A 63864-nucleotide genomic window follows, 5' to 3' on the forward strand; every position below is an offset into this window, starting at 1 on the left:
TCTGTCAGCCTAGGTTGGAGGAACCTGGATGGCTGAAGAATTTAAAATAAGTGTTAAGGACCAGCTGCTACGGGAAGATTGCTGAAGTACAACAATGCCAGCAAATTAGGTTTGCATGTGGTTGATCAAAGTTTCTGGTAGCTAATCTGAAGGAAAGGAATCAAAGGCAGGTGAAGTGAAAGCAATACCTGTATTCACCCAAGAAAGAAAGAAAGGAAAGGAAGAAAGGAAAGAAAAGAAAAGAAAGAAAGGAAGGAAGGAAGGAAAGAATGGGTTGAAGATTAGGCTACAGGGCTAAAGGGAAGGGAGCATGGAGGATATTTCCTTTGTCACCAAGACTATGACAATATGGAACCCAGTGCACCCTTGAGAAGAAAGTACTACCTGAATCCCAGAGTTTCTTATTTTGGGTCCACACAGCGCATTGCACAACAAGAGTAACAACATTTCTTCTTTTTTTTCACAACCATAATCTGTCCAGCACTCATTAGGCAGAGGACCAGAACAATGTCAGATATCGAATGGACACACTCCTGGCTTCTTTTTAACTGGACCTTCTGGTAATGGCAGAGGGGAAACAGGAGAGAAATATTGTTGAATTATTACATTATATTAGATCATATCATATAATCATATAATTATATTAATTATATTATATTAATTCCTTTTAATATATATATAAACATACACACACACACATACACATGCAGTATGCTCCCTCCCACATGCTGGGGTAGACCAGGTGTCTTGATAGAAAAACACTTAATCTCTCCCCTGGCTCAAGCTGATGAAGGGAGGAGAACTTGAGGCTCAGAGGTTAATACAACTGCCTAACAGGCAGGCAGCCCATATTCAAATCCAAGTAAGGGTATGGCTAGCTGATGAGAGCTAAATAGCTTGAAATAGATCTATACTATTCTCCCTTTATTTCTTTATCTGCAAAATATAAATTTGATAAATTTTGATATACACATGTAATCAAATATGTATATATGTAAACGTAAAGGTTCCCCTCACACAGATGTGCTAGTCGTTCCCGACCCTTGGTGGCGGTGCTCATCTCCGTTTCAAAGCCAAAGAGCCAGTGCTGTCCAAAGACGTCTCCATGGTCATGTGGCCGGCATGACTAAATGCCAAAGACGCACAGAACACTGTTACCTTCCCACCAAAGGTGGTCCTTATTTTTCTACTTGCATTTTTTACGTGCTTTCGAACTGCTAGGTTGGCAGAAGCTGGGACAAGTAACGGGAGCTCACCCCGTTACGCGGCACTATGGATTCAAACTGCTGTACTGCCAACTTTTCGATCCACAAGCTCAGCATCTTAGCCAGTATTTTGGGCTAACTCTGCTCACTTCCAGCAGTTTGATCAAGGTTGACTCAGCCTTCCGTCCTTTCAAGATCAGTAAAATGAGGGCCCATATTGTTGGGGGCAACGGGAAAGATGTTGTTGAATTATTATATCATATCATATCATATCATATCATATTTATTACATGTATTATTATATTAATTACTTTTAGTATATCAAACACACAAACAGAGACACAGAGACAGACATAGACACACATCTATAATATTATTAATTCACCATGAGTCAATTTTGAAAGGTAGTTTTATTTGGAATAGCTTACATCCGGCAACAATTCTTCTAACACCATTGCATCAAGTTAAATCGACCACTGTAGCCAGGGCCGGATTTTCCTATAGGCTAACTAGGCTTCAGCCTAGGGCCTCAAGATCAAGAGGGGCCTACACAGTGGTGGGATTCTGGGGGTTCTAGGGGGTTCGGCCGAGCCCTTTGTTAAATTGCTGGCTCGCCCACCCCTCGCCTCCCACCCGCGCAGCGCCAGCCTACCGTAGCCAGGGGTAGGCAATTGTGGCTCTTTTACAACCTGTGGACTTCAACTTCCAGAATTCCTGAGACAGCTTGGCTGTCTCAGGAATTCTGGGAGTTGAAGGCCACAGGTTGTAAAACAGCCACAATTGCCCACCCCTTCCCTAGCCTGAGTTCCGCTGCCTGGGATCCACGTGGGCTGCCACGTGGTTCCCCACCGGCTCCGGATGCAAGAGAGCAGGATGGAGAAAGCAGCTTCCACGCCTTCACTCACCCTCACTCTCTGCTCTGTTGGATCGCCGGTCGTTCGCTTACCCCGCCCACTCCCAATCTATTGCTGCCTCCGATATCTAGAGGAAAAAAAAACTTCAAATTCTTGCCGCGGGGCTTCAAAGGGCCGCCCTAGAGCCAGTGGTGCAGCCGAACCCTTTGTTAAATTGCTGGCTTGCCCCGCCCCTCCGCACCACTATTTATTGCCAATAAATAGTGGTGGGCGAGGGGCGGGGGAGCCAGCAATTTAACAAAGGGTTCGGTGTTTTTTTTGTAGTTTTATTGGCCCACGGAGCTTCAGCAGAGGCTAATTGGCCTCCCGGCTCTCAGCTGATTTGTCTCAGCTGTTTTGCTCAGGGCTCTTCTGCTTTGGTGCAAAGAGTGCTGATTTTTTTTCCCCCTACCTATGCTGAGAAACGAAACTGAAACTGCTTTGCTGTTGCTGCAAGGTTGGAAAATTAGGCAGGCAGAATTCTTTTCTTTTTCCTCACCAAAAAGGGTAGGTGCAAAGAATGGGAAATTTAGGGAAAAAGAGGAGAGTTCAGGATTTTAAAACACAAAAGAAAAAAAGCTCTATTTAACTAGGGAATGGTAATAATTGAGATACTATTAATTGTATATTTCTGAAAGCAGAAATGGTTAAGTTGTGGTTTGGAGGAATATATGGGGGAAATTATTTGGTTTATTATTATTGGTAAATATAATTAATGGATTTGTAAGAAATTGGATTGCATGGAAATAATTGGAATATTCATGTTCATATTGATTAATATACAAAAAAGGTAGTTATATAACTAATTGATTTATATTAAAATGTTGAATTTATATTAAACAACTAATATTACATAATTAACCAATGTGAGGATGGATATAAAAATAGATGACAATGGGAAGGGGTATAATATTGAATTTGATTAAGATTAGAGATGAGGATGAAGGGTAATATTGGTTTTTTACAAAAATAGATGAGGAATAAATATGGCAAAAAGGAAATATAGAAATTGTAAATTTAATTGAAATGACTAAACACTGTTTAAATTTGTGAACCGGCCAAATACTCTGTTCAAAGAAAATACATTGTATGTTTGTATGTGTGTTTCTAATTATTGTTATTTATTCATATTTGTTCTCTTTTATTCTTTAAAGTTTAACAATTCATTCTTTATCTTAATATCTTTATATTTGTTTGCGGTTGGCTTTCTTCCCTTTCATCTTTTTTATTGTACAGCAATCTTTCTCCTCAAACCTACCACCTCTCTCTTTTCTTTCCTTCTTACTTTCTCTTCCTCCCCCTCTTCTTCTCCTCCCTACTTCCTCTTCCTTTCTCCTTCTCCTCCTCTCTTCCTCCCTCTCTTACCCTCCCTCCTACTCTAATTTCCCTTCCCTTCCTTCATCCCTCTCTATTGCTGTATCCTTTTATGCATATGGACTACTCAGAGGGCTGAAAAAGTTATTTTTGACTGGTCCTCGCACTTTTGACCAGTTCTCGAACTTACGACTGTCCTCACATTTTACGTTTTTGCCCTATTTTGTCACCATGGTGAAGAGAAGCAGTTGTGAAATGAGTGACATGGTTGTTAAGAATGCTACAATGGGCATAAATGATGACCAGTCATAAGTGCGAAGACCGGTCAAAAGTGTGAGGACCTCTCAGAAATCACTTTTTTCAGCCCTCTGGGTAGTCCTTTTGTGCATATGGACTACTCAGAGGGCTGAAAAAGTTATTTTTGACTGGTCCTCGCACTTTTGACCAGTCCTCGAACTTACGACTGTCCTCACATTTTACGTTTTTGCCCTATCTTGTCACCATGCTGAAGAGAAGCAGTTGTGAAATGAGTGACATGGTTGTTAAGAAAGCTGCACGGGCATAAATGTGAGGATGGTCATAAGTGTGAGGACCAGTCAAAAGTGCGAGGCCCAGTCAGAAATGACTTTTTTCAGCCCTCTGAGTAGTCCCTATGCACATAGCCACGCCCACCCGGTCACATGACAAGCTACCCATGCCTACACAGTCACATGATTGCCAAGCCACACCCCCAACTAAGCCACGCCCACAGAACCTGTTGTTAAAAAAATTGAATCCCACCACTGGTGAAAGGGCCTCATAAGTGGAATAGCCTAGGGCCTCTTTTCATCTAAATCCGGCCCTGACTGTAGCCTTTATTTTCCACATCCTCTCCCCTCTTTCAGGCCCTGGTACTTTTCCAGCTTTTCATACTCTTTCCTGATATTTACTCTGTCAACCACTTAGAAAAAGCTGTAAAGCACTTTGAAGTGTATATAAGTTTAAGTGCTATTGCTATGTATGTGTGTCTTTATGTATGAATTAACAGAAAAAAAATCCTCATAGTTTTCAACCTCAAAATTATTACCAAAAATTGTTGAAACTCATTTTCCAGGAGACGAATAGCAATAGCGCTCCTGTTGCAAACCAGTAGTAAAGGTAAGTAGAACCCACCCCTGGTTATAGGTTTAAAAAAAGTGTCTAAACAACCAATGTGAAGTTGGTTAAGTAATCAATTTCAACTTTAGAGTTCTTTATCATTCTTATTTCTTTTCAAGAAATAAGCACCTTCAACTTATTGAGAGAAAATGGAGATGATAGTTGAAAAAGTTACCATCTAGAGATGCAGCTAATATCTCTAGCATGGAGTACACTGAGTTTTAAATTTCTGATGTATGTATGTATGTATGTATGTATGTATGTATGTATGTATGTATGTATGTATGTATATTCTGATTGATTATATATATATAGATAAAGATGGCAACCTTTCTTTTCAGATATAATCTCCATTTTATCTCAACAAAATACACACACACCCATATATACATACACTTACATACATACATATATACATGAAATAAAACACAGATTGGTTGACTAATATCAACATTACAGTAAATTGTATGAAGAGCATCTCCAACAAAATTTAAATAATTGTGTTTCTGAAACCGCATTACAGTTTAACATATGTTAGCATATTTTTCATGATAATAATGGTAGTAAAAGCTATATAAATTAATATTCAATCAGCATTGATTTATCAAATATTTATCAAATAGACAATTTAAAGGTAAAGATGAAGGCATAAAACTCTGTCAGGCTTCCTTCTCTTTCCTCCATCATCTCTCTTCACCAAACAGCTACTTTTATGTCTCACCTGTTGGGAGGTAGCTCCCAGATGTGGAGGGGAATCCCATCCAAAGAGCTAGAAGGCCCACAAGGAGAAAGGTGGGGAGCAGCTTCATGTTGTCCTTCAGATTCAGCAAATGACTTAGAATGATAAAAAAAACTACTGTTGGGGAGAGCAGTGTATGAACAGAAATGTGGTTAGGGCTACAGTTGCACAGAACTGCTATCAAAGTTTTGCCAAACTGGTTTGTATGCTTCAATTCTTTCTCCACCCCCCAAACATAGGCAATTCTTCTCATTTTTGTTGAAACAGAAGCTAGGGTTACAACAGGTAGCAGCATTAGTAACTGCAATATTATTGTTTATTTCCAAAGGTTATAAACAAGTTTATAGTTGCCCGAGAGATAAATCAATATAGTAAGAATCTGCCCACGCTCCTTGTAGTTAATAGTTCCCATATTTATTCTGGCAATAATACTCAGAATTCCATTATAACATTTTATGATGGTAACATGTTATGATAACATAAACAAATTTTCATGGAACCGAGGAGGAAAACAGGAGGTGATATGGATTTGGAAAATGTACTTAGAAAGAGAAACAGAATCAACCGGATAAAAGCTGACTGAAAGGAGGATTGAAATGAATAAGCTAGAGCCCTTTCAATCAGGGCCGAAACTGAAAACATGGAATGTGAGCATATGTGGTTTCTCTTGTGAATGACCTAAGTTGTAGTTTAGATGCCTGGAGTGCATCTTTCCTTAAAGGAGGGGTGTTACACTTGTGGTGTCAGGTTTTTATCAAGTGACCTATCGAGACTTTTTTCCCTTCACTAAATGGGAGTGGGTGTGGTCAGCACGTGAAACCCCTGCCTTAAAGGAAATCTTGTAATTAAATTACCAATTACCATGATGGCATTCTGTAGGTAAATAAAAGAAGAAATGAAAAGCAAAATCTGGGAAGCTAATTTTATTTATGATAAAGAAACAACAATTTCCATTACAATGAATAATTTTTCCTCATTTTTCGTAATATTTCATTATTATAAGCTTTGCCCACCGAAAAAAAGGAAGGAAGGAAGGAAGGAAAGTTCTCTGAAATAACCAGGAGTACAACAGGTGGCAAATATCTTGCTGATCCAATCTCATGGTGAAGACAGCTGATGAAGGTATCAGAAATATGCTGTGAAATAGTTGAATACATGGAGTTGCCAAAACTCTTTCATCAGATGGGAAACCTGTTAATAGATTACAAGTTAGATGTTAAACGTAAGCAACAATTGAGAAGTAGCTACACAAGCACCTATGTATGTAATTTCCAAACTAGTTCAAGAGGAAACATTTTGCTGGGGATAGAGTCAGGGAAGCAGCCAAATGATATAATAAAGAAAAACGGCTATCAACCTGGGTTGGAGGAATCCTAGTTATGAATGGATGGCTGAAGAATTTAAAATAAAAGACAAGGACCAAGGATTCATAAAAGGCCAGTAAATTAAGTTTGCCTGTGGTTGCTCGAAGTTTATGGCAGCTAATCTGCAGCAAAGGAAATCAAAAGCAGGTCATGTGAAAGCAATATCTGTATTCCACAGAGAAGGAAAGGAAAGAATGGGAGAAAGATTAGGCTACAGGGCTAAAGTGAAGGGAGCGTTGATGAAATTTCCTTTTTCACCACGAATATGATAAGATTGAATCCAGTGGATCCTGGAAGAAGAAAGAAAGTATATGTAAAGTACTACCTGAATGCCAGAGCTCCTTATGCTGGGTCCACACAGTTCCTTGAACAACAATAGTAACAACACTTCTTATTTTTTTCACAATTGCGATCGCTCCGGCACTTATCAGGTTCAGGTTGTACGCAGCTACAATCATTGATTGGACACCTCCCCGGTTTCTGTTGGATTGGATGTTCTGGTAATGACAGAGGACAGTAGAGGGGGTAAAAAGTGGAATCAATATGTATCTCTCTTGTCTGTCTGTCTGTCTGTCTCCATCCCTATCTATCTATCTATCTATCTATCTATCTATCTATCTATCTATCTATCTATCTATCTATCTATCTACCTACCTACCTACCTACCTACCTACCTACCTACCTACCTACCTACCTACCTATGGCTTTTATCATTATGGGTAAGAGGCCTGGAAGTTTGAGGGTTCTTTCCTTCCATTGATTACTTTGGCCTCTATTATCCACATCCTCTTTCAGGCCCTGATACTTCTTCAGCTTTTTATACCCTTTCCTGATGTTGCTGTCATTTGGTGGCAAGAGCGCTTGGGGCTGTGACTCTTAAGCTGGGAGAGAGAGTCCCCAAAATCGGAATTTGCTGTCCGATGGGTGCAGAGCTAAGAACAGCTAAGAGAACCCTCAAACTCCTAGGCTCCTCTAGTAGAGGAGCAGAGATTGAGGAAGACACAACCACCAAGAAGGGGATTTTTCTATGTATGCATGTATGTATGTATGTATATAACTTTACTCATTATATACCTTGCACCTTAAAATATAATGTATTGGTAGCACTAGATTATCAACTGCCTTGTTTAGTGACCATGCGCAGTTAGTACCATAAGAAAAAACTAACTTTATGACTAATCCATGTATTTACTACCCTCACAATTTTGTAAAGCAAAAAAAAGCTGACAAAAGTTTAAAAGCATATTTCACTTAGCGCTTGCTTTGCTTATCAACCAAACTGATGGTCCCAATTATAGTTGCTCAACAAAAACTACTTGTATGCAAAGAGAAAGATTCAATGCTACCCACTTTGGAAGAATGATTGGTTGACAATGAGCAGCAGGAAATTTCCTGACAGAAATTGATCAAAACCTTCTCGGTAGAATTTCTAATTTTATCTTTCTTTCAAAGACCAATACAATCTGCTGACTTTTTCAGGCTTCCCACTGCAAATTTTACTTAAAGCTTTAGATTTCATTATTTTATTCTATTCTAATTCAAAGTACACATCATAGCAAGGTATCTGGCCCCTTAACCGTGTTGCCTCGGTTGATTCGACTGGAAGCGTTGCAGCGAGACAGTCAGGGAATTAGCGGGCTCTGATGAGCTCCGCAAAAACCCGGACTGACGAACTGCCGCCGAGAGGTCTTCAGACCAGAACCATCCTGTAGGGTCAGGGATAAAGGAGAGGCACCTTGGAAGACCAAGAGGAATAGGCAAGTTCCTCAAAAGTCAGAAGAAACTCTCTACGACTCGGTGGCGGGGGGTGGCAGCCATTGCGGTTGTCATGAAGCTGGGGCAACCGGACTAAGCATTGAGCAGGAGTGGTGAATGGAACGGAGCTTTTTGAAGCCAGGTGAGTGACAGCCAGCCCACGGGTGAAACACCAATTAGGAAAAAAATTTTAAACTTGAAGACCCCTAGTGACAAAACGGTGGCTAATGAGCATGGGGGAAAGAGCTGTTTGAATTTGGACTGGACTATAAAACTGATTTGATAGCTTTAAAGCTAAAAAGAAAAAGAGAAGCTAGTTAAGATTGTTAATGTAGATGGAAACAAAATGGATACTTGTTAGACAATCAGAAATTGTGGATTGCAGAGAGACACCTTCAGGAGTAAAAAGGAATATTGTAATTTGGTCTTTGCTTTGGAAAATTGTGAACTTTATAGATAACAGCCACGAGAATTTTGGGGAAGGATTTCTTTTTCTGCAAGTGGCTTGACTTGGGGAAAATAAAAGGGAATACAACAGAACTTTTAAAATTGGAATAATGCTAACTCAAAAAGAATAAAATGGCACAGGAAATTAGAGAAATGATTAAATTGATGTACTTGTCATGGAAAATGGAAATAAGAGAAATAACTACAATGCTACATGGAGAATTAAAATCTGAGGACACAAAAATTGAGATGGAGCATACGCAAGCTGACAAGAAAATAAAGATGGAGAAGCAAGACACACAGGCTGAAAATAAAGAAGATAAAGACAATGTGATTAAATATGAAAAAGTAACTGAACATGTGGATAGCAATAATAAAAAGGAGGTTTTTAGAGATTACATTGAGATTAACAATGAAAAAAATAAAGAGGATGGAAAGAGGCAAATAAGGAAAGAAGGGTGGAACAGAAAGAATATAAAGAACTTAAATGATTACATTGGGATTTACAATGAAAAGATAAAAAAAGAGAAAAAGGGTGGAAAACAACAGGAAATATAGGGCAAAGAAGAAGACTCTAGGATTTTGAAATACAAAATTATAATACTGGGATAAACAGTGGGCTAAATAGTGGTGAAATTAAAAAAAAGAGAAAAGAGACTGGGAATAATGGGAAATATAGGGCAAAACAGGAGAGATCAAGATTTTAAAGCACAAAAGGAAAAAAGGGGAAAGAAAAAGGTCAAAATAAAAATGAAAAGGGAGAAAAGGAAAGAAATGAAGGAGGAATATGATGTATATAACTAGAATTGAAATATATTGTAGTAAGAAATAGTATTATATGATGGTGAAAATGAATTGAAAAATAATTGGAATAATAATTGAAATATTTTTAATGGTTTATGGTGGTGTGTATAGAAATGATTAAGTGATGATTTGGAACAACACATGGGGAAAGCTATATGATTAGAGGATAAGAGCTAGAATATTTTTAAATTTAACTAAGGAAACTAATAAATGAAATATCTTTAATTGCATATCGTGGTGAAAGTAGAAATGATTAAGATGTGGTTTGGAGGAACATATAGAGAAAAGTATTTTAATTGAAAGGACTAAAAACTGTTTAAATTTGTTAACTGGCCAAATACTCTGTTTAGCAAAAATACATTGTATGTTTGTGTGTGTGTTTGTGTAAAAAAAAAAAAAACTTTTTATAAAAAAAACCCCATGTTGCCAGGAGCCAAGGCCCTTGGTGCATGTTATGCCGTAGCCTTGGGAGCATAGCCAGATGTTTAGAGGTTTACAAAAGCTTGTACGGTTTAGCAGCTTCTATGTACAAAGCCACTTTGTTGTCACTCTTCAGCAATATAGTTTGTTTTTTGTTTCCTCCTTGCCTGAAGAAACCCTGTCTGATGAAACACCTAAAAGCCTTAACAAAATAAATTGTGCAATATGTAAAAAAAGTGCTCAGAGCAACCGATGTGGAGTTGGGTTAAGTGCTTTCTTCATCATTTTTACTTCTATCCAAGTGTTATGAAATTAATATAGATTGGTTTTACACTGGAAATGTGCATCTTCAATTTATTGAGAGAAAATGAATGAAATTGAATGAAATTATATTTTAAAAGGTTGCCATCAACAGATGCAGCTAATATCTCTAGCATGGATGTGCTGAGGTTGAAGTCTGCGACAGAATCATGAATTGGCCTGACAAGGCTTAAAACAAATTCTACTGGATAAATTGATATATGGAAAAACTAACGAGGTTTACAGATTGGTTGAATAATATAAAGACTACAGTAAATTGTACTGTAGTACAGTTTAGAATAATTTAGCATATTTTCCATAATAATAATGGTAGTCAAAGCTATATAGATTAATATTCAATCAGCTATATTAAAGAGACAATTTAAAAAGTAAAGATGAAGGCATACAACTAAGTGAGGCTTCCTTCTCTTCCTCCATCAGCTCAGTTCACCAAACAGCTACTTTTATGTCTCACCTGCTGGGGTGTCGCTCCCGGTTGTAGAGGGGAATCCCACCCAAAGAACTAGGAGGCCCACAAGGAGAAAGGTGGTGAGCAGCTTCATGTTGTCCTCCAGATTCAGCAAATGGCTTAGAATGATCAAAAACTACTGCTGGGCAAAACAGTGTATGAACAGAAATGTGGTGAGGGCTACAGTTGCACAGAACTGCTATCAGAGTTTTGCCAAACTGGTTTGTATGCTTCAATTCTTTCTCCTCCCTCCAAACGTAAGCAATTCTTCTCTTTTTTGTTGAAACAGAAGCTAGGGTTACAACAGGTGGGAACATTAGTAACTGCAATATTAAGACATAGTCCAGATCATGATCACCCTTCCATGTCTGTAAGCTCTGATGTCCAACAAAAGGAGATGTCCTCTTTTTTGTCCTCTATCTCTGTCTGGCAAGCAGAGTCTTAAAATCAAATATATATTATATATATTTTAAATTTTTGAACCTTTTCGATAAAGGTAGTCATTCAAACTTTCATATATAGTGGCCTTTTAAAATGTCTGCTTCTTTCATTTCCTCATCTGTGAATAGATTTAAGAGCCAAGATTTATGTAATTTATTTCCTGATTCCAGTAATTGGCTTTAATTTGCCCCCTTCAATTCTATGATCATGGTAATCTGTAGATTATTATAGATGAATTAATTGATGAATTGATTAGTTAGACATTGATTAATTAATTAATGTAACAGTGAAATCCAGCAAACAAGAGGTGCTCAGTTACACAGTTAAAAAATCTTTTTCAATTGCACCAGTGCCTCCACAGAAAACCTACCATGCCAGGCAAACACTTCACTGCCAAAGCCCAACCCAAAAAGAAGGATGACCACACGACTCCTACACATGATTCATCTATACAGAATCTTTCAAGGAGGATGAGAGTAGCATGAAGTGCTCCCTATGCAACATGTATGCTCACCACAAGTGCTTAACCAAAAACAGCCCAGTTCCTACAAGCAGCCTCACTTAAAACCTCCCAGTTTGCATTTCCACTTTTCTGCCCATCATGCAGACCCAGACTGGACAAATTTATTGTCCTACTTGAAAGGTCAACACCATTGAAGCACAATTAGCATCCCTCAAAAAAAAAAAAAGATAAAACACAGAAAAGCGAAGATCCAACACAACAACCACAACAACCACAACTACATGAAACCACCAACCCTACGAGTAACATCTCCATCCTCATCAAAGATGCAATAGAATGCGAACAGAAGTGTCCCAGCGCTTTCTTATTTGGACTTGAGGACACCAATGAACCCGAAGACATCACAAAGGTTTGCAACATCATCAGCAACTTTCAAGCAGCAACCATCTCTCCCAATGAAATCATCGACATTTCCTGTGATGGCCCTGAGTTCAAGAACAGCGACAGCTCAGTGGCCCCACACTTCTGCAGAGTCATTTGCAAGAGTGAGTTCAGCAATTGCAAATTCATCTACACAATAAACTCACTCACCAAAAGCAGCATTAACCGTAAGAAATTTTGTTCATGTCCCGACCTATCCATATTGTAACATGCCCGCGAGCTCCACTTGGAGCTCAAAAGACGCCAGGACCAAGGAGAGATTGATCTATACATCGACTACCACACTGACTGTTTCAAACGCAAGACCAATGGCCCACGTTCCCACAAACACCCCTCCAACAACCAAAACTAGGCATGAACGCCCCCAACTTCCTCCCGGTCCACTCTACTTTCCTCTTTTTCCAGCCCTTGTTGGGAGACGCATGACTTTTCACTGTGCCTTGAGACTGGCTTGGCTCCCCGGCTGCAGCCAATTCTCTACATTGTAATGAGCTCCAGGAGGAGACTATCGTGCTGACTGTATCAAACACAAGACCAACGGCCTGCGTCCCAACAACCCCCCCCAACAACCAAAACTAGGCATGCACACTCCCAACTTCCTCCAGGTCCACAACTACAGACCTTAAATGCAAGCTACTTAACGCAAGAAACCTCACAAACAAAATTCCTGAATTCCTCTTCCTATTTGACCTTATACTTGTCTGCGAGACGTGGTTGAACATATCCTTTCCAGACTCCATTACCACAATAAGTGACTATCATGTTTACAGATCTGACCATGAAATCTGTAGAGGGGGTGGTGTTGCTATCTTCTATAAGAAGTCCCTTGATCTGAAAAAGATTCAAGTTACACAGGAGCTTGCTCTTCCTGAGACCATTGTCTGTGAACTGTCACTAAATACCATATTTCGCTTCTTACTATACATGCAACCCTGTACAAGGCCGTTACTACTCTGGGTCTGGATCAATTGGTAAGTAACAACACTACGGTCAACAACTGTCTTGATCTCATCTTCTGCAAGTTTAAACTTAATGTATGGCCTCCAAGTTAAAGAACCCTTTTCCAACAGTGACCACAGCATAATTGACTTTGGTCGCAATTTACATCCTTGCAAAGAAGGTCATAATGATGGGACACCAAATTATAACTTTAAAAATCAAACTATGATCTCATAGCTGCTGACCTCTCATCTCTTGATTGGCACCTTCTGTTCACTGGCTGTGTTCATACTTATACCTGTTATCTCGTACATGTTTGACAAACTAAATAAATAAAATAAATAAATATGTTCCTAGGGTAAAATTTGAAAAGCACACCATAATAGATTCTGTATGATCGCTAACAATTTTTCTTTCTTTTCATAATAAGTTTGGAATTGTAAATGAGCACAGAAGGTTTTCCTACCCATTGTTCCATTGAAAATCTCTAAATTCCCTAAATTTAGAATGTCATAACATTTCCAAAGGATATAAACAAGCGTTCCTCTGAGGGGGAAAACAGGAGACGATATGGATTTGGAAAATAAATATGCTTAAAGAGAGAAACAGGATCAACGGACAAGGACTGATTGAAAGGACGATTGAAATGAATGAGTTAAAGCCCTTTCAGTCAGAGTTCAAACTGGAAACATGGGATGCAAGCATATGTGGTTGCTCTTGTGAATGACCTAAGTTGTAACTTAGATGCTTGGAGTGCAGCTTTCCTTAAAGCAGGGGTGCCAAACTCACGGTGTCACATTTTTTTGTCATATGCCAAGCCACGCCCACCAAGCCACATTCACAGAACCGGTAGTAAATATTTTTGAAACCCACCACTGCAGAGAAGGGTCTTCTCCTGGATCCAACCAGCTGAAATTCCTTGACCGACAGGATCCACGGCCTCCTCTGCTGGCATGAGTGCATCAGGCCTGTCCCTTTCAGCTCAGATGATTCCTCAAGTAACCTGGACCCCTGCCATTCAGTGCTTTGTAGTAATAACCGACACATGGAATTGCATTAGGTTGGTATAAAAAGAGTTCCTTTAATATTTGGGAAAGGCGTTAAAAGCTTTTGTGAATTTCCCATTTTTTAGTCCATGTGTTTGGACACAAGGGGGGAAATTTTGTTTCACATACTGTTACCTTGCCTTCTGTAACTGAAGGAAATCTGTAGTTATTTGCTGCTACAGAAAATTAAAATATTTCCAAAAAAGCAGAATGACCACATCTTTGAAGATTTCTTGCATGTACAGGGCATGGTGCTCTTACTTTAAAAGCTCAAAAAAATGCAAATTCTTTCTCTGGGTTGCAAAAAATCTTTGGATTCTTCTTCTGTTTCTTGGACCCAATGCTAATTTGGAGAGCTATTGTCTTTTTTTTTTTATTGCAAAAGTTTTACAATTACATTTTCACCCCATTTTCCCCCCCATCCCAGCCCCCACACCCCACCCTAACCCCCCCAAACCCCCCCTAACCCTCCCCCCTGACTTCCACAAAATATAATCCCATCAAAATCCCCTTTTTATAAAACTTGAACCCCTCAGACCCCCTTAAAAAAATTTTTATCTTCACAGTTTTCATACATTTCTATTTTTATATAATACTTTCAATGAAAAACTATTTGGTACTTTCTGACTTGATATTTGTTCTGCACATAATCTATCCATTTTTTCCATTCCCATTCATAAGTCTCTTGTGAGCGATCTTTTAAATATGCTGAAATCTTCGCCATCTCGGCAAAACTGGCCATCTTCAAAGTCCATTCTTCGATAGAGGGTAAAGCTTCATTTTTCCAATATTTACCTATCAATAATCTCGCTGCAGTTATCATGTACAATATCAACTTAATTTCATCCTGTGTAAAACCCTTTACTATACCCAATAAAAACAATTGTGGAGAAAATGGAATTTTTTTCTTCAAAATATTCTGCATAACCCACCATATTTTTATCCAAAAAGCCTTAACTTTCTTACAATTCCACCAAACATGATAATATGTAGCATCTAAACAATCACATCTCCAACATTTTGGCTGAACATTAGGATACATACAGGATAATTTCTTGGGATCTAAATGCCATCTGTAAAACATCTTATAAAAATTTTCCCTCAAATTCTGCGATTGCGTAAATTTAACATTCTGAACCCATATTTTCTCCCATGTTTCCAACATTACTGGTTCTGCAAAATTCTGTGCCCATTTAATCATGCAATCTTTAACCAATTCAGTTTCTGAGTCCCTTTCTAACAAAACATTATATAACCTTTTGATATGCATTGGACCTTTCTCTTTTATATGTCTAACCAACTCTTCCTCATGCAACATAATACCAGTTTTTTGGTCCTCTTTCCATCTCAGTTGAAGTTGATTGTATTGTAACCAGGTTAAGTTAATCCCTTCACCCAACAGTGTCTCTAATGTCTTCAGTTGCCATCTGCCCACATCTGTAAAAAGAACCTCTTTATATAACCCCCCCCCCGAGTGACATTATATTTGTATTCCAAATAATATGACCAAGATCCAGCCACAACGGTATTTTATAATCCCATTTGATTCTGTGCTTCTTCCATACTCTCATCAGAGAATCTCTAAGTATATGACTTTTAAATACTTTATCCACTTTGTTTTCATAAAACAAGTAAGCGTGCCAACCAAATTCGAGATCAAAACTTTCTATATTCAATATTCCAGTCTTTTTCCTTCCAAACCAATCGCTTGCTTGAGTCAAAGCTGCTGCTTCATAATATAACTGTAGGTTTGGAAGATTGAGACCTCCCCTTTCCGGAACATCTTGCATAATTTTCAAATTCACTCTCGGTTTTTTCTCGTTCCAGACAAACTTATTCACTCCAGTTTGCCACTTTTTCAGTTGTTTATCACTTTTAAGCACCGGAATCATTTGGAACAAAAAAAGAAATCTTGGCAAAATGTTCATCTTCACTGCTGCTATTCTTCCAAGTAAAGAAAGCTGCAGTTTTTTCCATGTCTCCATATCTTTTTGTACCTCTCGCCACAACACCTCATAATTATTTTGAATCAGTTTCATATTAGATTCTGCAACCTGAATTCCTAGGTATTTAACCTTTGAAACAATCTCAAAACCTGCCCTCTTTTCAAGTTCATGTTTTCGATCTTGTGTCATATTTTTGACTATCAGTTTAGTTTTTTTCTGGTTCAGTCTAAATCCTGATACTGTACCATAATCTTTTATAATGTCTTTCATCAGGATTATTGATTCCACCGGCTGTGTTAGGGTAACAACCAGATCATCTGCAAATGCCCTTATTCTGTAATCTTCTTGCCTTATCACTATACCTTTCAAGCTGGTCGAATCCCTTATTGTGTTTAACAAGACTTCTAATGTTAAAATAAATAACAAAGGGGATAACGGACAACCTTGTCTTGTACCTTTTTCAATTTTAAAGTCTGTTGTCAAACTTCCATTAATGATAATCTGTGCCTTTTGCTCTTGGTAAATTGCTGAAACCGCCAGTATAAATTGATCCCCAAAATCCATTTTTTCCAAAGTCTTTAATAGAAAATTCCAGTCCACTCTATCAAAGGCTTTCTTCGCATCCAAAAAAGCCAGCACTGCAGGGATCTGTTTATTCTTCTCAAGATATTCCAATAAATCTATTACTTGCCTTACATTGTCCTTCATGTATCTACCCTCTATAAATCCCGCTTGATCATCATGAATCACCTCTTTAATTACTGGCATCAACCTGTTGGCTAATACTTTTGCATAAATTTTGTAGTCATTATTCAGAAGAGATATTGGCCTATAATTTTCCGGTTTTTTAGGACCTGCTTGCTCTTTTGGTATCAAAGAAATATAAGCTGTTTTCCATGATGGGGGTATTTTACCCCTCGTTGTATATTACAAAATAAGTCTCTAAGTTGTTCCACCATTTCTGCTTGTAAAGTTTTATAATACACTGCAGTCAAGCCATCTGTTCCTGGAGCTTTTGCAGTTTTCAGTTGTTTTATTGCTGCAATTATCTCCTCAGCTGTTATAGGATGATTCAATCTTTCCTTTTGTTGATTAGTAACTTTTGTAATTCTTTTATTTTCTAGATATTTTTCTATAAGTCCATTCTGTATGTCTTCTTTAGCATATAATTTAGTATAGTAATCTACAAAAACTTCTTTAATTAATTTTTGTTGATAAATTTCTGTCCCTCCAATATCAATACAATCGATGGTCCGCATACTCTGCTTCTTCCTTAAAGTATAAGCCAGCCATCTGCCCGGTTTATTGGCATTACAAAATGTATTATGCTTTGCATATTGTAAATTTGTTGCAACTTGGTCCGCCATAAGCATTTGAAATTGGTCTTTCAAAAGTTTTATAGCACTATGTGTTCTTTCATCTGTTGGATTTTTAATAAGTAGCTGTTCTTTTTTCTTTATTTCTACTTCAATTTCAGCTCTTTTCTTTTGTCTATTCAGTTTATATTTAGAGTTCATATGAATGAGTACCCCTCTCATATATGCTTTACTCGCGTCCCACACAATTTCAATAGGGGTACCCTTGTTCAAATTAATATCAAAAAATTCTTTCATCTGCTTCTTGAGTTCAATTATATTTTTTTCATATCTAAACAAATTTTCATTTAGTCTCTATGATCTTCTCTCAATTTTTGCAGTCTCGATTTCTATCCATACTGGACTGTGGTCAGATAAAGTTCTTGGAAAGATTTTAGTTCTTTTCGTTTTAACAAGTAAATCATTTGATACTAAAATAAAATCAATCCTTGAAAAAGATCTGTGTCTGTCAGAAAAAAAAGTATAATCCAAGTCTTTTAAGTTATGTATTCTCCAAACATCCTTTAGTTCCAAATCTTCTTTCATTTCAAAAAAAGTTTGTGGTAGTCTAATCTTTGACTTCGCCAGACTTTTTTTGTCTAATTTGGAGTCAATTACTCCATTCCAATCTCCCATAATCAAAATTGATCTATAGTCCCATTGCAATATTTTAGTATGCAAAATTTTATAAAAATGATCCTGCTGTTGGTTAGGAGCATAAATCCCAATCACAAGAATTTGGCCATATGCAGTACACAGTTCAATTGCTACAAACCTACCACCTTCATCTGCCTCTATAATTTTAGCTGACAATCTTTTATTTATATAAATAACCACTCCATTCTTTTTTTCCAAATTTGAGGCTGTAAAATGTATTCCTAACTTTGAATTTATCAAATATTTTTGATCTTGCGTTCTAATATGAGTTTCTTGTAAACAAATTATATCATTATTAAATTGTTGTAAATATGTAAATATTTTCTTCCTTTTCTGTGGTGAGTTCAGTCCATTCACGTTCCAAGACAAAAACTTAACCATCATGCATACCTTTTTGAAGCAACGAGCAAGATTGCCGGATGTCTTCCGAGGCCACCGACTTTGCTCTCCCCATGGCTTCCCTTTGTTCTGTAGTACTCTTAGTTCCTTTTTTATATTGTTGTGCCATAGCTCTTTCTTGCAATTGTTTTTCTTTAAGTTGTTTTGAAACTGCATGGGTTATTCGCTGGTCTTTAGCTTCAGCCATACGCTCTAGGTCCAATGCCACATCTCTTGTAGTCAGAATTGGAGAGGATTCTAACAGGGGTTCCTCCAGAAAACCTCCTACAGCACCCTGCGCTTCTGTTGGGTCTAATTCAATCTGCTTAAGCTGCACTTCCAACTCTTGCTGGGGTTGCTTCTCCTTCTCACTCTCCTTTATCTCCAATACAGTAGATGAACGTGGCGATGGTGATCTCTCCTTGAAAACATTATAATAGAAATATTCCACTTTTTCAACAGTATTCAGTCGGTGTCTTTCCCCCTGATATTTCAAAATTATGCCCGTTGGAGCATCCCATCTAAATGGGATTTCTAATTTGTTTAATTCCTTTACTAAAAAACCAAAATCTTTTCTATCTTTCAGCATCTTTGGTGGAAGTTCTTTATAAATTCCAACCTCAGTTCCCTCAACTTGCACAGAGGAAAGGAAAGATTTTTGCAGAATATCATTTCTCATTCTTCTATCTGTGAAGTATATCACCACATCTCTTGGTAATTGTCTTTGTCTGGCCACCCATGAGTTCACTCTGTAAATTTTATCTATTTTGTAAAAGATCTCATCAGGATTAATTTTTAACAACACAGCCAAGGCATCAGCACAGATCTGTCTCAAATCTTGCCGGTCACTCTCCTTAATCCCTCTAATTCTTATGGCAAATTCCATAGACCGGAATTTCATCATCGTGATTTCATCTTCAACTCTCTGTATTTTATTATCCACATCAGAAATTTTAAAATCAGTATCCTTTATTTTAACATTCACTTCTGATTTAAATTCTTCCAATTTGGAATCCACTTTGATAATAATTTCTGACAGGCCAGAAACTGCGTTTGATAATTTATCAGTCACCTTGTCATAATTCTCTTTCACCAAATTTTTCATTTCAGTAATTTCCTGCTTAATTTCCTGTTGAGATTTTTGAAATTTATCATCCAAAGCCTGCGTGATAATTTTTTTTAAGCTTTCAAAATCAAACTGCTCTTCAGGCTTGTGTGTGGGAGATCCCCCCCCTGTTGCCTTGCTTTCCTGCTTTTTAGAAGCCATTTTATCACGTGAGTTAGATTTTCTAAAAAGAGAAATCCTTTTTCTTTTTCTTCCAGCACCACAAAGTCCTCTAAAAAAATCCCCCAGCTTTAATCAAATTAGAAGTAAACTTGTATGAAATCAGCTTATTTTAGAAAGGGATTTTTTCCACCCCTCTTCTCCTGTGCTCGTAACAAACAGCGCTACACTGTAGCTTATTAGAATAGCTTTAGAAAGTCACTTTCCCTTTCAGCTTGTTAACTTGTTAACGCTGGAGCGGCGCCATCTTTTCAAGCCGCTCCCACTCACTTAAATTTTTAATCAGATCAAGAAGTCACGAAGAAAGGAAAATACTTGCAATTCCTTGGTTTCAGGGTTTCCCCGTTAATTAGTAGGGTTAGATCAATCAATTTGTTTGCTGCTGCCGGCTTGCTCTGCATTAGCAGAGTCGTCCCACGCTGTCCGGAGTCTTCGCAAGTTGAAAGGGAGCCGCGCCTGTTTCCTCCCCAGTAATAAACTTCTGGGGGCTCACAGGGGCTCAACCTGCGCCTTGCCAACTCTCTCCTTCAAATCCTGCAGATTCTGGAGTTTTCAAGCCGCTCCTCATGATCGAAGCGGCTCTACAGACGGCAGGGCTGACGGACCTTAAAAAAGGCACATCTTCACCGGAGCCAGCAAAACCAGAAGCCCTCGAGAGCTATTGTCTTTAATCAGTGCTTGGGAAATAAAAAACTGGCTACCCCTTGAATCTGCCAAAGAAATAACTATGAGGTATGTTACCAAATGATGCCAACTGGCCAACACCTGGCTGTACCTTCAGCAAAGGAGATGATGTTGCTGAACGAGATAACCAGGACATTGGAATCCTGCATGTGCCAGATAATCCTTGAAACTTCAGCCATATGTATACAATATCCAATGAGCCGGGATGCCCCCTCCCCATCTTTTAACGGTATTTATTACTTATTATTGTTCTCATTTTTGTTTCACACTAATATGTACCAGTAATAATGTTTGTAAGCTGAACAGAATCATCTATGATGAGATGCCGTTGCGAACTGGTAATAAAGGTAAGTAGAACCCACCCCTGGATGGGAGGTCCAATTGGAAGAACCAGTTGATGTAGTAAGGATCTGCCCATGCTCCTTGTGGTTAATAGTTCCCATATTTACTTTGGACATTCAGAATTCTTCAAACACAATCCAGTTTCAAATGTGATAAATTCCGCAGAGGATGTTAACAAACCTTCCTGATCCTGAGGATGCTGAAATGAGGTGATATCAGGTTGAGAAAAGTTATATTTGAAGAGAATCAGGATCATCTAACCTGGGGGAAAGCTGACTGAAAGGAGGGATAAAATGGATTGTGTAGAACCCTTTCAGTCAGGACACAATCTGTGCAGCTTAGATCTCTTAAGGACTTTTAATAATATCAGTTCTGGTATAATTTGGGAATTCAGGACACAGTATTACAATTGTCTATTTATAATATGATTCTTTTTCCCACCCAAACCTGAGCTTTTCCTTCTTTGAGGTATGGAATTGTGAGATTAACATCACAGTTTAATAGAATCTATTCTGTCATGGTTGTATTGTCTTTTTCTTTTAAAAATTGTGAATTAAAAATGACCAAGATAGCGTTCTTTTTTTTTATTGCAAAAGTTTTACAATTACATTTTCACCCCTTTCCCCCCCCACCATCCACCCCAAACTTCCCAACCTCCCTAACCCTCTCTAACCCTCCCCTCCCTCCAGACTTCCACACAATATACTCATATCAGGTAAAAAAAAACCCTTAGTATAATACTTGTATAAAACTTGAACCCCTCCCTCCCCTTATAATTTTTCTTTTTGTCTTCATTACATTAAAATATTTCTAATAAATTATTTTCAAATAAAAGCTATTTGATACTTCCTAGTTTGATATTTGTTCTGAACATATTCTATCCACTTTTTCCATTCCCATTCATAAGTCTCTTGTGAACAATCTTTTAAGTATGCTGAAATCTTCACCATCTCTGCAAAACTGGCCATCTTCAAAGTCCATTCCTCAATAGTGGGCAAAGCTTCGTTTTTCCAGTATTTACCTATCAACAATCTTGCTTCTGTTATCATATACAATATCAATTTTGTTTCACCCAATGTAAAACCCTTAACTATACCCAATAAAAACAATTGTGGAGAGAATTGAATTTTTTTCCTCAAAACATTCTGCATGACCCACCAAATTTTTATCCAAAAAGCCTTAACTTTCCTACAGGTCCACCAAACATGATAATATGTAGCATCCAAGCATTCACATCTCCAACATTTTGGCTGAACATTAGGGTACATACATGACAACTTTTTGGGGTCTAAATGCCATCTATAAAACATTTTATAGAAATTTTCCCTCAAATTCTGCGACTGTGTAAATTTAACGTTCTGAACCCAAATTTTTTCCCATGTTTCCAACATCACTGGTTCTTCAAAATTTTGAGCCCACTTAATCATACAATCTTTAACTAATTCGGTTTCTGAATCCCTTTCTAACAAAACATTATAAAGCCTTTTAATATGCATTGGACCTTTCTCCTTTATATGTCTAACCAATTCTTCCTCATGCAACATAATACCAGTTTTTTGGTCCTCTTTCCATCTCAATTGCAATTGATTATATTGTAGCCAAATTAAGTTAATCCCTTCAGCCAACAGTGTCTGTAGTGTCTTCAGCTGCCATCTGCCCGCATCTGTAAAAAGAACCTCTTTATATAAAACCCCCCCGAGTGACATTATATTTGTATTCCACAAAGTATGACCAAGATCCAGCCATAGCGGTATTTTATAATCCCATTTGAATCGGTGCTTCTTCCAAACTCTCATCAAAGAGTCTCTAAGTATATGGCTTTTAAATACTTTATCGACTTTGTTATCATAAAATAAGTAGGCATGCCATCCAAATTCAAGATCAAAACTTTCTACGTTCAATATTCCAGTCTTTTTCCTTCCAAACCAATCACTTGTTAGAGTCAAAGCTGCTGCATCATAATATAGCTGTAGGTTTGGAAGTTTAAGACCTCCCCTTTCTGGAACATCTTGCATAATTTTCAATTTCACTCTCGGCTTTTTCTCGTTCCAGACAAACTTATTCACTCCAGTTTGCCACACTTTCAATTGTTTATCACTTTTAAGCACCGGAATCATTTGAAACAAAAAAAGAAATCTTGGCAAAATGTTCATTTTAACTGCTGCTATTCTTCCAAGTAGAGACAGTTGCAGTTTTTTCCAAGTCTCCATATCTTTCTGCACCTCTCGCCACAACACCTCATAATTATTTTGAAACAATTTCGTATTTGATTCTGCAACCTGGACTCCTAGATATTTTACCCTTGGTACAACCTCAAAACCTGCCCTCCTTTCAAGCTCGTGTTTACGATCTTGTATCATGTTTTTAACTATCATCTTAGTCTTTTTATGATTCAGTCTGAAACCTGAAACTTTACCATAGTCTTGTATAATGTCCTTCATCAGGATTATTGATTCCATTGGCTGTGTTAGGGTAACAACTAGATCGTCTGCAAATGCCTTTATTCTGTAATCCTCTTGCCTTATCATTATACCTTTCAAGATATTAGAGTCCCGTATTGTATTTAACAAGACTTCTAGTGTTAAAATAAATAAAAGTGGGGACAGCGGACATCCCTGTCTTGTTCCTTTTTCAATTTTAAACTCTGTTGTCAAACTTCCGTTAATAATAATCTGTGCCTTTTGCTCTTGATAAATTGCTGAAATCGCCTGTATAAATTGATCCCCAAAATTCATCTTTTTTAAAGTCTTTAGTAGAAAATTCCAATCCACTCTATCAAAGGCCTTCTCTGCATCCAAGAAAACCAGCACTGCAGGGATCTGTTTATTCTTCTCAAGATATTCCAATAGATCTATTACTTGCCTTACATTGTCCTTCATGTATCTACCCTCGATAAATCCCGCTTGATCATCATGAATCACCTTTTGAATTACTGGCATCAACCTGTTGGCTAATACTTTCGCATAAATTTTATAATCAGAATTCAGAAGAGATATTGGTCTATAATTCTCCAGTTTTTTAGGACCGGCTTGCTCTTTTGGTATCAAAGATATGTAAGCTGTTGTCCATGATGGGGGTATTTTACCCCCTTGTTGAATATTGCAAAATAGATCTCTGAGTTGTTCCACCATTTCGACTTGCAAAGTTTTATAATAGACTGCAGTCAAGCCATCCGTACCGGGAGCTTTAGCTGTTTTTAATTGTTTAATTGCTACTATTATCTCCTCCTCTGTTATAGGATAATTCATTCTTTCCTTTTGTTGGTCAGTAATTTTTGTAACTCTTTTATCATCTAGGTATTTTTCTATAAGTCCATTCTGCACATCCTCTTTAGCATATAATTTAGTGTAATAATCCACAAAAGCTTCTTTAATTAATTTTTGTTGAAAAATTTCTTTCCCTCCAGTATCAATACTATCTATAGTCCGTATACTCTGTTTTTTCCTCAATGTATAGGCCAACCATCTGCCCGGTTTATTAGCGTTACAAAATGTATTATGCTTCGCATATTGTAAGTTTGTTGCAACTTGTTCCGCCATAAGCATTTGAAATTGGTCTTTCAGAAGTTTTATAGCACCACATATTCTTTCATCTGTTGGATTTTTAATAAGTAACTGTTCTTTATTCTTTATTTCTGCTTCCAATTCAGATCTTTTCTTTTGTCGAATCAGTCTATATTTAGAGTTCATATAGATAAGCACCCCTCTCATATAAGCTTTGCTTGCATCCCACACAATTTCTATTGGGGTGCCTTTATTCAAATTTATTTCAAAAAATTCTTTCAAGTGCTTTTTAAGTTCTGTTATATTTTTTTCATATCTGAACAAGTTTTCATTTAATCTCCAAGAGCGTCTCTCAGTCTTGCCTATCTCAATTTCTATCCATACTGGGCTATGGTCAGTCAAAGTTCTTGGAAAAATCTTTATTCTTTTTGTCTTAATGAGTAAATCATCTGACAACAAAATGAAATCGATCCTAGAGAAGGATCTATGTCTGTCTGAAAAGAAAGTATAGTCCAATTCTTTTGGACTGTGTATTCTCCAAATATCTTTTAATTCCAAATCTTCTTTCACATCAAAAAAGGTCTGTGGTAGCCTGATCCTAGACTTCGCCAAACTCTTTTTATCTAATTTGGAGTCAATTACTCCATTCCAGTCTCCCATGATTAAAATAGATCTATAATCCCATTGCAGTATTTTAGTATGTAACTTTTTGTAGAAGTAATCCTGTTGTTGATTGGGAGCATAAATTCCAATCAGAAGAATTTGGCCGTTTGTTGTAAATAATTCAATTGCTACAAACCTACCATCTTCATCTGCTTCTATAACTTTAGCCGAAAATTTTTTATTTACATAAATAACCACACCATTCTTTTTTTGCAAAGTTGAAGATATAAAATGCGTTCCTAATTTGGAGTTTATCAAATATTTTTGATCTTGAACTGTAATATGCGTTTCTTGTAGACAAATTATATCATTATTAAATTGTTTCAAATATGCAAATAATTTCTTCCTTTTCTGTGCTGAATTCAACCCGTTCACATTCCAAGATAAACACTTAATCGTCATCTTTATCTTTCTGGAGCAAAGAGCAGAATAACCGAATGTCTTCCAGAATCTTCGGTCTTGCTCCCCCCATGGCTCCAGTCTCTTGTGTAGTACTCTTAGCTCCCTTTTTATCTTGTCTTTCCTGTTGTTGCTTTTCTTTAAGTTGCTTAGACTTAGCTCGAGTTATACGCTGATCCTTAAATTCAACCGTCTGAACCGGGTCCAAAATTGGAGAAGATTCCAGCAAAGGCTCATCCAGAAAACCTCCTTCAGCGCCCTGCGTTTCCTCTGGTTCCTGCTTAGACTGTTGTTGAGATTCTTGTTGAAGTTGCTTCTTATCACTCTCCTTAATCTCCAGAACTGTGGATGTACGCGGAGATGGTGTTCTTTCTTTAAAAATAGTAGTGTAAAAATGCTCCGCCTTCTCCACAGTGTTCAAGCGATGTCTTTCTCCCTTGTATCTCAAAATTATACCAGTTGGGGCATCCCACCGAAATGGTACCTGTTGGTTTTGCAATTCTTTAACAAGAAAGCCAAAGTCCTTTCTGGTTTTCAACATTTTAGGTGGTAACTCTTTATAGACTCCAATTTGTGAGCCCCCCACTTGTACAGAAGTATGAAAGGATTTTTGCAGGATGTCATTCCTTATTGCTCTATCTGTAAAATATATGACCACATCTCTAGGCAATTGTCTTTGTCTGGCCACCCAAGAATTCACTCTGTAAATTTTATCTATTTTGTAAAAAACCACATCAGGATTAATTTTTAAAATCACAGCCAAAGTCTCAGAGCAGACCTGTCTCAAATCCTGTCTGTCATCTTCTCGAATTCCTCGAAGCCGTATAGCGAATTCCATTGCCCTGAATTGCATCATAACAATTTCGTTCTCGACTTTCTGCATTTTATCATCAACATCAGAAATTTTATAGTCATTATCTTTCATCTTGACATTAACTTCTGATTTAAATTCTTCCACTTTAGAATCAACTTTGATAATAAATTCTGCCAGGCCAGACGCAACTTCTGATATTTTTTTGGTCACCTTATTTTGATTCTGTTTCACCATATCTTTAACTTCATTAATTTCCTGCATAATTTCCTGGTGAGACTTTTGAAGTTTGTCATCTATTTCCTGTTGGGATTTTTGAAATTTATCATCCAAAATTTTAGAAATAAATTCTTTTAAATCTCCCACATCAAAATCTTTTTTCTGAGTCTGTAGCTGTTGAGCAGGGGGAAGCTGCATTTCATGTTTATGTGTGGGGGATCCCCCCCCCTATTGCCTTCCCTTCCTGCTTCTTTGAAGCCATCCTGCCACGTAGGCTAGTTTTTCTGAAGAGGGAAGTTCCTTTTCCTTTCCCACCTCCACAGAGACTTCTAAAAAAGTCCCCCAGATTTAGTCAAATAAGAACTGAAGTAGAGCAAAGTCAAATATTAAAAAGGGAGAAATTTTTCACTTATTTCTCTTATTACAAACGAGGCAACTTTGTAGCAACTTGGAAACTTTGTAACAAAGCAAGATGACTTCACCAATCCACACTCGCTGGCTCGTTAACTCTAAGGCTGAGCGCCATGTTTTTTCAAAGCACTTTCACTCATTCGCATTTTTCTCAGGTTAAAGAGTCAACAAAGTGCTAATACTTGCGTTTCCGAGTTTCAGGGTTCAAGTAGATTTTCGCTGCTTATTAAGGCTGGTTCCTTTGCTTTAATGTTTCCTGCAGCCGGCTTGTTCCGCAAAAGCAGAATCGTCCCACGCCGCCCGGAGTTTCAGCAGGTTGGAAGGGAGCCGCGCCTGTTCCCTCCCCAGAAACAATTCCCTGGGGGGTTACAGGGGCTCGACCTGTGCCCTGCGATCTCTTCTTCAGCAATCCTGAGGATTTTGAAGTTTTCGAGCCGCTTCTGGGTCGCGAAGCGGTTCTACAGGCGGCAGGGCTGGCGGAGCTTCAAAAGGCACCGCCGTCGCCGAAAACAAGGAAACCGGAAGTCCCCACCAAGATAGCGTTCTAATAGGTAAATAAAGGAAGAATTGAATAGTGAAATTTGCAAAAGTAACTTTATTCATAATAGAGAAGTAATCATTGGCAATGTAATGGAAAACACATATAGTTTTATTCATTTTTCATTATCCACTGATTATTCATTGAAAACATGTATATAATAGCAAGCTGTAAAACCAAAAGTGAGACATTCAGCGAAAGAGACAGAAAGAAGAATTCCCTGAAACAACAAGGAGTAAAGCAGTGTAGCAGATTATCTTGCTCTTCTCATCTCTTGTTCAAGAGACATTTTTGAGGCTTATGAAGGGATCAGAAAGATGCTGTCATATTGTTGAATACATTGAACCGTCAAACCACTTTCATTAACCGGGAAACCTGTTATGGATTAGGAGTGACATGTTAAAACTTAAGTAAGCAACACTCCAGAAGTCACTACATTGAGTATCACATTTCTTACAACCAAACAAGTTTCAAGAAGACTGTACACATTTTGCTGGAGAAGTTGTCAAAGAAGAAGCCAAATGATACAATAAAGAAAAACGTCTGTCAAATTGGATTGGAGGATTCTAGTTGTAAATGGCTTGCTGAAGAATTTAAACTAAGAGTCAAGGGCTGACTTTATATGGGAATTTTAGTGAAATCTACCAATGCCAACAAATTAGGTTGTGCAGTATTCACAGCAGGGGGAATCAGAGGCAGGGGAGGTGAAAGCAATAGCTATATCCCCCCCCTCCCCTCCCACACACACAAAAGGAAAGCATGTGGGGAAGATGAGGGTAGAAGGCTAAAGTGAAAGAAACATGGAGGATATCACAAAGAAGATGAACCAAGAGTGTCCTTGAGAAAAATGCATATAAAGTACTACCTGAGTCTCAGAAGTTCTTTGGACGTACACAGCGCAATGCACAACGATAGTGACAACATTTGTTCCTTCCTCTGCAATCATCATCTGTCTCGCACCTATTAGTTTGAGGAGGAATGCATCTGCCACGATCGATTGGGCACAGTCCTGGCTTCTGTGGACTTTGCTTTCCTGCAATAGCGGAAGATAATGCAGAACAACAGTGGTTAAACTTACAATATAATGTATAGGTAGAAGTCACTTATAAACTGCTTTCTTTAGTAACTAAGCACAGTTACTATTATGATGAAAAAATAATAACCAGCCCTGCATTTTTTATCCTTATAGATTTGTAAAACAAAGGAAAGCTGAAGGACAATCTGTGGAAATTGGGATCGTAGAAACACTCAGGAGCATAGAAGAGTCCAAAGGCAGATGCATGAATAAATGTGATAAATGTATTTATTCATATAACAAAACATATTAACTATATACAAAGGCTGTCTTGATATCCATTAGGATAGGGGGCACACAGCGTGTGTGACCACCCCTATCAAAGATCATGTCTCATGGAGAACAAACGTAAAAGAGAGCAAGGTGGAAAGGTTAGAGGGGATTTTATACTCAGTGTAAGCCCCTCCTCTCCACATAGGGGTGGGGGCACTTTCTGCCTCCACTAGTGTCTGTATGATATATGTGCCAATGGCTTGCAAATACTTGACAGTTCCCCTCCTTGCGAGCCAATGGCATGCAAACATACAAATGCAATGCACAACAAATTTTACCCTGTGAGACATAACTTTTTACACAGATCTTTGTGCCTATCTGCTGGTAGAGGTTTTGTGAAAATATCAGCTGTTTGATATTTGGTCTGACAATGTGATAAAGATATAAACCCCATCTCTACTAGTTGCCTAACATTTTGATAGCGGATATCAATATGTCTGGACCTTTTTCCCACTGCATAGGCTTTGGCAATGCCTATGGCCCCGGTGTTGTCTTCTATAGTTTGGATGGGCAAAGTCGGTGGTGTCCAGATGCTAGAAATTAAGGCATCAAACCATATCAGATCGTTCCCTGCCCCTGATAGGCATGCATATTCGGCCTCAGCGGTGGAGCACGAAACAAATTTCTGTTGCCCCACATGCCAATGGATGGGTGCCTCATTTAATAGTACCAAGAAGCCCGAAGTACTCCTACGTGTCTTGGTATCTCCAGCCCAGTCCGCATCCGCGAAGCATTTTAATTGGGCCTTGTCTCTATTCTCAGGTTCCAAGCGAAGCACGTAATCTGCTGTGGTCTTGAGATACCTTAATAGCTTTTTAATGGCCAACCAGTGGAACTGGGTAGGATGTTCCACTTGTCTAGATAGCAGGTTTACGGCCAGGGCAATATCTGGACGGCTCCAGTTACTTATATATAGTAATGAGCCGATCACTGACCTAAATAGAGTATTATTTTGGAACTCTGGGTTATCCTTGTGTGCCAATCCATAATAGTCAGTCTGCATTGGGATAGCCGTTGGCTTGCTATCTTCCATTTTACATTTCACCAAGAGTTCCTCTATCTTTTCCTTTTGGGAGAGAGCAAAACCTTTTGGTGTAGTGATGATTTGTATGCCTAGGTACTTGTCCACATATCCTAAAGACTTTAGAGTGAACTTTTTTTGTAGGGTCCTGGCAAATATAATACTTCCCCCCTTGTCAGGCCCTATATATAAAAGGTCATCGACATACATTAGGACTTTCTCTAGCCCCCCTTTGGTATCCCTTGTGAAGGTACATTTATCAGCTGGAGATGGATGGAAACCCAGTGATTTGAGAGTTTTAGTCAGGCATTTGTACCACAGTCTGCCTGATTGTTTGAGGCCGTACAAACTTTTCTTCAGAAGCCAGGTGTGGCCTTCCTGCCGTTGAAATCCGGGGGCACCTCTGACGTAAATTTCTTGTTTTAGATGAGCGTGTAAATAAGCAGTTTGCACATCGAATTGAAAAATGTGTTCCCCATGTGCTGCTGCGGTGACCAAAGCAGCCCTCACACTTTCCGCTCTCACGGTGGGGGAGTATGTTTCATCAAAGTCCTGCAAGTAGCGCTGTGCATAGCCTTGTGCTACCAGCCGGGCCTTATAGAGGAGTTTGTTGTTGGGCATTGGCTTGACCTTGTAGACCCAACGGGTGCCAATTGCTTTCCTCTTTTTGGGGACTTCCATGGGGATGAAGACTTTCAATTTTTTGAGACTGTCCATTTCCCATTCCATTGCCACCCTCCACCTGCGCTGTTCTTCCTCGGGAAGCTGGAGGATATCTGAGTACGTTTTAGGGGCCATGGTAACGCTGTTGACCAAGGCAACACAGCCAATGTCCAACCTTTTGGGTGGCACCCCTTTATTGGAGCGTTTTGACCATCTGGGAAATTGCCACTCACCATCATCATTGTCATCCGGAGCATCGGTGTCAGAATTAGAGCTGCCGGAGGTATCTTTCCAATCAAAATGGGGCGGGCCTCTGTCCCAGGCGCTGCAAAGATATGGTCGTTTAGGTGGGGCAGGAGGTGTGAAGTCACCCAGGGATTCCTTGTCTGAAACGTCAGAGTCAGGTAGGGATTCATCACCATCTGGATCTTTGCTGGTCAGTTGCTTGGAGTTTGTTGGTTCATCCTCTTCAGGTGGTGCTGCTTGTTCAGTGTCGCTTCTAATAGGGAAATAACCGGGTTCATTGGAATGAATTTTTGACCAATTTGACCCCTCCTCAAAGGAAGCTGATCTAGAGACAATGACAAGGTTATTTTTGTCTACAAACCTAGAGGCCTTGCTGCCGGTTGCATAACCTATAAATCTGAGCCTCCTTGATGCTTTGCCCCCCTTTCTTCTGAGGTACTTGGGAATATGGACCCAGGCATAGGAACCAAAAATTCTCAGGTGTGAGAGGCTAGGTTTCCTTCCATGGACCAGGAAGTATGGGGTTTGGTTAATGGCACTGCTCCACGTCCTGTTGACTAGATAATTAGCCATTTTGACTGCTTCTGCCCAAAAAACTTGGCTCATGTCAGCATCTGCAAGTAGGCAGTTCATGACATTCTGCAGCACGCCATTTCTCCTTTCTACAATGCCATTCTCGGACGGAGTTCGAGGGGATGATTTAAAATGGAGGATATCTCTCTCCTTCATCCACTTTTCGAAAGTCTTGGATGTAAACTCAGTCCCCCTATCACTCTGCACCTGAGCGATGCACACCTTGTGTTGCGTTTGGATCTGGTTGTAAAGATATTTGAAGTTGGTAAAGACTTCAGTTTTGTCCTTTAAAATAAATACATGGCCATAACGAGAGTAATCATCTACTACTGTTAAAAAATAACGCCCCCTACCAAGGGAGGGTCTAAAAGGACCAACCAAATCCATGTGTACCAGCTGATAAGGGTACCTTGCACGACGGGAAGAGACCTTAGGTATAGCAGCAGTTTTAGATTTTGCTGCCTTACAGATGGCACATTCCAAATAGGTATTACAATTCTTTATCTTAAGCCCATCAGAAAAATCTTGCATTTTCTTAATAACCGGGAAGCTGGCATGGCCGAGCCTGCGGTGTAATATATGAGCACAATCCAAATGTAAAGGTTTACCCATGCATACTTTGTCAACCTTATGTATCTTACCATTACAAGCCTTGGTCTGTTCAGTAATGAGAGTAGGCACTGGATTAATGGTCACCTTAGAGTTCCTCAGGATTGGCTGAGGAGTTGTGACCTTAATGGGCTCAGCCTTAATGGCTTTGGATGTCCTAGGAGCTGGTTTAAAAGCTTCATTGGTTTTAGGTCCAGGGTCCTTGAGTTTGGACAACCTGGGGGCTGGCATAGAAGCTTTCTGCTCTATCTGGGTGTTAGCTCCCTGAGCCCTCTTGTTAGGTTTCTTGTGCCTTTTGACCTGTGCTTTTGGGGAAAAATAAGGCAAATTGTTGATTTTTACAATATCGCCAACAACACCCCCATTTTCGAAAACATAACCTCCACCCTTCTCAAAAACCAGTTTTACATTTTTATCCTCAGTCAATTTTAAGATGCTTAAAAGGTTGTTCTTGATTGAGGGAACATACAGTGCCCCTGTGATATCTCCTATACCAGGCACATTGATCACGCCTTCCCCAGTTACCTCTGCCTTGTCCCCAGTGGCAACTTTTACTGAGGACTTGAGTGGGTGTAAAACCTTAAATCGTTGCTTCGTGTTGGCTATATGCGTTGATGCACCTGAATCAAGAAGCCACAGCCCCTCAGCATCCTTTACCTGGGAGGTGTGATTGTCACTAGTGACACTACAGAATTGGTATCCTTTATGACCACCTCCCCCTCTTCCACGGCCTCTTTTATTTTTATTGTGCTTAAGTCCAGCCGTGTTGGCCCTAGAGCGAGGGCACTCCCTTTTAAAGTGACCTTGTATGCCACAGTCAAAGCAGGTGGGAAGGGTATTAATCCTTTCACTTGTGTCCTGGGGCCTTCTCTGAGGCCTAGGTCTGTGATATGCCTCCTTCATTTCTTGTTGTTCCTCATCTCTGCGCCTTAAATCTTCCTCAATAAAGCGGCCAGAAAAGTATTCTATATTTCTTTGTTCCCTAGAAACCCCTTCTAGAGAAATAATAAAGGGACTCCAGGATTTGTCTAGGGAGTTCAACATCACACTAATTAAAGTGGATTCAGAAACAGGCTCCCCCCTCTGTATAAGCTCATCCCTCATGGCTTTAAGCGTTGCCAAATGTTCCCCCATTTTGACACCAGGTTTGAGTTTATAGTTGTGGAAAATTCTTGACAATCTGCTGGTTGCAGCCATATTGTCACTATGGAACAAATTATATAGGGCAGTCCAAACTTCCTGAGCTGTGAGGCCGTCTGAAAGACTGGCATACAGAGCTGTGTCTATAGAACTTAACAGGGTTGTGTAAGCTCTTTTATGCAGGAACTCAATTTCAGGGCTCCAAGGTAAAGGGGGTGGTCTTTTGATCATGTCCAGAGTATTTTCTCTTAAGAGAATTATCTGAATCTCTTTACACCATTTTTTAAAATTCTGACCACTTAAATGTAATTTTTCAAAGTTATTTGGCAAAGTTACAAAATTATTGCCATTAAACTGCATGGGGAGTTGTTCAAATGGCTGAAAAGAGCCTGTTGTGAATGGCATTGGGATCCCTAAACCTGGGATTGATTGCTTAGGTCTGGCTCCTTTTTGTAGTCCTTCTGTAGTTTGAAGCAACTGGGCACGTGCAGGAAATGGAGCATGCTCCAAAGCCTTTTCTTGTTGGAGCTCCGATCTCCCTCTCTGAGCTCTGAAGTCAGGTCTGGCTGGAGCTTCAGGGTAGGCCCGAACATCATCTGGGTGGCGGGGAAGCCTTGGAGGAGTGGGAAGAAGGCCTGGAGATCTTTCTGAAGACTGGAGGCCCATCAGATGAGGTCCATGGGCTCGGTAGGCCTGGAAATGTCTCTGGATCTCCTCTTCTCCATCAGAGGAGCAGGATTGCAGCTCCGGATCATCCCAGCAGGACCAGAAAGGTGCGGAGGCCTCAGCCTGGGCCTCCCTGGAGCATTCAGTGAATGGTGAGCGCTTCTGCAGTGGGGGGTGGGAGGCTGCAGGTCCATCTGGATTCCTCTGGGGGTGGGAGGTTGGATTTGGGACCCTCCTTAAGTGGGCAGCTGGGTCTGGGGCCTCGGGGGGGGCAGTGGGTGGTTGCTCCATAAGTTGCAGGGCAGCGACCAGGGCCTCTATGGCCTCTTTGATGTTTGCCATGGCAGGCAGGGCCTGGCAAGGGGCTTGTGGGTTCGGAGTGGTCCTCTGGGCCACTGGAATGCTGAACTGACTGGCTGGCGTTGTAGGCCTGGGCTGTGGGCTGCGGATGGCCTGGCTCGTGGTGCTGGCAAAGTGCCCAGGGGAGCAGCCATCTTGGAGGAAGTTGCCTCCGGAAGTGGCCTGGTGGCCATTTTGTTTGGCGGGAAACTGGGTGGGGGGGCAGTCTCTCTGGCGGCAGGCGCCATCTTGGAGAGATCAGGCAGGGGAGTCCTTACCGGGATGGCAGGCATCTCTGGTGCTGCCTCCTCAGGCCTCTTTCTGGCTGCTGCCCTTGTCTTCAGGAGGGAGGTGAGCGCTGCTCTGCACTCCTCTTCTGACATCTCAGCCACTTACCTGTCCAGGCTTTCATCTGGTCCTTCTGCCCCCTCTTCGTCAGTGCTGAAGAAGCCTTCTCCAACATTGCCTGGCTCGGCCCCTGGGATCTCTTGCTGCATCTGGGTGGCCTCTGGCTGCCAGGGTGTAGCTGGATGGAAACCCCCTTCAATGTTTTCCATCGTTGATTCAGTCTGGGGCTGCTGTGAAGTTCTCCTCCGTTGAAGGCCTCTGGTCACAACAGGGGAGCTTCTCTCACAGGTTATTTTGGAGGGCATCTCGCCTTTTCAACAGCTCCTGGAGTGGAGTTCTGCTACCATTCCCTCTGCTACCATTCTGTGGAAATTGGGATCGTAGAAACACCCAGGAGCATAGAAGAGTCCAAAGGCAGATGCATGAATAAATGTGATAAATGTATTTATTCATATAACAAAACATATTAACTATATACAAAGGCTGTCTTGATATCCATTAGGATAGGGGGCACACAGCGTGTGTGACCACCCCTATCAAAGATCATGTCTCATGGAGAACAAACGTAAAAGAGAGCAAGGTGGAAAGGTTAGAGGGGGTTTTATACTCAGTGTAAGCCCCTCCTCTCCACATAGGGGTGGGGGCACTTTCTGCCTCCACTAGTGTCTGTATGATATATGTGCCAATGGCTTGCAAATACTTGACACAATCACTGTTGCATTTGGTGACTGATTTGCTTATCAAGAGAGTTGCTAAAAGAGAATTACCTAATGATGTGTTTAGGAACACATCATTAGCAGCCAAAAAAATCAACATTATCAATGGCAAAATTACTAAAGTTTGTTAAAAAGATGAGCTGTGCTCATTTTCCTGGAGACTAACAAAGAGGAGATTAATTAGCTTCTGTGTTTATTGCACATTTTCAGAGCTACATCAAAAAAGATTTCTGAAAAGGGAAGCTTTGAACAATGATTCCTTCCTGAGTTCCTGTGGTACAACTACTATTCTGTTCATTGAATACCTTATTTTTATTTGGAATGCCATTTTTTTCTTTGATACTTTTAAAGCAATTTTGGCTCACATAAGAGTCACAATCAGCACTGAACAGCAGGAAATTTTGTCACAACTATTGTTCAACACATTCTCTGTGGAATTCCTAACCCTATCGTCCTTACAGAGGCCAATCTAATCCACTCACTTTTTCAGGCTTCTGACTTAAATCTATGGTAACAAAATGCAGAGGGAGATGGCTGAATGCCATGACCTGTTCCTATCCATGGGTAAAAGTAGCTTGCTATTTGCTTCAGCCGTTTATATGAACACAGCCATTTATTCTTCATTCTTTAGCAATTTAGCCTGTTCTTCATTCTCTTCTCATAGAACCTATCTCACGCAACACTTACAAATTTTGAAAAAGTGAACTGAATTGTAATTTTCTCCAACTGAAAAGCCTTCAGGGCACTAGATGTAAAAAAAGGTGCTCACAATGACAAATATGGAGTAAATTAAGTAATCAATCTCAGCTTCACTTCTATGTAATTCCTTTCAAGTATTGAAAAATTAATGTAGATTATTTTTATAATGGAAGTGTACATCTTCAATTTACTGAAAGAAAATACAGACATTTGAAAATGTTGCCATCTACAGATGTAGCTAATATGTATAGCATAGAGTACATTGAGTTTGAAATTTCCAACATAGCCATGAGTTGAACTGATGTGTTTTAAAACAAATTCTATTGGGCAAATGGAAAAACTGTGAGGGTCCTCAGGTTGGTTGAATACAATAAGGACCATGGTACGTTCTATGAAGAGCATCTCCAACAAAATACATTTACATATATATGCACATTATATATGCAAATTATGGATTAAAATATGTTAACAGGTTTCTATGATAACAATAATTGTAATAAATGCAACAATACAGAAATCAATATTCAATCATCCACAGAAAATAGATGATATTTAAATAATAATGTAGGCATAAAAACCAGTAAGACTCTTGCCTGCTCTTTCCTTTAGCCTGTCTTCTCACAAATAGCAAATTTTATGTCTTACCTGTTTGGATGTCCCTTCCAATTACGGAGGGGACTCCGATCCAAATTGCCAGAAGGAAAATTGCAAGTGGAAAGATAGTCAGCAGCTTCATGTTGTCCTCCAGATTCAGGAAAAAATAATAATAATCAAGAACTATAACTGAGCAAAGCCAAGATATAAACAGAGATGTTCTAAGGAATATAGTTGCACCTAACTGCAATCAATAGGGTTGCAAAAGATCTTTATATGGTTTCACACCACCCCACCCCACCCCACCCCAAACTTAAGCAATTGCCTTGGTCTAATTTCCACAGAATATATGCTGTGTTAAGGGAACTGGTGTCTACATCCATAACTGCCATATTCTGGTGTGGTGTAGACTATAGTCACCCTCCTGTGTCCTGAGACCTGGGGTTCCCTCACCTCCAGCAAAAGCAGATGTCCTCCTTTTTCATCTCATGACCTCTGTGTATATTGTCCAGCCTTTGGGGTTTCTTTAATTTAATGGAAGGTGTTTTTTTTTTTTTTTACAAAAGTAGTCACTGAAACCTTGTGACCTTGTAAATTGTCTGCTTCTTTCATTCCCTCATCTAACAACAGACTAGACACCCAAAATATAATGTATTTAATATATTTCTTGATTCTTCAATTCTATGATCACTGTAAATCACATTACACACATACACACATACACACACACACACACACACACACACACACACACACACACACACACAACAATGCTGCTACCCTTCAAAACGACCTTGACTTTGTGTCGAAATGGTCAAAAAATTGACAACTCCAAATCTTAACCAACAAATGCTCTGTCTTACACATTGGCAAAAGGAATCAGAATACAAAATACAAGCTAAGTGGACATGACCTTGTAGATGACCCGCACTCTGTTAAGGACTTTGGACTACTCATATCAAATGATCTAAGTGCCAAAGCCCACTGTAACAACATCACCAAAAAGACATTAAGGGTTGTAAACCTTATCTTATGTAGCTTCTTCTCCGGTAATATTACACTACTAACCAGACCATACAAAACATTTGCTAGACCAATTCTCAAATACAGCTCATCTGTCTGGAACCCGCACTGCATATCGGACATTAATACAATTGAGCACATCCAAAAATATTTCACAAGTATTTCACAAGTAGTGTACTCCACTCCTCTGCTCACAACAAAATACCTTATGCCACCAGACTCTAAATTTTGGGCTTAGACAACTTAGAACTTTGCCATCTTTGGTCTGACCTAAGCATAGTACATAAAATCATCTGCTACAATATCCTACCAGCCAATGAATACTTCAGCTTCAACTGTAGTAGCGCGGGAATAACGAGAGGCACAAGCAAGCTAGTGACAACAGCTTGAATTGGGGCCCGTTATCTGATACCAGGGTGTCTGGTAACCCGTGGGTAGTGAATAGCTTCCTGAGGACCTTGATTACTGCCTCGGAAGTGGTTGATGGCATTAGGGCTATTTCCAGCCATTTGGAAAAGGCGTCGACAATTATTAGAAAATTCTGGCTGTTGAAGGGCCCTGCAAAATCTATATGAATTCTCCCCCATGGTCCCTTAGGCTTTTCCCACTCTCTAACGGGAGCTACAGGGGGATCCAGGCGGGACTCCTGCATTTTCCCACCCACTCTGTGACATCTCTGTCAAGCTGTGGCCACCACACATAACTCCGAGCCAGACTCTTCATTCTGACTATACCAGGGTGCCCCTCATGTAGCAATTCCAACACCCGATGCCTTAACCGTGAGGGAATAACCACCCTATCGCTCCACCCTATCGCTTCACAATAAACAGCCCTCCAGCATAGACAACTCATTCTTCTTGTTAAAGAACACTTGAAAATCCCCACTGTCCACCTTAGTTGGCCAACCCCTCATGACCCAGCCCATAACAGTTCATAAAACAGTGTCTTTGGCAGATGCCCTTGCCACCTCGCCAGACGAGAGGGGCCCCAGGGATACAACATCGATCAACAATACAGGGGCTTCCGGAGTCAGGTTTTCCAACAGATCGGGCAAGGGGCACTGGCTGAGGGCGTCAGCATGGCCTAGTGTCCGGCCCGGTCAGTGGATTAGTCTATACAAATAAGCGGCCAGGAAAATAGACCACCTGGTCATCCGGGGGGAGAGAGCGGCCGGGGTTGGTTTGTCACCAGCCAAAAGTCCCAACAATGGCTGATGGTCCGTTATGAGTTCAAAAGTCCGGCCAAACAAATATTTGTGAAATTTTTTGACCCCCGCCACAGCCGCTAAAGCTTCCCCGTCCAGCTAACTGTAATTTCGTTCTGCACTGGACAGGGTACGAGAGTAGTAAGCAATGGGTGCCTCTAACCCATTCGGTAGTCTATGGCTCAACACAGCACCCACTTCAAAAGGGGATGCATCACAGACAAGCACAAGCGGCAATTCCGAGTTGTATTGGATAAGAAAACTGTCTTCAGAGAAAAGTTTTTAACAGCCTTAAACGCGGCCGCTTCAGTCTTGCCCCAAACCCAAGGAACATTTTTTCCTAGCAGTCTATGTAATGGTTCCACAATGGTGGCTTTGTCTTTGAGGAACATGGTATAAAAGTTCAGAAGTCCCAGGAAGGCCTGCAGTTTGGCCTTCGACTTTGGTGTGGGTGCATTTTGGATGGCTCTTACTTTGCTTTCTGTGGGGTGAATGCCTGTGCAGTCAATTCGGTAGCCCAAAAATTCTACGGAGGGTACCGCAATTTTACATTTGGACTTTTTGAGTTTAAGTCCTGCTTCTCTAAACCTAACTCTTTCTCCAAGCTGTGCCTCATTCTGGCAACTAATGAGGACATCGTCAAAATAGGGTACAACCCCTGGGAGTCCTTGTAGTAGGTGCTCCATGGTGCTTTGGAAAAGCCCTGGTGCAATGCTAACCCCAAACTGCAGTCTAGTGCATTTGAACGCACCTCTGTGCGTTACTATAGTTTGTGATTCTGCCGTAGCGTCATCTACTGGCAGCTGCTGGTGCGCCTGCACAAGGTCTAACTTAGCGAATATCTTGCCAGGGCCCAGGGAATGAAGCAAATGGTGGACGATCGGGACTGGGTATGCGCTCTGTGCAACACCTTATTGATCGTGCATTTATAATCAGCGCAGATTCTGATTGATCCGTCTGACTTTACTGGCATTACTATTGGGGTTTCCCACTTAGCGTGATCTACAGGAACTAACACCCCTTGTTTGATCAGTTTGTCAAGTTCCGCATCTATTTTTGGTTTTAGGGCAAATGGTACTCGTCTTGCCTTTAACCTAATCTGGGCTACATTAGGGTCTAGATTAAAAGAAATAGGGGTCCCCATGTACTTGCCTAGCAACTCTTCAAAAATGTCCTGGAACTCGTGCAGGAGGCTCTCCTTTAGAGACGGTCCGCTGAGGCTGTGGACACCCGTGAAACCCATGCCGAGGGCTCGAAACCAAGCTAGGCCCAGGAGGCTTGGCAGCGACTTGCTGACGATGGTCAGGGGAAGCTCTTTCTGGAACTCGCAGTAGGTGACCCGGAACGTGCCCAGCCTTCCACAGGAACTCGGTTTCCTTGGTAGTCAAGAAGGCAAACTCGTTGCCGTGAAAGCTGGCTTCTCTGGAACTTCGGTAGAAGTGATTTAAGCGTTGCCCAGGACGTGATTGACAGGGCAGACCAGGTGTCGATTTCCATGTCACATGGTCTCCCATCAATTTCTACTCTCGTGTAGACTTTTTCCTCTACAGATGTGCTGGCTTGGCCGATTCTCGTGCTGTAGGTGTCTTGCTCTTGATTCTCGCGCCGTTTTCTCGCGCCGCCATCTCTGGTTGGCTGGTTTGAACGTGTCGGTTCTGGTTGGTCGTGATGGTCACATGACTTGTTATTTCGAGGAAATTGAGCTCTATAGACTCTAGCCAAATGGCCCTTCTTTTCACAGCGCCTGCAAATGGCATCTCGGTATTTGCAGGACTGTCTCTCGTGATTTCCACTGCAACTCGAGCAGTTCTCACAGCGGTAACTTTGCTCGCCCTTCTTTTTGTCAGTGTGGAAGACGTCCTCGTCTGACTCTTCCTCTGTACTGGTTCGCGCCTCCTCTCGATGAACAGGGGCTGACTTCGGGCCGTCTTTGCTCGGCTGTGGATGTTGTAGCACTTCGGAAGCCTTAGTGGACACTTTGTGTGCTCTAGCTTCATCGAGTGCGCCGGCTAATGTCAAATCTGGCTTTGTGAGCAAGCGCCTCTGTAAACGAGTGTCTCTAATGCCACAAATCAACTGTTCGTGGAGTGCGTCATCTAGATCCCGGTAGTCGCAATGCGTTGCAGCTTTTCGAAGTGCGGCCACATATGCACTGACCGGTTCTCCTTCTCTTTGTACTCGTTGCTGGAGCTCGTAGCGTTGTACAAACTTGGAAGGAATGGGAGCATAGTGGGCTCTCAGATTCGCTTGCAGGACGTCCAGGGGAGCGTCTGAACCGGTGTAGTTTTGCAGAGGGATTCGTCCATCTCAAAAACGTCTGGCCTGCAGTGGCTTAGGAAGAGAGCTCTTTTCCGATTTGCCGAGAGGCTTGCATCTCACTTGCTTCCAGGGAACACTCGAACCTTATTTTATTTTTTATTTGTTTAAATTTCTATACCGCCCTTCTCCAATATAGGACTCAGGGCGGTGAACAGCCAAAATAAAACAAGACATACATACAAAACATACAAAATCTAAAAACTGATTAAAATAATTAAATCTTTTGGCCGTAATTAAAACAATTCCAATTTAAAATCAGTTTAAAATTTGACTCAAACCAGCCCAGCTAGTTGAAATAAATGGGTTTTCAGGGCCCGACGAAAAATCCGGAGGTCTGTTATTATCCGTAACTCTGGGGGGAGTTTGTTCCAGAGGGTGGGCGCCACCACAGAGAAGGCTCTCCCCCTGGGGGTCGCCAGCCGACATTGTCTGGCGGATGGCACCCTGAGGAGGCCCACTCTGTGTGAGCGCACTGCCCGGTGGGAGGCTATTGGTGGCAGAAGGCGGTCTCGTAAGTACCCCGGCCCTAAGCCATGGAGCGCTTTAAAGGTGGTCACCAACACCTTGAAGCGCACCCGGAAGACCACCGGGAGCCAGTGCAGCTCGCGCAGGAGAGGTATCACATGGGAGCGCCTCGTCGCCCCCATAATCCCCCGCGCGGCCGCGTTCTGGACCAGCTGGAGCCTCCGGGTGCACCCCAGGGGGAGCCCCATGTAGAGAGCGTTGCAGTAGTCCAGGCGGGAAGTGACGAGTGCCTGAGTGACTGTGCGTAGGGAGTCCCGATCTAGAAAGGGGCGCAACTGGCGTATCAGGCGAACCTGATAGAAAGCCCCCCTGGCCACGGCCGTCAAATGATCTTCCAAAGACAGCCGTGCATCCAGGAGGACGCCCAAGTTACGAGCCCTCTCCGTGGGGGCGAGTGATTCACCCCCAATAGCCAGCGATGGCATCAGCTGGCTATATCGGGACGCCGGAAGCCACAGCCACTCGGTCTTGGAGGGGTTGAGTCAGAGCCTATTTCTCCCCATCCAGGCCCGCACGGCCTCCAGGCACTGGGACATCACTTCAAGGGCATCATTGGGGTGGCCTGGGGTGGAGATGTACAGCTGGGTGTCATCAGCGTACCTCCAGAGATCATCCACCAACGCGACCAATGCCGTTTCCGTGCTGTGCCCAGGCCGGAAGCCGGACTGGAGCGGGTCTAGATAGACAGCTTCATCCAGGTACCGGGGAAGCTGTTGCGCCACCACACTCTCGACAACCTTCGCAACAAAGCGAAGGTTGGAGACTGGACGATAGTTAGCCAAAACAGCCGGATCCAGAGAGGGCTTCTTGAGGAGGGGCCTCACAACCGCTTCTTTCAAAGCGGCCGGCAGGACCCCCTCACTCAAAGAAGCATTAACAATCTTCTGGAGCTAGCCTCGTGTCACCTCCCGGGAAGCCAGTAAACATGTGGTTGCATTCAGCCGTCCCAGGACCCTGTCCATGTCCTTGGGAGCCACAGGATCGAACTCCCCCCAGGTAACACCCTGGGTAACACTCTCAAGACCTGCCTCAGTCATCCCGTCCGGACATACCCAGTCAGAGGCCAGCCCTTCCCGAATCTGAGCGATTTTGTCATACAGATACTGCACAAAGTCCTCAGCTCGGCCCATATATACATATATACAGTACATATAAACATATATACAATACATACATACATATATATATATTGCGGGTGTGTATATGCAAAAAATTAAAATCTTGGGTGTTTTCCCACGTCATGTTAAATAAATTAGTTAAAATGTTTAAAATTCTGGTTAAAATCCTAGCTTAAAATCTTCCAAAAATCCTTACAGAGCACTCTGCAAGGTCTTTTAAAACCTTAGCTAAAATCCTACCAGTACCTTAAAAGTTTTTCTTTCTAGCAACGTTTCGACAGCAAAACCATTTAAAATCATAAAAAACAGTAAAGAACATTAAAAGCAGGAAAGAAAATTAAAACATCCAATTCAAACTACACACCATAACAAGATATCTGGTCCCCTTAACAAGGTTGCCTGGGGCCAGGGCCCTTGGTACATGTGGTGCCCCAGGCTCGGGAGCATAGTTAGGTGTTTAGAGCTTTACAAAGGGCTAACAGGGTTGGCTGAATGGTTCATCAGCTTCTATGAACAAAGCAACCTAGTTTTCACCCTTCAGCAATATAGACTGTTCTTCATTCCCGCCTTGTTTTCAACACTATCTAATGCAACACCTACAAATCTTAACAAAATGAATTGTAATTTTCTCCAACCAAAACAACCACTTGAGGATCTGGTTAAGCGATCAATCTCAACTTTAGATTTCTTTATTGTTATTTCTTTTCAAGTGTTATAATGTTAGTATAGATTGATTTTACACTGGAAATGTGCATCTTCAACTTATTGAAAGAAAATGAAGGTTATATTTAAAAAGGTTGCCATCTACAGATGCAGCTAATATGTATCTAGTATGGCTATGCTGAGTTTGAAGTCTCTGACAGAATCATGAATTGGTTGAATAATATAAAGACTACGGTAAACTATCATTCTTATTTCTTTTCAAATATTATAAAATTAATATAGATTGATTTTACACTGGAAATGTGCATTTTCAATTTATTGAGAGAAAATGAATGAAAATGAATGAAATTATATTTTAAAAGTTGCCATCTACAGATGCAGCTAATAGCTCTAGCATGGATGTGCTGAGGTTGAAGTCTGTGACAGAATTATGAATTGGATTGGCCTGACAGGGCCAATTTACTGGATAAATTGATATATGGAAAAACTAACAAGGTTTACAGATTGGTTGAAAAATATAAAGACTACATTAAATTGTACTGTATTAAAGTGTAGAATAAGTTAGCATATTTTCCATGATAATAATGGTAGTAAAAGCTATGTAAATTAATATTCAATCAGCTACATCAAATAGACAATTTAAAAGTAAAGATGAAGGCATAAAACTCTGTCAGGCTTCCTTCTCTTTCCTCCATCATCTCTCTTCACCAAACAGCTGCTTTTATGTCTCACCTGCTGGGGTGTCGCTCCCGGTTGTGGAAGGGAATCCCATCCAAAGAGCTAGAAGGCCCACAAGGAGAAAGGTGGTGAGCAGCTTCATGCTGTCCTCCAGATTCAGCAAATGACTTAGAATGATAAAAAAAAAAAACCTACTACTGGGCAAAACAGTGTAGGAACAGAAATGTGTTTAGGGCTACAGTTTAACAGAACTGCTATCAGAGTTTTGCCAAACTGGTTTATATGCTTCCGTTTCGTCTCCTCTCCCAAACGTAAGCAATCTTATTTTTGTTGAAGCAGAAGCTTGGGCTACTACAGGCGGGAACGTTAGTAACTGCAATATTATGGGATAATGTAGATCATCATCACACTTCCATGTCTGTAACCTAATCTTAGGTTCCCTGATGTCTAACAAAAAAGGTTGTCCTCTTTTTTATCTTCATGTCCTCTGTCTGGCAAGCAGAGTCTTAAGAGTAGAGTAGAGTAGAGTAGAGTAGAGTAGAGTAGAGTAGAGTAGAGTAGAGTAGAATAGAATAGAATAGAATAGAATAGAATAGAATAGAATAGAATAGAATAGAATTCTTTATTGGCCAAGTGTGATTGAACACACAAGGAATTTGTCTTGGTGCATATGCTCTCAGTGTACATAAAAGAAAAGATACATTCATCAAGAATCATAAGGTACAACACTTAATGATAGTCATAGGGTACAAATAAGCAATCAAATCATATTAGGAAACAGTCAATATAAATCGCAAGGATACCAGCAACAAGGTTACAGTCATACAGTCATAAGTGGGAGGAGATGGGTGATAGGAATGATGAGAAGATTAATAGTAGTGGAGACTTAGTAAATAGTTTGACAGTGTTGAGGGAATTATTTGTTAATATCTTTTTTTAAAATGTTGAAGATTTTTGATAAGGGTAGTCATTCAAACTTTCATACATTGTGGTCTTGTAAAATGCTTGCTTCTTTCCTTTCCTCAACAGGCTCAATATCCAAGATTTATATAATTTATTTCCTGATTCTAGCAACTGGCATTAATCTGTCAATGATCTCTGTAGTCTGTAGATCACCTCATACATTTCCAAGGAGAAATTTTAAAAGCCATCACACTGTTGATTCTATATAATTGCTAGCGATTTTTCTTTCTGTTACTAATAATTTTCAGTTATAACTGATGACAATAACCCTATAGTACAGAAGATGTCACCACTTGTTTTTTAGTACTTTGTCTGGAAAGCAGATATCCTGATTGTTCAAACCAAATAATGCTTCAAATGAAATGTTATTATTGTGTCACAGAACATATTGAAAACATTTGAGTTTATACTCTTTTGGTGGCATATGGAATTAATGTCCTGGCCTAGTTCTGTTCAGCTGGTATGAGCCACCATTAGAGGGAAGAAAAGGAGAAAAACCAGCTGCCCTTTGGCCTTGAAGTCCATCTGTGCTGTTACAGAGCCTGAACAGCACCTACAGGCTACTAGGTAGGGCTGGTGTGGGGAGATTTTGAGTCAGGAGTTCCACTGATATGGCAAGTTACTCTTAGCCATGATTGCCACCTGCTCTTTGAGCGGGTATCGAGAGTCTAGGAAAACTCCCAAGTTGTGCCAATGCCAACATTTAGGCTATGTAGTTCTCACCAAGTTTATGGTTATTCATCTCAAGGAGAGGAAATCGGAGGCAGATGAGGTGAAAACAATTACTGTATTCAACAGAGAAGGAAAGGAACAAATGAGGAGAAGATTAAATTACAGAGCAAAAGTGAAAGAATATGGAGGATGTCCCCCAAAATATGATCGTGTGGGACCCAGTGTGTTCTTGAGAAGTGCATGTAAACTACTACATACAACTACTACAATAGAAGAGGATAGTGCAGAGAAAAAAACAAACAGTGGTAGAACCAATATGTATGTATGTATGTATGTATGTATGTATGTATGTAGAGTATACTCATTCTGGATCTCACACAAAGCTTAAAATATAATGTAAAGACAGTGCCTCGTTTAGCAACTGTTTGAAGTTATTGTGATGAAAAAGTAACTTTAGAACAAATCCTCACATTTCCAACCTTCACAGGTCTGTAAAGCAAAAGAAAGCTGAGGTAATTTCTTAAGAACATTTTATTTAGTGACTGTTTGCTTATCAGCTGAGCTGACTTTTGCCGTTGTGGTTGTTAAATGAGAACTAACTGTATTCAGTACACATATACTTACAAATAAGAGGTGAAATATGTTTGTCCCACAATTTCAGAGCTACCTCAAAAATCATTTCTATCCACTGTCAGGCTTACACCTCTCAGAAGGGAAATGAATAATTCTAAGTTCTGTTTTGATGGATATGGAATCATATATGGTTGCTGTTGTGAAATTCTGCAGTTGTTGCTTAGGTTGTTGGAATAGTTTCCATTGTCCTGTTAGATCTCTTAAGGCAGTGTTTCTCAACCTTGGAAGCTTGAAGATGGGTGGACTTCAACTCCCAGAATCCCCCAGCCAGCAAGGTTAAGAAACACTGTCTTAAGGACTTTTGATAGCATTGATATTATTAATTATCAGGACTGATATGAAAATTATGTGTTGAGGCCAAAGTATTACAGATGTCTACTTACAATGTGCCTCATGGAGCACTTTTTTTCCCCAAGCTGTCAACTTTTTCTTGTTTGCAGTATCCAAATGAGAGACCAGTGTCAACCTTTAGTGGAATCTATTCTACCATGGAAATGCTATCTTCTTTGGGAAATAACATAATTAAAAGTATTTATTACAGATGCCCAAGGTGGCATTCTGCATGTAAATAAAAACTTGAAAAGTGAAATTTGAGCAAGGAATGATAGAGAAGTACAATTTCTACTATAGTGAACAACTCACATATTTTTCTGTATTTTTCATTATCCATTTCATCATCATCATCATCATCATCATCATCATCATCATCATCATCATTTTAGCCATTGTCTATCCACTGCAGGATGAAGGCCTTTTCTGCATGTTTCCAACCAACATTATCCATATATAGGAAGGAAGGAAGGAAGGAAGGAGGGAAGGAAGGAAGGAAGGAAGGTCCTTTAAACAAGAAGAGTCAGGTGTTATATAATGAAAAGGGGCAGATTTCTTGCTATTTTCATGTCTTCTTCTAGAGACATTTCTCAGGCTAATGAAGGGATCAGAAAGATGCTGTATAATTGTTTGAATACATGGAGATGCCAAACCAGTTATATCAACCAGAGAACCTGTTATGGATTATAAATTACATATAAAGCTTAAATAAACAACAATTCTGAAGTGGCAACAAAGTGTCTATATTTCTACTTACCCAACCTGTTTCAAGAGTACACATTTTACAAAGACCTTGCCAAAGAAGCAGCCAAAGGTTTAACAGAGAAAACCATTTGTCAAGCTGGGTTGGAGGAACTGTAGTTGTAAATGGATGACTGAAGAGTTTAAAATTTAAAATAAGAGTCAAGGACCAGCTGCTATGGGAAATTTAGTAAACTCTAACAACCTACCTCAGCTTTCAAATTATTTATCATTTCTATCTAATTCCTTTCTATTGTCATAAAATTAATATACAGATTGATTTTATACCACACATGTGCATCTTCAATTTATGGAGACGAAATGGAGATGCTATTTGAACATGCTGCCATCTACAGATTGCAGCTAATATCAGTAGAATGGAGATGGCCTTTTTTTGTCCTCATGTCCCTAGTCTGGTAGGCAGAGCCTTGAAATCAAATATGATATCTTTTAGGGTTTGTTTTAAATTTCTGTCATTTTTCATAAGGGTATTCATTCAAACATTCATGTATTGCGACCTTGGAAATGGTTTGCTTCTTTCTTTTCTTTCTCTGTCAATAAATCTGACAGCAGAGATTTATGTTAATAATTTATTTCCTGGTTCCAGCCATTAGTTTTAAACCAGCTCCTTCAATTTCAGGTACACTGTAGTCCTTAGATCCAATGACTCATCATACGTTTCTAGGGTAAATTTGAAAAAGTGCCACACTTTTGATTCTATATTATTCCTAGCAGTTTTTCTTTCTGTTAATAATTTTGCAATTGCAACCAATGCCAGCAAGCCCAGACCACAAAAGACTTTCCTACTTGTTGTTCAGTTCTTTGACTGGAAAGCTGGTGGAATCCAGAAAAAGATTAGCATGCTAGGCAATGTTCCAGATGATACGTTTGCTACTGTATCACAGAATAGAATAACAGAGTTGGAAGGGATTTTGGAGTTCTTCAACCCCTTGCTCAAATTGGAAACAAATGGTTGTTGAATCTCTTCTTAAACACTTCCAGTTGGAGCACACACAACTTCTGGAGGCAAGACATTCCACTGATTAATTGTTCTAATTGTCAGGAAATTTTTCCTTAGTTCTACGTTGGATCTCTCTTTGATTAGTTTGATCCATTGCATCTTGTTCTGCCTTCAGGTGCTTTGGAAAATTGGTTGACCCACTTTTCTCTGTAGCAGCCCCTCGAATATTGAAACACTGCTATCATGTCATCTCTTGTCCTTTTCATTAAACTACAAATGCCCAATTCCTTCAACCATTCTTCATATTCGGGTTTCAGGCCTGGGCACAGCACGGAAACGGCATTGGTCGCGTTGGTAGATGATCTCTGGAGGGCTCGGGACAGGGGTTGCTCCTCTGTTCTAGCCCTGTTAGACCTCTCAGCGGCTTTTGATACCATCGACCATGGTATCATGCTGCACCGGTTGGAAGAGTTGGGGATGGGGGGCACCGTGTTACGGTGGCTCTCCTCCTTTCTCTCTGACTGGTCGCAGTTTGTGTTGGCAGGGGGGCAGAGGTCAACCTCGAGGCCTCTCATCTGTGGAGTGCCTCAGGGGTCGATCCTCTTGCCCCTTTTGTTCAACATTTATGTGAAGCCGCTGGGTGAGATCATCCGTGGCTTTGGGGTGAAGAACCACCAGTATGCTGATGACACCCAGCTGTACATCTCCACCCCAGGCCACCCCAACGATGCCCTTGAAGTGATGTCTCAGTGCCTGGAGGCTGTGTAGATCTGGATGGGGAGGAACAGGCTCAAGCTCAACCCTTCCAAGACTGAGTGGCTGTGGTTCCCGGCATCCCGATATAGTCAGCTGACTCCATCGCTGACTATTGGGGGCGAGTCTTTGGCCCCCTCGGAGAGGGCGCGCAATCTGGGAGTCCTCCTGGATATGCAGCTGTCCTTGGAGGAACATCTGACGGCTGTAGCCAGGGGGACCTTTTGTCAGGTTCGCCTGATTCGCCAGTTGCGACCCTTTCTTGATCAGGATTCCATGTGCACAGTCACTCATGCCCTCGTCACCTCTCGCCTGGACTACTGCAACGCTCTCTACATGTGGCTCCCCTTGAAGAGCACCCGGAGGCTCCAACTGGTCCAGAATGCGGCCACGCGGGTAATTACGGGAGCTGCATGGTGCTCCCACATAACACCGCTCCTGCGCGAGCTGCACTGGCTCCCAGTGGTCTTCCGGGTGCGCTTCAAGGTGTTGGTTACCACCTTTAAAGCACTCCATGTGCTTTAGGACCTAGTTATCTTTGAGACCGCCTGCTGCTACCGACAACCTCCCATCAACCCGTGCGCTCCCACACAGAGGGCCTCCTCGGGGTGCCATCAGCCAAACAATGTAGGCTGGTGACCCCCAGGGTGAGGACCTTCTCTGTGGGGGCACCTACCCTATGGAACCAGCTGCCCCCTGAGATAAGGAGAATCCAAGACCTTGGTGCCTTCCACCGTGTCCTTAAAACTTTCTTTTTTCATCAAGCCGGGCTGGTTTAACATATTTTTAAATTTTAAATTTTTAATTGGTTTGTCATTTTAAACTGGGGCCAAATTAATATATATTCTTTTAATTGTTCTTAATGTTTGTATTGTATGTTTTTATCTGGCTGTACACTGCCCTGGGTCCCTTGGGAGAAGGTGCGGTATATAAATTTGAAATAAAATAAAAAATAAAATAAAATAAAATATGTTTAACCTCCAGTCATCTAATCATTTTCTCTGCACTCTTTCTAGAGTCTCAACATCTTTTTTTATATTGTGGAAACTAAAACTAGATGCATATTCCAAGTGTGGTCTTATCAGGAAATAACAAAGTGGTAATAACACTTAATGTGATCTTGATTCTATGCCTCTGTTAAAGCAGACTAGGACTGTGTTGTTTTTTTGGCAGCTGCAGCACACAGCTGGCTCATATTTAAGCGATTGTACACTAAAACTCCAAGATCCTTCTCACAATTACTACTATTGAGCCAGGTACCACTTACTGTATACTTGTGCATTTGGTTTTTCCTGCCTAAATGTAGAACCTTACTCATCTCACAATTGAATTTCATTTTGTTAGATAGGACCCAGTGTTCAAGTCTGTCAAGATCCTTCTGCATCTTTTTTTAAAAACAGTTTATTTATATATTTTCATATTACATGCATAAGTGTTTAGTAAACAGTGTGTTTTCTGGATCAATTTATTTACCTGTATTTTTCAGAGTATAAGATGCACTGGAGTATAAAACGCACCTTAGTTTTTGGGAAGGAAAATAAGAAAAAGCTGATTGGCAGGTGAATCAGCCTCCCGGAATTCCCCCAATCAGCTGTTTTAGAGGTGAATTTTAGCAACAGGTTCCTTGGTTGTGAGCTCTGTGCCTTGTTTTTTTTTCTTGCCTCTGAAACATCTGAAACTCTGTTTCAGAAAAAAAAATCTTTTCTGTCTCTGAAAGCCTCCAAAACAGAGTTTCAGAAAAAAAGCTCCAAGATGACGCCATGTCTTCCTTCACCAGAGAAAGAAAGGAAAACATGTGGGGAAGATTAGGCCGCAGGACAAAAGTTAAGAGAACAGGGAGGACATTTACTTTTTCACAAAGAACATGACAACCTGGAAGCCAGTGCGTGCTTGAGTGGAAAGTGGACCTGGAGTACTATCTAAGTCCCAGAACCTCTTATGCTTAATTCAAACAGTGCATTATTTTCAATTTCAATTTCAATTTAATTCAATTTATATGCCGCCCCTCTCCGAAGATTCAGGGCAGCTCACAATACATTTAAAATCCTAATAAAAAACATTTAAAAATTAAAAACATTAAAACATTAAAACTCATTCATACCATTCATGGCCGGATCTTGCCAGATCGCAAGAGCGAGATCAACGGCCCCAGGCCTGCCGGAAAAGCCAGGTCTTCACCGCTTTTCAGAAGGCCAATAGGGTGGGGATGGTCCGGACCTCAGGAGGTAACTGGTTCCAGAGAGCTGGGGCAGCCACAGAGAAGGCCCTCTCCTGCGGGGCCCCCAGCGGGCACTATATAACAAATGAGATAGATTTTTTTTCCCTTTCACAATGATGATCTATCAGCCACTCCTTCGGTTGAATATGAGTATATCTGCAAGCAGCAAATGGACACACATTCCTGGCTACAATTGAAAACATGATATACAGCTATTGTTCATTTATTAACTGTTCATAGTTTTGACCTTCAGTGAAATTCTTTAACTGAAAGGGTCTACGGTATTCCCCTTCTACTGGTTCAAGTGGGGCAAGACATTTCCTCAGGTAAACTGGTCCCATGTCATGAACAGCTATAAAGATGATAACCAAGACTCTGAATTGTACCTGGAAATCAACAGTATGACTTCTGTAACAGCAGTGTTTATGTATTTATAAAATTTATAGGCTGCCCATATAACTGCTATAGTGACTATGAAAGTGTTACATGCACAATGCTAGTGGCAAACAAAACTCTATGCACTTCCATGTTCTGTACAAGTAGTAGTTTCCAAATACTCTGTAAGGGTAGCCCCATATATACTACATTGCAATCAGGGGTGAAATGCTCCCGGTTCGGACCGGATTGCCGATCCAATAGCGATGGAGGCGGATTGTTCGGGGAACTGGTAGCAAAAATCCCTGCCCCCCCCCCATGCCCAGCTGAGCCACACAATCATCAGAGGCTTTTTTTTTTAACTTTTAAAAGCTTTTTCTACAACTTCTTTGAGAAAAAATGCTTTTAAAAGTTAAAAAAAAAAGCCTCTGATGATCGCACGGCTCAGCTGAGGTCATCAAAGGCTTTTAAAAGAAAAAAAACCCTTTTTTTCTTTTAAATGCCTCTGGCGATACAAGCTGAGTTGATTGATTGCCAGAGGCTTTTTAAAAAAGCCTCTGATGATCAGGCAACTCAGCTGGGATCGTCAGAGCCTTTTGAAAGCATTTTTTAACAACCTCTTCGCCAAAGAGGTTGTAGAAAAAATGGTTTTAAAAGTAAAAAAAAAAAAAGGGTCACGCCCACCCAGTCACATTATCCACCCCCCCCACCAAGCCACGCCCACAGAACTGGTAGTAAGAAATTTTAGATTTCACCACTGATTGCAATAATCCAAAAAATCAAAAATTATAACTGAGCAATTCCAATATATAAATAGAAATGTGATAATGGCTACAGTTGTACCTAAATGGGGGAGGCAGCTGTTCCCCATCTGAGGGGATCGGCTGCCTCTGAAAAACCACTGCCTGTCTGCAGCTGATCCTGCCCTGTGTCTGTGAGGGCAGACAGCTGTCCCGGGCAGGACCTGGGAGAGCATCATCCTGAGCCCCTCCAGACATGTCAGAGGAGATATGCCATCTCTGAAGGTTGAGTCTTTTGAACACATTAATTTCCACATGTCCTTCAGAAAGAAAAGATTTGTTGGAAGAATATTGCACAGTCTTTCTCACAGTGATAAAAGTAATATAATAAATGTATGAATAGAAATTTTTGCAGTTTTATTTATTGGCAAGCCTGAAAGAAAGGCAAGATTGAGAGCTTTAAAGGGTTTGGCTCAAGCAAGGAGACATTTGCATCCCCTAGTTCAAATGTCCAGATGATGCCAACTATCCCTGCCTAACTTCAGGAAGAAGATGATGTTCTCAACACCATACATAGGAGGGTGTGTAAGATGTTCCTACAAATTTCAATCATATTTATGTAACCCTGTAAACTGGGATATAAAATCTATTATTTTGGCTTGACTTTGAGGCATGGATATATTAATTGGCTGTCTTTTTCCTAATATGGTCCCTTATCAGATTAATTGACAGTTTCTTTTAACTATAATGTGGTTAGCTCATTTCCCTTTCAAGCCATTAGCTATATCTGGTCCATCACTTTTCACATTCAACATTTCATCCTCGACAATTATGATCTCCTACATCCTACTGTGAGATTTGTTTGGAAAAATCACGCAACACAGTAAGGTACTGGCCGTACTCCTTGTGGTGAATAATTCTCATATTTATTCTGGTTATAATATTGAGAATCCCCCAAACTCTGACCAATTTGTAATATCAATATCTTTGCAAAATATATAAACAAACATTTCTTGTCTTGAGGAGGCCAAAAAAAATTTCAACTTGTCTTTTTTTGCAATCCCAAAATATAGAAACTACCATGGAAATATCAACTTCTTTGGGAAACATTGTAATTAAAAATGTCCATTACTAACCAAAAATGACCAAGATGACATTTTGCAAGTAAATAAAGGAAGAATTTAAAAGTGAAATTTGAGTTAATAATTTTATTTATGATAAAGAATGATTTCTATTGCAGTGAATAATAATCCAGCATTATTCATCATCCATTTAGAAATTTATATAACAAGCTGTAGCCACCCAGGAAAGAAGGAAGGAAGGAAATATGGAAGGGAGGGAGGGAGGGAGGGAGGGAAGAAGGAAGGAAGAAGGGAGGGAGGGAGGGAGGGAGGAAGGAAGGAAGGAAGGAAGGAAGGAAGGAAGGAAGGAAGGAAGGAAAGGCCTTAAACAAGAAGCAGAAGTTATTCAAGGGCAATGGAGCAGAGATCTTGCTATTTTCATCATCATTCATTTCTCAAGCTGATGGATCAGAAAGATGCTGTAAAATTGTTGAATGTCTGGAGATGCCAAATCACTTTCATCAACTGGGAAGCCTGTTATGGATTACAAATTACATATAAAGCTTAAATAAATAACAATCCATAGATACACAAATATCTATATTTCTATAGATATTCTATAGATATTTCTACCAGTTTCAAGAGTACACATTTTGTGAGACATTGCCAAAATAATCAGCCAAATGTTATAGTTTAAAAAAGCCTCACTCAGTCAGGGTTGGAACAGTCTAGTTGTAAATGGAAGAATTTAAAATAAGAGGCAAGGACCAGCTGCTATGGGAAGTTTAATTAACTCTAACAATGCCAAGAAATTAGGTTTCCATGTGGCTGCTCTGAAGTTTAGGGTAGCTCATCACAAGCATGGTGAATCAGAGGTTGCTGAGGTCAAAGCAATATCTGTGTTCCCCAGAGAAGGAAAGGAAAGAATGTGGGGTAGATTAGGATATAGGGCTGAAGTGAAGGGAGCATGGAGGATATTTCCTTTTTGCATGAAGAACATGGTAACCTGGAACCCATTGCACGCTGAGAGGAAAGTACACATAAAGTAGTACCTGAGTTACGGAAATTATTTTGCAGGCCAACATTCTTTTCCACAAAAAATGAAACAGCACTTCTCATTTGGCTGGCAGTCACTATCTGTCTGGCACTTAGGTTTAAATTTCCTACAAATTATCCTAACGAATGGACATTGCCCTGGATGTATTGTACTAGTACTTCAGGTACACCCTGTTTGTTCTTCAAACTTTGAGTATTAGTGTATACGTATTTGAGTCCTTTATGGCTGATCCTAAGCATGCTTCCTCCATCTCCTCCTTTGTATCTGAATTTTTCTTCCTTCCCATCACTCCCTCCCTCCTTATTTGATTGGTTTTCTTGGATTTATCCTTGGGATTAGGTCAGGGGTAAAATGCACTTACCTTCACTACCGGATTGCAAATGTGAGAGTGCGCATATGCAGAGGGTCAAAAACAGGACGTGATGATGTCTGGGTGGGTGGATCGAGCCTCCTGCCACCAGCCATACCGGATCACGTGAGCCGGATAGATTCGGCTGAATTTCACCACTGGATTAGGTCCTAAAGATCCTAAAGTTTAGTTTGAGGCCCCTCTGATAAATTGAGCCAGTCATTTTCCAAATATATTTTTCCCAGTTCTTCTGAGGTGCAGCTCACCCCTAGCCATAAGCCTTCATGTTGGTAATGCAGACCATGGTCTAGGAATTCAAAGTTCTCTTGGCAGCACCAACCCTTTAGCCAGTGGATCATTTCTAAAATCCTTTGTTGGATGTTGATCTTTTGTTGGAAGTACAGATGAAAACACTTGTGCTCCTAATTCCTTAACTTTCTTGCCTAGCTACTCGTAACCTCTTGATATTGTTTTCAGGTTCATTGTCGTGTTGTTCTTCCTCACATGAAGGAGAAGAAAGAAATAGTAATGTGTGGGATTTATTATTTTAATAAGGTTCTCAGCCACATCTTTGATTTTTGCTCCAAGGAGACAACATACCTGATACACATTGATCTATAGTTTCCTGGATCTATTCCCCCTCCCCCCCTTTTTTTTTGAAGATGGGAACTACATCAGCCCTTAAATTAGTGAGGGATTGTGCAAAAATGGATATTCAATTGTGACATAATTGCCTAGACTGAGGCTTAGGTCCCTATGGGACTGCTGGTTCTTTTACATTTGTCAGGGCTAGAATGACCCACATCCCATTGGTAGAATAATGCCATCATAGTACCCAAGAGATGTGTCTTGTTTGTAGACTCTGTCTTCTAACACAGCATTCCCCAGACATCTGCAAGGCCCTGACACTATTATGCCTTTGGAAAACAGTGGTGCTTTGTCTTTTTCAGCAGACCAGCAGACACAGCAGTCTGAGGCCTTGTTTGTGATCTCCCACATAACTACATTGTTTCCCCAGTGTGAGTTTTTTCTTACTCTTATTTATTTATTCATTTTTGTCAAGCATGTATTAGATAATAGATGTAAGTATAAACATGATTATGAATACATGAAATTGATACAAATAAAAGGGAACATTAGGACAGGGATGGTAGGCACATTGGTGCGCTTATGCACACCCCTTACAGACCTCTTAGGAATGGGGTGAGGTCGACAGTAGATAGTTTAAGGTTAAAGTTTTGGGGGTTTGGGGAAGAAACCACAGAGTCAGGTAGTGCATTCCAGGCATTGACCACTCTGTTGCTGAAGTTGTATTTTCTGCAATCGAGTTTGGAGCGGTTTACCTTAAGTTTGTAACTATTGTGTGCTCATGTATTGTTGTGGTTGAAGCTGAAGTAGTCACTGACAGGTAGGACATTGTAACAGATAATTTTATCTACTATGCTTAGGTCAGACCGAAGGCGGCGTAGTTCTAAGTTGCCTACATTATGTTGTTTCACTATTGGACATCTATTTCAATCTATTTCTGATACATGGTTTTAAGGCACTTGGAACTGCTTTGACAATTCAGGGGGGCAGTAAACTGATTAAATACTTTCCCCATACTGTATTATAGTTCTTGGGGTTTTTTTTCAAGGAAACCTGATTTCTGTTCACATATAGAGTAGGCTGAAGCTTTTTCTCAAAATAATTTATCGTCAGTCTAAATGGCTTTTCTCTGCCCTCTGGTGGTGGTGCTTATGAACTCATATTTGTATGGTACTGTTTTACAAAGCATAGAAAAGGACTCTTCTTATTTAGATTGAACAATCTGGAATTAACCCCCTACCTGACCAGAATTTTTGTTACTTACATAACAAACTACAGAATGCATAATACACCATGCATTGTTTTCTTTTACCATAGAAGAGGTACCATATCCATTAAAATAATATATCATGACTCTGGAGAAGTTAATATATTGCAGAAAAAAGTTTTCAAACTCATTTATTTATAAACTGATATTATTTGTAGCATCAAAATTATATGGTGAATTATAATTACAATATTATTTTTTGCATTATAAATACAGAGTGAAATCTCATTTTAAAAGACTGTTTGTGGGGAGGGCTGTCTATCAGATTTGGCTATCTGTTAAATTCAAAAATAAGTCATCGCAATGATTTACATCATTCACTTAATTGTGTTATTATGCAAATGATGATTTTTTTTGTCATGTGGACAAATTTATGTTATTAACATAATCACGTGAATGATTACCATTTGCATAGTGTTATCTCTGAAACAAACGTGCTGTTTTGGAGATATATGGGAAGAATATTTGGTATGTTCTATTCAAAGTGTGTTAAATAAGGGTCTGTTAAATCAAGGTTGCACTGTATCTGCTTTTTTCTATTCTTTGCTTTTAGATGACCTGCCGTGGCACAGTGGTTAGAGTGCAGTACTGCAGGCTACTTCTGCTGATCATCGGCTGCCAGCAGTTTGGCAGATCGAATGTCACCAGGCCAAAGGTTGACTCAGCCTTCGATCCTTCCGAGGTCAGTAAAATGAGGGCCCAGATTGTTGGGGCAATATGCTGACTCTGTAAACCGCTTAGAGAGGGCTGTAAAGCAGTATGAAGCGGTATATAAATCTAAGTGCTATTGCTAGTATGCTTTCACCCAACAAGCAAAATCATGGTTTGTTTTATCCAGGTTTTATCAAATAGGCTGAATCCACACATAACTTACCAATCTCATACATCATGCCATATCAAAGTCAAATAAATCAAGTAATTATTTAATGCAATTTATGGACTTGGTTAAAGTTTTATAACCATAAAAATGGACAGCAGAAGAAAATAAACTATCCATCAGTTCTGAAATGATCAAAAAGTTGCTGTTGCAGAGATAAATTCAGGAATTGTGTTTTTGTGAGGTGGACTGGAAATCCTATTTTATTTTTAGGTTTATATAATAGATTTCAAACCCAAAAAAACATAACCGGCTAGATGGGTGCACATATTTTTAACCATTGTTCATGAGAAGGAATTCAAGAATGATATAAAGAAGCATTTTGCTGGCAACTGTGTCTTCTTCTCCATAAACAGGCAAACCAAGATCGATTTCTTTGATACATTGCCTTAATATGTAACTTTGATTCAATGTAAAGCAATCTCTGGTCATCCAAGTCAAATTCTGGCCTATGCAAAAACAAAAACAACCGTCTTGGAAACTTTATAATGAATCACATATTTAAATTTCTTTTGATTGAATCTGTTCAGCTAATTACTACTATGATGTTGGATGGACGAGAGAGAGAGTCAATCAAATGAAAGCATTTTCTAGCAAATTTTCCATAGGATGGAAAATTTGATGAATTCTAGCCTAGGTATTTGAGGGATGTTGGTATAGTTTGACAACAGAAAGCCTGGAATAAAAAGATAGAAAAACACCCTTGATCATGCAAAACAGAACAATTGTGATCAAATGTTCTTGTGTATATACAGTATACTATTTCTGTTTAGATCATATGCCAAACCAGCTCAATTAAATACTTGCATATTTGCAACAACAACAAAAAAAAGGGGGGGAGCTAAAATTAAAACAAAAAAACCCTGGAACTTGTAAAGAAAAAAACCCACAATTTATCTGATTTGGTATTTGCTTTGAGAAAAGTCTGGTAGAAAACATTTTTTTAAAAACAGATGGGAACAATCCTTTCTGTAGGATTGAAAGGGCCATAATGGTCCATTTGTCTAAACCCTACTCAGGGTCCAAAGCAGGGGTGGGCTGCTGGGGGTTTGCAGGGGTTCGGGAGAACCTCTACTTAAGATTCTGTGCAGTTTGGAGAATCCCCAAATCCCACTCCTAGCTGACCCCGACCTGTCCACCCCACTCCTCCCAGGAGTCCTCACGTGGCCTGTTTTGGATGCAGGTAAGTGCAGGGTGCACATGGAGGCTTTGGGAGGGCAAAAAATGGGCCTACCAGAAGTTCAGGAAGAGGGCCTCCAGAGCCTGGGGAGGCCGTTTTCGCCCTCTGTAGGCTCAAAGAAAGCCTCTGGAGCCTGGGGAAGGCAAAAACACCCCCTCCCATCGTGGTGCAGGAGGCTGACTAGGCCACGCCCACCATGACCATGCCCACCCAGCAACCGGGCAGAGAACCCCTTGCTAAAATTTTTGAAGCTCACCCCTGGTCCAAAGGTCTGGCAAAAGAAGAAATCATAGGTCTGGTAGGAGACCTCTAAGGAAGTATTGTAGTAAAAAAACATTTCCACAATTGTCCCATTTGAAGGAGAGGGTTTAAACTATTTGGAAAGCACCAAAAAATAATGTCTGAAATCAATCAGAAAGTATTTTTGATTGGTCTAGTAGCAATTAAGTTGAGGCTCATCTCTCAGGATTCTAGATTGTTCCGATAACCAATGAGATAAAGCAAAATGATACATGAGAAAGAATTGATGATGATACCTTATTTACAGATCTTAGAGCAATTGTAGTAGCAACACCTTTGTCTTCCTGGACAATCATAGTCATAACGACAGCGATGTATTCCCGGGATGGTGCATTTAAATGGATTTCGTGGGCAACTCCAAGGAAGCACTGAAATGGAGGGGAGGGAGTGGAGGAGGGGCAGAATTGTTGTTAACCATTAGTCAAACACCAGCTCATTTTCATCATTTTTTGGAAGATAGTGCAGCCCTATGGTGTCTTTCTAAGCCATGGTGGCAATTAAAAAGTCCCACATTTTAAGAGCGGAGCTTCAGTTACATGTTTTGACTTTGATGTTTGTTTCCAGTTTGAAGCACATTAAAGACAGACTCATACTGTCAGTGTCAGAGTTGAAACATACCTGAAACCGCTTGATGCAATCTATAAAAATAGACCCAAATATGCAAGGGCCTATTGGGCAGATTGCATGAAAAGAAAAAAGAGCAGATTCCATCACAGAGTAGGCCCTAGAAATCACATTTTGTAAAAATTTCAGGAATAGTTAGAAAAGATCCCTACTGGTCATTTGGTCTGCAAGACCCCTAATTTCAAGAACTAATTTACTGAGCCTTACATATCCCACCCATAAATTCCCTTCTGAAAGGCAAATCTTATCAGAGAATCAAATCTACCAAATTGACGTTGATATTAAGATACCCAGTCCAGAGTCCCCAGCTTCTCTGCTTGCATAGGCCCAGAGCTGTAAGAAATAAGATCATTCATTAAAATTAAGATTACCTGGTGGGACTCTACAACTTCTGCTACATTTGAAATTACAACAACGTAGGGTCTGAGGGCAGTCGTAATCACTCTTGCAACGATTAATTCCAGGTAAAGAGCACGGAAATGGATTTCCTGGGGAAATACCACATCCTGTTGAAAGAAAGAAAGAAAAATCAATGCAGAATATCCAAATACCTTTTACAAATTATTTTTTTAATTGTAATGTACTTGCCCAGCAGATTCTGACAGATTCTAGAGAACCGATAGTGGAAATTTTGAGTAGTTCGGAGAACCAGCAAATGCCACCTCAGAGTGGGGTGGGAATGGAGATTTTGCAATATCCTTCCCCCAGGAGTGGGAAGAGAATGGGGATTTTGCAGTATCCTTCCCCTGTCACACTCACCAAGCCATGCCCACCAAGCCACACCATGCCCACCAAGCCACGCCCACAGAACTGGTAGTAAAAAAAATTGGATTTCACCACTGTATTTGCCCATAGCAGCAGTGGGTTGCCCCCGGTTCAGATTGGTTCACAAGAACCGATAGTAAAACTGGCAGGAGGGTCCGCCCACCACCCCAGATGTCATCATCGGCGATCTGCGCATGCACAGATCCCATTGCAAACCAGTAGTAAAGGTAAGTAGAACCCATCCCTGGCCCATAGCACTAATCATGAGTAAGATCATGTATTGATCATATGAAACCTATGTTATATTTTCCTACATATACTTTATATTTAGATTCTACTTTTTTGTACCTGCTCTATTTTAATAATTGCCCCGCTCCTTCTTTATTATCCTTTGCCCAATCTGAAATATAAATGAATATATTCATGTACACACCAACAGGCTTTTCTAGATAAACAAACTCTCTCCTAGCTTTCTGAGGGCACAATTCAAATGTTGCAAATAACTCTTTATGATTACCAGATACTATAGAATGCACGTGTTTATAATACTACAAGACTACAACAGTCACAGAGAACTGACAGCCAATCAGAGCTTACACTTTTTGGCCAAAATAAAAGTACTGAGATATCTTATCCAATCAGTGCTTATTTGCCAGCTAGGAAAGAGACGTTCATTTATCTCACCATAAAAGAGAGAGAGAGAGAGAGAGAGAGAGGGAGAGAGAGAGAGAGAGAGAGAGAGAGAGAGAGAGAGAGAGAGAGAGAGAGAGAGAGAGAGAGAATAAACTGGGGGGGGAGCAGTTACTTCTCACAATAGCACACCCCTTGGAATACTAATTCTATATTGGAACATTTTATATAATTATGCACCTTCTTATCAAAATTGGACAGTAGGAATTGGGAGGTATGATGCAGAAGGCATCCCTTATAATGGCCACCCCAAGCAAGACAACATTGTAATCACTCTTGCTCGTGCAGTAACATTTGCTGCCTGAAAAGAGATCTCCTCAAGACTGCAGCAGAAAAATGCTACAGAAACTGCACACTGGTGTACCATGTCATTTGATCAGCAGGAGGCATAATTCAATTTAATATTGCAAATGCACTCCTCTCTGGAAGAGCCCTAAGTATATTTTCTGTAAGTACCATGACAACTAAATGTGAGGAAGAAAGCAAAAGAAAATATCGTATAGAACACTATTTCTCATCACCCTTTACAACAATTTACAGCTAGTCACTTAAATTTATTTGGGAGACCCGAAGGATTATTTGCTACAATTATAATTTGTTGTGATTATATTCAATTTGCTCTGCACTGTGCGTATCATATTGTACTGTTAATTGTTGGAAAGCAAATTATAAAGTTACTTAAATAAACTGAATTTAAGTTTAAGCCCACCAAATATAGAGCAGATCTTGTCTTTTTATGTACACTGAGAGCATATGCACCAAGGACAAATTCCTTGTGTGTCCAATCATACTTGGCCAATAAAGAATTCTATTCTATTCTATTCTATTCTATTCTATTCTATTCTATTCTATTCTATTCTATTCTATTCTATTCTATTCTATTCTCTGATTTTAGTTTTAAATAGAGTTAACAATGGCTTCCTACAGACTAATTTCTTTGTCAAACAGGCCCCCCTACCAAGGATTTTGTATCTTACCAAACAGAATCTTGGAAGACGTAGAGGGTAATCCTATCCAAAGGGCTAAAAGACCCACAAGAAGCAAGCCAGTCAATGTCTTCATGATGTCCTCAAAAGTCAGATGTGAACTCTCAGAAAGCAATTAGGCTCATATTTAAACAGATGTGTGGGTAGCTTTAAGATGACACCTTTCCACATCTTCCTCATGCTTGATATAGCAACTGCATAACAGCATACAGAAACCCGAAATAATTGCTTTACTCTGTCTTCACAGATAGCATGGACTTGTGCCACGCGAGGACTAGAACCAAAGGGCGTGACATCTAAAATGCTCCCGTATAAACATCCTTACTTCAAACAACTCTTGTGAGCCACACCCTAATTGTAGCATCTTCCAACACGTGAAGAAAACACAGTCAACCTGAGAACAGTAGAAGGGCAGGGATTTCCTCATTAAGGAAGCTGGACTTCCTATATTCTAACTAATAATTGGAGATAGTTAGGGCTGATACTTACTAAGGAAAATTACAGAATAGACAGAGGGTGTGGTGGGGTGTGGTGAAATATAACTCAATGGTACAAAATAACAATTTTCTAAAGAAATATGCCATACAATCAAGTTACAATGATCTCAAGAGGGACATCCCTTCTAGTGGACAAGATGAAGCAGTTGCCTCAGGTGAAAGATGATAAGTGGGGGTAGGAAGGACATGTCCTGTGACACCAAAGTCTGATTATCAATATCTGATGCAAGGGAAGAAGTGATCCATCATCAGTGTTGACTTAGGATGTGATTATCAGTATTGTTTTAAAGCCATCTTTTAGCCCAGAGGTCCTCAAACTTTTTGAACAGGGGGCCGATTCATGGTCCCTCATACTGTTGGGGGGGCCAGACTGGCTAGGTGGGCGTGGCTAGGTGGTCATGTGACTGGGTGGGCATGGCTAGGTGGTCATGTGACTGGGTGGGCGTGGCCAATTTAGCAGTCCATTTTGCCTTTGTCCCTGCTGGGCTTACTCAGCCCAAGGAATCTATTTACTTAAGACCCCCCCCCCATCAAGGGAAAAAGAGCACAAACTTTCTTGCCACTTGCCTAACTTCATTACAACAGCAGCTTCAGGCTCCTTAAAACAGGCCATTAAAAAAAGAATAAATCAAACAGGATTTCCTTCAAAATAACTCCTGATCATATGTTTCAGTTGCCCTGGGATTACAGGGCTAAAGGTCTTTTAAACCTGGAAGAGAATTCACAAACGGATTTGCTTTTTGCCACACTTGTGCACAGGAATATCTACCAAAATTGTTCAGCAACCAATTTGGTGGATGTACTTTATATATGGCAAGAATCAAAGCAGTGGGTGAATTCTCCTTCAGGCATTATACTACGGTTGCATTTGAATTAGTGTTAGCCAACTTCAGCTGATTTTGAAAAAGCTAGGAGACATGGAGACATGTTCCCCACCCACCCACTTTTAAAGCGCTACTTTAAAAGCAGCCCCTCCCCTACTCACCCACCAGCCCTGGATCATATGGCTGGAAAAATATCCTGAAAGGCTGTTTTTAAAAGTGTTTTTAAAGACTTTTAAAGCATTACTTTACAAGCTGGCAGCTGCTTTTCAAGCCAGTAGCAACCCCTCCCCTACTCATCCCACCTGGCCCTGGATCACGTGGCTGCACTGGTGAGATCACCCCTCAGTCAGCTGGCCCTCCCCCAGACCCTTCGGCCTTACCTTCGGCAGCAGCGGTATGATCAGAAGTGCAACTCAACCAGTGAAATAACTAACCAGAAGTGCAGCTGGAGTGGATGCTCGCTGGAAGATAAGGCCGATGGTGAGGGGCAGAGTGAGGGGTGGGGCTGAATCCCACCACTCCGCGAGCTGGATACTTTGCATTGGCGGGCTGT

General features: G+C 40.3%; 1 protein-coding gene and 1 long non-coding RNA gene across 4 annotated transcripts; one reads left to right on the plus strand and one right to left on the minus strand.

Moving 5' to 3' along the window:
* Positions 1 to 27405: 27405 nt before the first annotated feature.
* LOC148114527 (uncharacterized) lies at positions 27406 to 36549 on the minus strand. Of its 3 annotated transcripts, XM_087889158.1 has the most exons (4): positions 34370 to 35022; positions 30634 to 30899; positions 28234 to 28401; positions 27406 to 27743 (listed from the first exon to the last, which is right to left on the minus strand). In XM_087889158.1, the coding sequence occupies exons 1-3, from the start codon at positions 34624 to 34626 to the stop codon at positions 28241 to 28243; spliced, it is 684 nt and encodes a 227-aa protein (XP_087745284.1). In that variant the 5' UTR covers positions 34627 to 35022; the 3' UTR covers positions 27406 to 27743; positions 28234 to 28240. The 3 variants fall into 3 exon arrangements, 1 of the variants encoding a protein (XP_087745284.1); XR_015732989.1 differs by lacking the exons at positions 30634 to 30899; positions 34370 to 35022 and adding an exon at positions 36382 to 36549; XR_015732990.1 differs by lacking the exon at positions 30634 to 30899.
* LOC148114528 (uncharacterized) lies at positions 33402 to 47195 on the plus strand. Its single transcript, XR_015732991.1, has 2 exons — positions 33402 to 33786; positions 46851 to 47195. It is a non-coding gene; the product is annotated as an uncharacterized LOC148114528 (long non-coding RNA).
* The last annotated feature ends 16669 nt before the right edge of the window (positions 47196 to 63864 follow it).

This window comes from Pantherophis guttatus, chromosome 3 (assembly GCF_059756535.1).
Source record: "Pantherophis guttatus breed Tessera chromosome 3, ASM5975653v1, whole genome shotgun sequence".
Classification (NCBI taxonomy): domain Eukaryota; kingdom Metazoa; phylum Chordata; class Lepidosauria; order Squamata; family Colubridae; genus Pantherophis; species Pantherophis guttatus.

Excerpts from the sequence above, each read along its gene's own strand:
- LOC148114527 (XM_087889158.1), bottom strand. The coding sequence starts at position 34,626 with ATGCCCTCCAAAATAACCTGTGAGAGAAGCTCCCCTGTTGTGACCAGA. Across the intron at positions 30,900-34,369 it reads CCAGATGAAAGCCTGGACAG|AAGCGACACTGAACAAGCAG; the intron begins GTAAGTGGCTGA and ends TTTCCCTATTAG. Across the intron at positions 28,402-30,633 it reads TCCGGATGACAATGATGATG|GAAAGCAAAGTCCACAGAAG; the intron begins GTGAGTGGCAAT and ends CCGCTATTGCAG.